Genomic DNA, 54,893 nt, shown 5'->3' with positions numbered 1-54,893 from the left:
TCCACGCACGCGCGTCATTTTGGATTGGATTACTTGTAGTGAGCATGTAAATGAAGATTTTCATCAGATTGTTGAACAGAGTGAGAATATACACCTGTCTGTAATCCGATTGTATTCAAAGCAATAGGAGGAAAAAGACACCTGTCAATGTTTTTTCCAACATGTGCCGCCCATGTTTCTTGGATTGGCCAGCACAAATTACTAGCCAATCAGACCACACGGGGGCGGGGCTTGTATCAATACAGGAGTATTTGTGCTTATAAACTGGTGGTGGTTACTAAACTAGCGCAGCTTCTCTTTACAGAGTGAGAGTAAACTTTACTAGAACTCTAAAATGTCTATATTTCCATAAACCAACCACTTTGCTAACATCAAAATGGCTTTTCCTGATCCAGGATTACAGTAAAACATGTCATTTCATCCGGGTTAACAGAGAGCTGAAATGCGACCCTTAGCTTCTCCTGAACTGCTAACAACACCGGCTGCAGTGCCGAGCATCTCAAGCCAGGAGCCAAATAAAAGCCAAACTTGTGTTCAGTACCTTCGAAACAACAATATGAGATTAAGATTAAACGTTATTTCGTCGGAAAAGTCGCAGCTGGACAGACCAAGAAGTGAGTACATTAAAACAAAGTCTCCAGCAAAGCTGCTAGGTGCAGCTAACCTAACTGTTAACTTGTATTACTGACAGATTAGCAGGGCTGTTAACGTTTGCTTATTACTGAACACGGTAATGGTAAAATTCACTTTTCTGAGGTGTTTGTTGACTAAAAGACAGACATTTTAGGTTGGTTCTCTGTAAGTGCCTTTACGGCGTTAAAGCAGGTGTTTAATTTACTCAGTAGCAGCTCAGTGTTCAGGCTGTTTAAATAGGAATTTGCATGTTTATTGATTAAACTGCGGTGATCAGAATCACGTTACTGGCCAAGTTACACGTACGAGAAATTATTCCTGTTGGAAATGAGTAAACAAACAAAAAGGGCTGCACCGATGTGCTAACTGTGGGTCATTGCTGATATGCGATATTCACATACATCTGCTGATGTTGATGCTGATGTATACACCTTCATACAATGCAGAATTATAATGAAATAAACAAGACACTGTCCAAAAACAAACAAACAAACATGTATCTATGATTTTTTTTTCATTTTTCTGCATCTTTTGAGCCCACCAGCCGCCCTTTATGTTATGAGAAAACAGACATGATCCAAGAACGCTTGAAATGAAATCTCTTTACATTAACTTACATTAAAGGGTAAGAATGTTTTCCTTCTCCTGTAGTTCTTGTTTTGGAGATGCTTTGGACAATGATGAAAGTTCTGTTCTGTTTTTCCAGACTACAATACAAATGTCAAATTGGCTTTTAATAGCATTACAATGAAATCCTCTGTCCACCAAACCAGTTTGATTGCAATATCATTGTACCTTACAAATAATACAAGTACATACAAAGATACTGCTTCATGGTGAGTCACAGCTAAATTTACACATTCAAACAAAGTGTCCTGTTCCTGAGTGCAACTGTGTACTGTATGTTTACTGCATGTGATGCTGAAATGTATACACTTTTTGCTGTTCTGTGTAAACTATGCAGTTACATAGCTATATTTGTTCTCTCTTTTAGCAGGATACCATTCAGAATTAAGAGGTAGTTCAGAAAACACTGATGGTGACCTGTGTGGGCGACATTTTCTGTTTGATCCGAGATGGAGAAATGGAGTATACCGCAAGAATAATTTGACAGGTAATTTTCCCCTACAATTAAAACGCATATTACTTTTTAGGCAATCATTTAACTCAGACATTTTATGTTTTCTGTTACGTTTGTGGCTGAAGAGAAACTTCTACTTTAACAAACGGAGATACTAACTCCTGCAGTTCAGGGGACTGACCAGGAGGTGGCGCAAAAAGTGTTCCAAAACGAGTGTTCATCTGTTTATCATTCTCTGTTTATCATTGTTGATCACATCTCTTCGAACAGACGAAGCACTGATGAAACCCATCTTGCCTCCGGTTTCTCGGGACTACGGCGTACATCAGTCCCACAATTTAAACAGATTTTCTTATCGAAAACAACTGGCCTACAGACATTCAAAGCCCTGCACTTTTGGGTTAGTATATTAATAGTGTTTTAGAGGACTGTGGCAGTAATACACTTTGCAAATATACATACAGTTGCAAATGTTTTGTTGTGGGCTGGGTATTGAAACTCACTATTTTTATGGTACTGACCCAGTTACTTTAGTACTATAGAGTATTCACAATTGTCATACATTATTCATTGTCATAAAAGTTTCAGTACCTTAGTAGTCAGTCTGGCAGTGTCTGCCAAAATAGATGCTTGTTGCAAAATCTGGACTCCTGATTGGCTGTCCAAATTACATTCAGTATGCGTCTTATTAGTCTAGCCAGTAACTAGACCAACTTATGTAGTGCACTTTACTGGTCCTACAAGGGAAATTTGTAACTATGCCCAGTCTGGAAGCAGCACTTTCAATACCTCCTGTTAATTTCTGCTTTAAACCACATTGATTTTCAGTTTGTAAGTTTAAAGAAGGTATAAAAAATTGTTCAGGAATCAGTTTTGAAATCAATGTATCTGAATCAACATTTCTAATGATACCCAGCCCTGTTTATGGTTTACAGCATTGGACTGTTCCTTTTATTTGTGTTCATGTACTTCTACCTGTTAAATACACATTAAATAAGTTAACTAGATAAAACTAAGTAAATTGGAAATTGTGAATGAGTGAGATTTGATTGCAGGTCCTTTGAGGAATATGATCTTCCAACAGCTCCATCAGTTCTGTTGACAGTTACCACCCCACCGATCAGAGGAAGGAGATCAATTACTTTTACAGAGAGTCCTAAAAACAGGTGATTTATAGAAGTGCACCCAAAACAAACCCTCACAATAGTAGTAGTAGTAATAATAATAATGATAATAATAAACATTCTCAGTTGAATGGAAACCGATTGCTTTCTTTATCTTGCCTTTCTGCAGGTCAAGGATCAATAACAGAGTTCGTAATCTCCTCACTGTTAGATTTAACAACACAAGTACGTACATTGCTTTTTTTCATGCATTAGTACACAAGAGTTCTCATTAATAACTTTCAGGGACTGTATTCCACTCCAAAATGTTGAGATGGTAAAGCTTAAAAAAAGTGAAGCTTTAAAGTGACTGAGATAAATTATTTTTATAGAATATATAATGTTATAATTCTTTTTGATATAATACTAATTATTACAATTTTATTTGTGAGATGTGAAATACAAAAAATACGTGTAATTTCATATGCTGTTGATTTTCTAAGTGTAAATAAGTGAACACATTTTAATGCACAGTTACTGTTTATTTACTGAACTAAACATATTGAAAAAAATGCATATTTTAATATAAACATTTCTCCATGTGTTACATTAAGCAAATAAACAGAGGATGTGTGAACTTATTTGCAATTTGACCAGTAGGTCACAAACATCCTATTACTCATTACTGCTACTTAGAACGTCGGCAGATGCTGCACAGAATGAGTTTTTGCACAATTTTAAGGATATTTTATTTTACCATCCCTCAAAAGCATGTCCAACACTGTCTTTACATTCGGTCTACCATCTTTGTGTAGTTCAAGAGTGAATTACAGTATGCAGTAAGGCTGTCACTGTTGATTAATGTAACGTAGTGAAGGACTGATGATTTGATCGTTCAGTTACCAATCAAGGCCAAAGCAGCTTCACAGCTTTATGAAGCATCACAAGCTATTTGACTGCTTATAGCGCCCCCTTATGGAGGACTTGTGGCTTGCAAAACAAGAGTGATTCCTAATACTTCACTTTCAGGAAATACAGAAAATTCTCATTAAAATAGTGTAAAAAATAAGGCTAAAAACCAATGAATTGTTGTGATCATCGCCTTCTCAGGCAGCACAGCACAGCACTGAAAATCAGCATGTTTCTGTGATGGATATCACCACATGGGCTTTGACAAACCATTGTCGGTGAACCCCATCCGTCACTGCATCCATAAGTGCAAGTACATTGCACAGCAAAAGCCATATGCCAAGAACACCCAGAATCACTGCTGATTTCTCTGGATTCAAGCTCACAGCAACCTAACAACACCTACCCCCATAGATTAGTTCATGTTTTAACAGGTGTGTTTAAATTTTGGTTTATTTTGCAGCTCAGTCGTATCCTGATCCAGTCTTGGGGGCTCCACCATCGTTCATCCAAAGAATTTCTGAAATCTCCTCGCTGCAGGAGGAGACAGTGCGTCAGGAGAAGCTAAAAAATCTGAAAAAGACCAAGAGACAGGAAACATAATCAAAAATCTGTTCAGTGCAAATCTGTAAAGTGCCAAAGCAATGCTAACAAAGAGGCAAAGAGCACTGTGGGGGAATGCTATGATAACATAATACACTGTCACAAAGAAAAGTACAAGGAAGAATACCCAGTGTCACCTTTTTATCTATGGATGTTTTAGAAATTAGGGCTGCATTATTAAAGCTGTATGTATTAGCAATATAACACGAGAGGGAGCGAATAACATCATGGCTGTGATTTGTTTGCAAGCATAAGCCACTGCCCTGAAATTCATACTGAATGTGCTTTAATACTGACAATACCTTCTGTCTAAAAGTAGTTATCCCAAATATCAGCACGGTCAGAACACATCTCAACCAATCACATTATAAATTCAAAACTGTTTTTTTTTCTCAGCATATAAAAGGCATACTCAGTCAGGTGACTGACTTGGCCAGTCAAGTATCCATTTTTAGAAAAACTTCTGTGCTGCTATGGCAGTGTGTTTGGAATCAATGTCTTGCTGTACAGTGAAGCGCCTTCTGTGTGTTTGGAGTCATTTTCCTGAATTTCAGCTGATAAGATGTTTCTATACACCTCAGAATTAGTTTTGCTACTGCCATCAGCAGTTGCATCATCAGTGAAGCTGAGTGAGCCAGTAACTGAGGCAGCCATGCAGGCCCAGACAATAACACCCCAACCACCATGTTTTACACATGAGGTGATATGCTTTGGATACAAAGCATTTCCTTTTCACGTCCATACTCTGCTCTTGTCACTGTGGGCCAGGTGTGGATTTGTCAGTGACTGCTGTCCACAGAAACCAGGACTAACTTGTATTATGTTTGCAAGGTAAAGTGTGGGGACAATAAAGTAACTGCTAAAGATCCAAAGCTCCTCATGTGTAAAACTTTGTGGTGGGGGTGTTATTGCCTGGGCCTGTATGACGGCCATGCTATGGTACTCGCTCACTCATCTTCACGGATTATGCAACTTCTATGGCAGTAGCAGTATGAATTCTTATCAGTTGAAGGTCTGGAAAATGGCTCTAAACTCATTGGATGGCAGCAAGACAATGATTCCAAACATACTGCCATAGCAAAACAAATACGTTTTTCAGAGCTGAATGCTGGAGGTCTCTTGACTACTGAAGTCATGCACATGTTCTGAATCCCATTAAGCAGGGCTGTGGACCATTTTATCAATTTTCAGTAACAGCCATGAAATCACTAGATAGAATTTAACTATTTATTTATTTATTTATTTTTCCTTTTTCAATGTGTGAGCGTTCTGCGCTCCATTTCCAGAATCTGAAACCATCAGATTCTGCATCAGACACAGTATTTTTGATTTTTAATGCAGGGCTGTACATAACATTTTTGAGCTTGTAGCACTGGTGCTATAAAAGTTGCAAGTGTTGTAGGACACATTCAATTTGTTTAGCACTGACTATGTTTACAACAAAAAATGTTTCTAAAAATGTAAATCTCAGTAAGTGGAACCCTGTCGTTTTAACCCTTTAAAAAGAGAAGCAGTGTTTAAAAGATTTGTATTTTAATGTTTATGCACAGAGAATTAATTTTCTCTTGAATAATGCACACGCGAGGGGGAACTGTTGGTGATTAACTAGCATTTTTCTGCATATTTAAGTAGGAGGAAACCCACAGCAGCAATGCATGTATGGTTAAGAGTCATAAATTTTGATAAGGGAAATGAAATTGTTTACTACCTAAAGTCTATTATTTAAACTATTATTTAAATGTGTTATTTTTACCTTAGCTCATTGTTAAGAAATAAACTAAAGTGCAAAGGTAGTATGAACAGCAGGGAGCACCTCAGCTCCCAGTTTGAGACGTCTTTGAGAGGCCGTTTGGTACATTGCGAGGTTTACAAACATTTGAATTTGTTTTTTGCTGTTACACCAGAGCCAGTTTAAGGGAGGTCTTCATCCTGTTTCTCCTGCTGTAACGGGGGTCGCCAACTCTGGAGCTGCATGCAGCTGTATTACTGGCCTGTTGTGGCTCCACAGCAAAATTAGACTTGTAGGTAAAAATAAAATATTCCTCCTTTGTAGTAAAATAAAGCTCTGCTGATTGTTCAACACAGTGAACACACTAAATCTTAAACACTGGTTTTAATGTGTGATTGCTTATTCACCCTTTAACCCTAAAGATTGGCACACAGACTGCTGGTCACCATCGCAATGCAGACAACACAGTCTCACCTGGCTAGTAACTAATGAAATGGCAAAGATGAAGATTTTAAATGAACATCAGTAATTTGGAGACAAATGGACTTAAGCACTCCACTCCACTTCACACCACTCCAGCTTCCTGTTCGAATTTCCCCGTTACACCTTAAATGAAACGGGTCAAGTGAAACAGTTGGGTACTTAGTTAGCTACATTCTGGCACCTCAGGCAGCATTTAAGATGGAACAGGAAAATTCAAACAAGAATCTGAAGAATGAGAAGCGGACTTCAGCCTCGTAAAAAGTTGAACATTAAGATACATTTTACAGGAAACTGTTCTACTTTTGTGGAAAAGATTGCTGAAGGCTAACTGAGTGCTGAGTGATTAGCCTTACTGCTACTGAGTGCTCATTGGCTGACATTACCGCTTCCGAGTGCAGATTTGCTGACATTGTTTCTGAGTGCTGAGGGGTTGGAATTACTATTACTAAGTGCTGACTGGTTGGCATTACTGCTGCTGAGTGCTGATTGGGTGGTAAGGTGATCAGCTTATTGGTTGTGTAAAGCAGTCATTGAGGTCATTATAAAGTTCTATGACTGGAGTTCAAGAGTGGCCCTCAGCTGGGTCAATGAGCTAATCATAGTCGTAAAGTAGTTTACTGCCTTGGCTTATAAACAGTTTGATTATCAATCCAGCAATACATAACAGTCGCTCAGTGATCAATATAAACAGTTATTACAAGCATGTAAGTAAATTCATTGCTTTATGAAAAAAAAGTATACATGAGTACTACATCAAACTATTTCATTTTAAAAAATAAAGACAAAAATGTGGTTAGTGTGTCTGATGAATGAAATGTGAGTAAAGCAGATACACTCACTGGCCACTTTATTAGGTATGTTCAAGTGCTTGTTAACGCAAATAGCTAATCAGCCAATCACATGGCCGCAACACAATGCATTTAGGCATGTAGAGGTGGTCAAGACAACTTGCTGAAGTGCAGACCGAGCATCAGAATGAGGAGAAAAGGTGATTTAAGTGACTTTGAATGTGACATGGTTGTTGGTGTCAGACGGGCTGGTCTGAGTATTTCAGAAACTGCTGATCTACTGGGATTTTCACACACAACCATCTCAGGGGTTTACAGAGAATGGATCGAAAAAGAGGAAATATCCAGTGAGCGGCAGTTGTGTGGATGAAAATGCCTTGTTGATGTGAGAGGTCAGAGGAGAATGGGCAGACTGGTTTGAGATGATAGAAAGACAACAGTAACTCAAATAACCAACCAACATCTCTGTGGAAGGTTTCCAACACCTTGTTCAAAGTATGCCATGAAGAATTAAGGCTGCTCTGAGGGCAAAGGCCTAATAAAGTGACCGGTGAGTGTATAAATGTGGGACTAAACATGAATTAATGTGTACACTTTACAGTGAATTATATAAAATAGTATAATGAAAATATTTTGTTGCAATTGTTTGTTTTTTTGGTTTTTTTTTTTTTTTTTTGCTTAGCTTTGACCCTGAAACTGTGGTCAGACAGTGGTCAGACTCAGTGAAGGAGTTTTATTCAGGAGCTACTGGCAGCTTGTTTTCTTTGCAGCCTTTCAAGTTTAGTCAGACAAAATGACCTGGAACAAACAGTAAACAAAGAGACCTTTAATAAAAGGCTGCCGTAGAGCCGCCCACAAGCGGTTTATCATTTCAGCCCCGCTCCGCTCAGCTCACCCTTAAAGACACACAAACAGCTCACATTCTCCTGCTCCTGCAGTGTGAATCCAAACATTTATGTTTTAAGCTCTGTTGTTACACATTTCTTAACATGATTTAAACATGTCACAGTGTTTAGCTGAGTTGTTCTGCTGTTTGGAACAAACTGCAAAATCAAATAAGTACCAGTGTTGTAAACCTGAAAAATCAGTTCTTTGTTAACACTGATGTTAATTTTGATGTTCCAGTGAAAAATTCAACTGTTTTTTTTTTTCTTAGACAGGGAATTAAACATTGTGAAGTGTTATGAAAATGTATTTAATTCTTAAATATTTTGGATTTACAGTGTAGGTGGTGAATATCAGTGCAAGCTTTGCTCGTGGTGATAGGAACCAGGTGTAGGAACCATGATGTCCCAGTGCAAATATAGCTATTATATTAACTATCCAAAACCATCAGTGAGCCTACGTGTGCCTTCTGAGTTTTTATATGTAAGGGTGATGTTGGTAAAACAGTGATTAATCAATATGATAGGTTACATAATGGACTATTTTCCATCACAACACCTGCATGTACCCCTCCACCATGAACACCATGAATGAATTTTAAAAGTGTCCAAAATCTTCTTAAAACTATCAGAGCATTTCACATCAAACCACTCTGAATGACTCTGCTTATATATTTACTGGTAGAATTCCCCCCCCTTTAAAAGTAGAAAGACAAAATACGCAAAATATGTCGCTGCTTTAACTGTTTATGAAGCTGAAACTGCAATCTGTGCTCCAGAAAAACAGCAGCATTGATGAACAGTCATGTTAGCAGCTTGCTAATTGGTAGCTGTAAAACTCCATTACTTATAAAGTGTCATGGCTGATTGACTACATTTGGGGTAAAGGGGATAATGGATCAATTTTATTTTTACTTAGCTAACACTTCTTTTTTGGGAACCTTTTGTATTACCTAACGAAAAGCAAGATACATCCTTATAGCACAACTGCAAATGACAAATGCCTTCCCACCAACTAAACTAACACTTCTAAACTTACAGACTCTCAGACAACCAGTCGTGACTGACCTCACCTTCTTCCCTCATTCCTGGGAATCTAGACATGGTTTACATTTAGCATTGCAGTGTGCTGTTAGTTCCATCTCAGGGGCCTGCTAGACCGTGGCTTCCTTTTCTAAAGTCTCTGTTGTGTACCCTGTGAATCATCACCTCCTCTGACACAAAAAAAATGAGGGATGCATCAATACCAGTGCTGGTATCAGGGCAATACCGTGCGCGTTTACTCTGACTCATAAAAATTCACCGAAACCAACATTCCAATACTCGCTGATACCGTGTGATGTAAGCCAAGTGTACACTGCTGCTCTAATGAACAAGAGCATTGAAGGAGGCTCTGCTCACAGAGAGTTACAAAGTGTTACTGCCTCAGTGACAGTTGGACACAAAGTTGTTGAACGTTTTAAACATTCCACCTTGGTAGATTCCTGCCAGGAATTTTTAAACACACACAAATACCTCCGCTTCTCCAATAAGGGTGCAGACCCAACTAGTTAAACAGAGGTGAAAAAAGTTTCCTACCAAAGTTCCGTGACGCAGAGCACCTGTTTACCTCTGTTTAAGTGTAAATGGTGATTTTATTAGTGAAATAGGCTGTAGAGAGGCCATACTGTCCTACTGTGCACATCACCACCTGCTTTTAGCTTCAGTGCAAAGTGTTCACAAAGCTGCTCAGTTTCTCAGTGTTTGCTCAGTATGTAACATGTTAACACCTTTGCCTTCTACGCTGTAGACTGGGGTTCAATCCCCGACCAGGGCAAGCACCCTACAGACAAAGTTATTCAGAGTGGTATGATGTCAAATGTGGTTGGGTAGTGTAGTGGACATCACCTCTAGCCTTCTACGCTGTAGACCAGGGTTTAATCCCCCACCTGGGTAAGCACCCTACACTATGCCAATAATGGTCCTTGGGCAAGACTCCTAACACCACCTTGGCCTACCTGTGTAAAAATGATCAAATTGTAAGGCGCTCTGGATAAGAGCGTCAGCCAAATGCCATAAATGTAAATGTAAAATCAGCTTTATTTGAAATGGAAATTTATTTGAACTGTACGAAGGGGCTGCGTTTCTGGTAGCACATGATTCAGACCGAGCGTTTCTGTGCAGTGTGAGCATGTAAACTATAGGCTTTGTCTGTACATGATGGTCTATTTAAATGTACAGTGTAAATCACCACAGAGCAAGATTTTTAAAATTGCACATCGTATGTCTTCCCACACCTTACTAAGTCATGGCCATGACTAAATCATCTCATTCCCACGCCTTATTAAGTCATGGCCACACATTATTTTTATTTATACAGGTTGTAACCAGCGGGGCTCCGTAGTTTTCCGCTATCACTGTGCTACAAAGACTGTTGATGAAAGAGAGAGGCGAGGAGCAAAACTATGAATCGTACTTCACTTTCAGCTATACAGAAGCGCTTTTCTGACAAATCCAACTCTTCTCCCCTGCAGCGCTACTTGATCCGTGGTAGCTAATGTAGCAGACTAAAACACATTATTTATTCAGTATGGTATTAGACTCAATATTAGCGAGTCCTAAAAATTATGTAGCTGTACTCAGTCTGAAAAAAATAGTGTCAATGCCTCCCTACAAAAACCCCATTACATCGTATTTTATACAACTATAGACTCACCAGCCACTTTATTAGGTACACTTGTTCAGTTGCTTGTTAACACAAATAGCTAATCAGCCAATCACATGGCCGCAACTCAATGCATTTAGGCATGTAGATGGTCAAGACAGGTGGTCAAGACAACTTGCTGAAGTGCAGAGTGAGCATCAAAATGATCTACTGGGATTTTCACGCACAACAATCTCTAGGGTTTACAGAGAAAGGTCCGAAAAAGATAAAATATCCAGTGAGCGGCAGTTGTGTGGACGAAAATGCCTTGTTGATGTGAGAGGTCAGAGGAGAATGGGCAGACTGGTTCGAGATGATAGAAAGGCAACAGCAACTCAAATAACCAACCAAAATCTCTGAGGAAGGTTTCCAAGACCTTGTTGAAAGTATGCCATGAAGAATTAAGGCTGTTCTGAAGGCAAAAGGGGGTCCAACCTTTTACTAGCACCTAATGTAGTGTACCTAATAAAGTGGCCAGTGAGTGTATATCATATAGCGGTATGCTGTATACTCCTTTCAATTTTGATATGATTGTTGTTATATGCTTCAGGTGATGGTTTGCTGAAAAATCAACCCCTCCACACCACAATAACTATTAAAATAGTTAATAGTTTATTAACTCTTTTAAAATCAGTCCACAAAGTGCAAAGACGTTGTAATGGTGAAAAAAAAAGGGGGGGGGGTGTGGGGACGAGAAGAGATAGCAAGGATTCCTGGCTTCTTTGGAGGCACACAGACAGGAATACACTCCATGCGGGGTAGAAGACGTATTTAATGATAGGTCACCCACTTATCTCACCATCACTGTCCAGATAACTCAGAAGATAGTTACAGCAGACCGGCGGATGTGCTACAGCAGCTCACCATCTTGCACGGAGGGGCTACAACTCCCTCGCGCATGCGCAGTAGTACAATACGTGTAGGCAATCGTTACAACATACTATACAGAAGACTTGACTTGTAAGGGTTTTGTGGCAAGTTACATATATGTCATTAACTGAAAATAACCAACTTTATAGTTACATTTGCAAGAATGTGTTATTGAAATATGGCAAATTGTTGACTTAGGTCATAAAGGACTGTGGGAATATGGGAGCTGCAGTAAAGCAGGTGATAATAGAAACTCCAAAAATACTTTTTGACTCAACTTTCAAGGTTGAACTTACTCTACAGCGGATGCCTCCATAGAAAATGTTTTGAAGGCCTCAGAATAAAAGCTTTAGAATATTCACACAGTGCACTGTGCATGTGATCAACTCTATCTGACAGCAGGAGTTTATTTAATGTATTTTTAATGCTGCTACAGACGTGACTACTTTAAAAATTACAGCCACCAAAAGAATAAAGACTATTTTTTTTATTTATGTGTGTGTTTTTGAATAAATCCACAAAAAATACTTCAAAATGGATTTTTATTCATCTAAACAAGCCAGTTAATTGAATCCCAGGGCCTTTAGAGTCAGAAGGCATAATGAGGAATGTGGGCAGCTGCCATGAATATTAAGAGGCCCATATCATCGGTCTCTTTTCATTATATAAAAGTGTTTGATGTAGCATGTAAATATTGTTAAACTTTCAAAACACACTATTTACTTTTCAGTCCGTACAGTCCATACATTGAAGCTAAGCTGAAAACACTAGAGCAGCCAATCAGAACAGAGCTTATTTACATATATGAGCCTTAAAGACAAAGTAACAAAAGCTTCCTTTTAAATCTAAAGGGATAAAGAGAGGTTGAATATGGTCATAAAAATAGTTATGAATATTTTGTTGCATAAATCAACACAAGTCATAAAAAATAATCATCTTACAGTCACAGTTATGTTCTGAACATGCCTAAAATGATTTCACAGTAAAAAATTTAGTTGCTAAATGGTGTTTAAGTTTCAGTGTCTTAACATTTTTGGTTCTAGTATGTAAACAGCCTGCAGGACGTTAAGAGGCCAGCTGAGATACGATTTGTGGGACTGGCACTGAAGTGGCTAAAGGCCGAGCAGAGGCAGTATCCTCTGAAGCAGAAGGGACTGCTACTGTAACAGTGAGACTTGAACAGCTGCACCTACATCCATGGACACTGACAGGGCTGAGGGGTCACAAGGAGAATCCACAGTGTGGCCTGACATGTTCTGTCTGCTGTCCGTACTGCAGAGTCTCTTGCTGTCTTCAAACGCAGGCTGAAGACACACCTCTCTACGCAGCACCTAAATGAGCACTGAATTAGGTATTGATTGCAATATATTGTGCTGCACTTATATGTTGTTTTTTAATGTATTGCACTGTGTATTGTAGTTTATTGTATTGTATTGTATTGCATTGTATTGTATTCCACAGAGTTCTGTGTTCAACTCTGTTCCTTTTCTCTGGGTATCAACAGTGAATTTTAGTTTCTAGCAGTATCTGAACTCAGGATTGTTTTTCTCTCTAACTTGTTGGTAACTAGCAAAGATACTTTCTCTAGATAGACAAAAGACCTCTTGTAAGTTGCTCTGAATGAAAGCATCTGCCAAATGCTGTAAATGTAAAATGTAATGTTCTCTACTGTCTGCAGAATCCAAAATCTTCTCAAAACGATCATAAAACAGTGTCTTAGACATCAGACTGTGTATTCATAACCATTTCATGTAATAACATTCCATGAGGGAGCTTTTAGTGGTGGACATCTGGATCACCACCCCTGTGAACAATTCTGACTCTGTCAGTTTCTCTAGAACTGAGCATTTCACACCAGACCGCTCTGAATGACTTTGTTTACATACATGGCCGCCAGGATGTTGCTGGTATCCCAGGCGGTTGCTGGGGTGTTGCTAACTAGTTGCTGGTAGTTCTGGTGGACTAGACTGAGTTGCTAACCGGTTACTTTGGTATATCTAGTCTTGCTAGTGGATTTCTAGGCAAATATTTAATAGTTAGGTTAGATCGAGTTAGTTATCAGTATCAGTACTCGGTAGTGGCAGACACTTAGGATCAGGTATCAATATCGGAGGGAAAAGGCGATATTGGTCCATTCCTCAGAGTAACATATGGATGTGTTTGATTAGGTGGGCCCTTAGTTATTGGCTGTATCCAAGACAGTCTGCTTAGCAGCCTGTGGCATTTAGAGCACCAACATTATCACATCAAGGGGATTAATAACGAGTTTTTGCCCATTTGCTGCAGTAACAGCCTTTACTTTTCTGGGAAGCCTTTATACTAGATAATAGAGCATTGCTAAGATTGCATTCAGCCACAAGATTGTTAGTTTGTTCAGGTACTGATGTAAGATGATTAGTTTTGGATCACAAATGCCACACCAGCTCATCCTAAAGGCATTGGATGGAGCTCCATCACTCCAGAGAATGCAGTTCCACTGTTGTGCTGTTCCACAGCCCAATGCTGGGGTTTTTATATCCATCTAGCCCATGCTTGACATTAGGTGTGGTGGCCTTAAGCTCATATGTAGCTCCTCCAGAGTGGCCCATTTTATTGGTTAGTGCTTTTCTATGGATTATTCCACAGATTATACAAGCAGTAACAGCAATGTGTAACCTCAAATTAGCAGAACTTAATTACTTGCTAAAAGGACTGTCTGGATACTTTTGGACATATAAATGTATACATGGGAGAGAAACAGGGTAAGAATGCAGAGTGAGAAAGTGAAGGAAACGTTCAACCACATTGATGAAATTCCTCATGGCAGTGGTGAAAAAATAAGCACAATGTGTTTTTGAGAAGAAAAGTTAGCACCATGCTACATTTCAGCAACATTTCATGACAAAAGTTATAGTTATATAGTTAATGTGGTGCACTTCAACATTTCAGTAACATGGTAATAAAATGATCTAGCTAACATGCTACATTTTAGCATTTCAGAATAACGTTAGCTAATTAATATGAGAACAAGTATCGAGCTAACACGCTACATTTCAACATTTTAGTTGAAAATGTATCTGGCTAACATCATGAAAGAAACTTAGCTCAAATGCTACATTTCCACAACATTTCAGAAGAAAGTTATTTAGCTAAAATGCTATTTTTTAACCATATTGCAAAAGAAAAAGTAGTTGACATGCGACATTTCAACAACATTTCAGAAGAAAATGTTAACTAATATGCTAATGATTTAAATCTCAACAGTGAACAGTTTTATGAATGCTGTTAATCTCACACCCCAGTAATCCTTTTCATATACAGTGTCTTGATTACATTCAACTGCTATCTTTGGCAACATTATCAAACCTTCATGCTACAGTAACTTTAAGCTAACTTTAATGCGTCTATGCTGTCATTCCCCTTATTTTAAAAAAAATCTGCACAATTAAATGGTTAAAAGTCATAAACAGTACAATAAAAGGCTATAATTGTGTTGTATGTTCCTGTTTGTGTTGTCATGACACCTGGTTCCTGTCACCACCACTTTAAAGAAAAGATGAATCTCTATGATGTACAATTTACATTTACAGCATTTGGCTGACACTCTTATCCAGAGCAACTTACAATTTGATCATTTTTACACAGGTAGGTGAAGGTAGTGTTAGGAGTCTTGCCCAAGGACTCTTATTGGCATAGTGTAGGGTGCTTACCCAGGCAGGGGATTAAACCCTGGTCTACAGCGTAGAAGGCTAGAGGTGATGTCCACTACACTACCCAACCACATTTGACATCATACCACTCTGAATAACTTTGTCTTTATATCAACCACAATTATGTAGAAATGAAAAGAAACTCAGTGGAATTAACAGTAAGGTTTGCAGTACAGTCTGTATTTAGTTCCACACATGGAAATGTTTGAGTAGGGTCGATTACAAATATGTGCACTCTTATGTTATTCATGGTTGCATGTCCTTCGTGCACAGTTTGAAGAGGTCCTTGTGCAGGAATAAACGGCTATTTTGAGTTCCACAAATTAGATAACGACTAACTCAGTTAACTAAGTTAATTCTTTTCTCCGTCCAAATCAGATTTTCATTACTGTAAGTAGGAAATGTCTCAGACGCTCATTTAGTCAAAACGACCCGAAAATGTACAGCTTTACAGCAGAGCTTAGATGTGCTTTCTGTTCAGGATCTAATCTGGCGCTGAGCCAAATTCCTCATTCAAATCAGTGGGAGAGTGAGAAAGAGTGAGAGAGAGAGAGAGAGAGAGAGAGAGAGAGAGAGAGAGAGAGAGAGAGACAGATAGATAGCAGGAGAAATGGAGCAAAAGAAAGAGAGTTTAAACAAGAGAGAGATCACGCTCTTTATTCAGCCCTCACTTCTCCCCTTCCCCCCCTCTCTCCCTCTCTCTCTCTCTCTCTCTCTCTCTCTCTCTCTCCCTCTCTCCCTCTCTCTCTCTCTCTCTCTCTCTCTCTCTCTCAGTGTTCTTCTGGAGAGCGGAGCGTGCAGACTGAGTGACCAAGGTACAGGGACAGGTTCTGCTCTCCTGTTGCACAGACTGACCACCAGAATGGACCTTTATTTCAGCTCGACTCTCTAAATGTGTTCCTGTATAAACAGGTGAGCTGCTGGACTGCAGGGATATCAAGCCCATACTTATTAAATTTGATGTATTTTACGTATTTGCATGATTTACTTTAGCTATTTACATTTATTTACACTTACATTCTTACTTTATTTACTAACATTTATATTACTAAATGTATATATTTACATATTTGACTCACCGTTTACTTAGTTTACTCATCTACTTTTTGCTTAATTCCATCTGTGCACTTGCTTTACTTTCTAAGTTCACTTTTTGTACTTCATTTTCTTTACTTATGTAGTTTCATTTATTTACTTACATTATTTACTTTGCATTTGTCCACCTACTTTACTTAATTTACTTTATTTACTTGCTTTACTTAAGTTAGTTCCTTACATACTTTACTCACAACCATAATACTATGTGAATTGCTACTAAAAACAGAAAACATTGAAACTCTGACCTGTATTAAATGGAAAATGCTAAATGACAAAAACACGTTATGTTTTACCTTATGAATGTCATTGTTTTTTATGATACACATTTGATGTCTGCCACATGTTCCAAAAAAGTTGGTATGGGAGCATGTTTATCACATTTCCTTTTAAAGCACTTAATAAACATTTGGGGACTAAAGACACTTAATAAACATTTGGGGACTAAAGACACAAACTGATCCAGTATTGAAAGCAGATTCTTTTTTTAACATTCTTTTGTTATCCAAGTCTTTAGCATGCAACCATACAGTGCCTTTGATGCTGTATTTTAAGCTCAATAAGACAAAATTATATAATGACACATTTAATAGAAGACAGTTCTGGACTGCAGGCGGGTCAGTCTAGCACCCTCAACCTCTAATAATGCCGTCATGCTGCTGTAACATATTGAATGTGGCGTGGTGCTGTCATGTTGAAATGTTGCCATCATGTCCCTGAAAATGACGTTATCTAGAAGGCAGGGTATGTTACTCCAAATTGAGTTCAGTATTAATGGTGCTTTCTCAGATGTGCAAGTTACCCACTAATACCCCCTCCCCATACCATCACAAATGCTGGGTTTTGAACTTTTGAATGTAACGCTATGGACGGTCATCTTCTTCTTTGGCCCAGAGGACATGATGTCCATTATTTCCATAAACAATCTGAAAGACCACAATACATGTTTCCACTTGACATCAGTCCATTTCAGATGGTCTGGAGTCCAGAGAAGTTGATAGTGTTTCTGGATTCTGTTGACTTAGAACTTCCACTGTGCATAGTGCAGTCTTAACCTCCATTTGTGGATGCAGGGACAGTGTTTATTAACATTTGTGTAAAGCAATCCTGAGCCCATTTGGTGACATCCATCACAAAAACATGATGGTCCTTAATGCAGTCAGTTGTGGTTTTTGGCCTTTTCCTTTATGCACAGAGACTTCTCTGGATTCCCTGAATTGGTAGTATTATGCACTGTAGAGGGTAAAACACCTTGCAATGTCTGACTGAGGAACGTTATTTTTTAAACTGTTGGATATTTTGCTGATGCATTTTTGGCAAAGTGGTGCACCTTGATGCATGCTCACTCATAAAGGACTCTACCTTGTTCTTGATGCTCCTTTTATAGCCAGGCATGCTTCCATCATCTGTTTAAGACATTCTTTGAACATTTCACAGTGTTTCTAGTCCATCTCAACTTTTTAGAATGTGTTAGAGGCATCCATTTCAGAATGAGTGTATAGTTACAAAAAGTTGTTAAGGTTAAACATTACATATATTGTCTTTGTTCTATTTTTATTCAAATACAAAGTGGATTTATAAATCACTCCTTTCTGTTTTTTTTGCATTTTGCCTATTGTACAAACTTTTTTGGAACTGGGTTTGTACAGTTTTTACTTTATTTATTTACTTAATTGTATTTATATTTTAATATTTACACTACTCACTTTTGTTAGTTATTTACATTTTTATTTAGTTTAGTTTACTTGTCTTACTTTACAAACTTGACACTGTCTTATTTGGCTTATTTACTTACTATTTTACGCTACTTTTCTTTAACATTTTTATTTATCCCTTAGGGCAATTTAAACAGCTGGTGCAAAGTACAGACACAGCCAATGCACTGTATCATAAAAAGTGCATAATCTGTCAATAACTAATAATATATATTGAAATTAGAGTACAGTATATTTTATTTTCACTGACTAGACACTTCATTAACTACACCTCCTTATTTTTACACTATTATATCCACTTACTGCATAGGTGCACTGTGTAGTTCTACAATTACAGACTGTAGTCCATCCATTTTTGTTTCTCTGCCACATTTTTACCGTTTTCCCATAGTTAGGACCCCCACATGGCCACCACAGAGCAGGTATTATTTGGCACTGCAGGTATTATCTGGATGGTAGATTATTCTCAGCACTGAAGTGACACTGGCGTGGTGGTGGTGTGTTAGTGTGTGTTACGCTGGTACGAATGGATCAGACACAGCAGTGCTGCTGGAGTTTTTAATACCTCACTGTCACTGCTGTGTCTGATTCACTCAGACCAGCACAACACACTCCAACACACCACCAAATCAAGGTCACTGCAGTGCTGAGAATAATCTACCATCCAGATGATACCTGCTCCGGGTTGGTCTGTGGGACCACTGAAGAACATGGTGAAAGGGAGTTAAGAAAGTATGCATGATGGACTACAGTCTGTAATTGTAGAACTACAAAGTGCACGTATATGGTAAAAGGAGTTGATGAAATAGACAATGAGTGTAGATATGAGGAGGTCTACTTACGGATGTGGTCGGTCGGTCTATATTGTGGCACATACTAACAACATATACTTTATTTTCACAGAGGAGATCACACAGAGTCCAGCAGGAAACCACTCACTCACGTGGACTCACCCAGACTCACCTGGCCAGTCCCCCGACTGGCAGAACTGGACCTGTTGGATTGTGTTTATGGGGAAAGCAGACAGAACAAAAGGAACACACACACACACACAGTTATCGTGTTAGAGGAGAGCCGCTGTACGCCCTCTGAGGCTCCTCTTCCCTTCCTTGTTTTCTGGCCGTTATGATTCGGTCAGCAGTGATTCAGTGGGCCTCTGTGCTGCTAGCTGCTGTGTTTGGAGCATTCCATTCTGCAGAAGGTGGGTGTTCAGGAAAGTGTTGTCCAGGGACAGACCTGACCTGTACTTCGCTGGACTGGAGCAGTGACCGTATTTACGGGACATGTTACTGTGATGAAAACTGTGTGAGGGCTAAAGACTGCTGCTTTGATTATCCAACAGAATGCTCAGGTAAGACAAATCTGCAGTCATTTAAACATTAATTTATAGTGCACTTAATTAAAGGGCCCATATCATACATTGTTATTGTATTTGTATTTGTCCCTGTATTCCTCCCTGAGGTGAACACATTTGTGTAGCTGGGTAATTCATGTTTACATTACAATTTTTCAACCCTTTTGTCTCTTAGAACTACATAGGCTTTTTTGTTACTGTGCCTTTAAGTTTAAGTGATACTTATTAGTCCCTCAATGGGGAAATTTCACCTCCGCATTTAACCCATCCGTGAAGTGAAACACCACATACACACTAGAGAGCTCACACACACTAGGGGGCAGTGAGCACAATTGCCCGGAGCAGTGGGCAGCCCAATCCCTGGCGCCCGGGGAGCAATTGGTGGTTAGGTGTCTTGCTCAAGGACACCTCAGTCATATATTGCTGGGGATCGAACCGGCAACCTTCCAGTCACAAGGCTGGTTCCCTAACCTCCAGCCCACAACAAAAGACTGACATATGTAAATTAGGTCTGTTCTTATTGGCTGTACCTCTTTCAAGAAGTAGTCCAGACTGAAACACTCCTTATAACTTGAACATGACAGGGCAAAGCTAAAATGCTGTTGGTTGAATATGCAGATATGTTGTTTTTTGTGACATCACAAATCTAATAAATTCAAAATGGGCATAAAAATTTGCATTTACAGGCTGTTCAGACTGAGAAGTTACTTTTTGAAACTTTAACAACAATGTTTGTTACTTACACTGAACCAAAATTCTTTAATTTAAAACAAAAGTGAGAGCAATTTGGCTTTCCATTATATAGGGCCTTTAAAGGTAAAATAGTGCTGAAACTAAGAAGTCACTGCTTATGTCCACACTTTAGGCCTGTAGTCTTGCCTATATCTACACAGCATTTATATTTCTGGCTGATCACAACGATGTCATTACATAAACTAACTTTCTACGTTGCTCAGTATTTCTCTCTATCCTTTTACGGTGAACATTACTTAAATTCCTAATTCACTGGCTGCACACAGCTTACAGCCCACACAGCTGCACTTTTACAGATGAGCAGACAGCATCAAAGCAAACACTCAGAGTCAGATATGGGATTAAAACGAGAACGAAGCAGAGCAGCTCAATTAAAGGGCGAGTAACACTGGAAATTTAATTTCCTCACTTTGTTGAAAGAAGAGTTTATGAATAGTTATTCACTTAATGAAAGTGAGAAAACCTTCCAAACCTTTTTTTAGATGATGAAATCCCTAAATTCCTTGCAATTGCACGTTGAAACGTTGTTCTTAAACTATTAGACTATTTGCTCATGCAGTTGTTCACAAAGTGGTGAACCTCGCCCCATCCTTGCTTGTGAATGACTGAGCCTTTCAGGGATGCTCCCTTTATACCTAATCATGACACTCACCTGTTTCCAATGAACCAGTCCACCTGTGGAATGTTCCAAACAGGTGTTTTTTGAGCATTCCTCAACTTTCCCAGTCTTTTGTTGCCCTGTCCCAACTTCTTTGTAAGGTGTTGCAGGCATCAAATTCAAAATGAGTGAATATTTGCAAAAAACAAATAAAGTTTATCAGTTTGAACATTAAATATCTTGTCTTTGTAGTGAATTCAGTTAAATATAGGTTGAAAAGGATGTGTAAATCATTGTATTCTGCTTTTATTTATTTATTTATGTTTTACACAACGTCCCAACTTCATTGGAATTGGGGTTATGTAATATCAGCATTTATTTTAAGTTATTGCAATATTCCATAATATCTAGGCATGCACTGAAATAATGGCTACCTAAACATTCTGGCTAGATATAATTGCTGCTGTTTACATTTTTTTTTAGAAAGATTTTGGCCAGGAAACCTCCTCTTTGCTGTTTTACATTGAAAATTGTTATTCTTGAATTGTTGCACTATTTGATGGTGCAGTCTTTCACAGAGTGGTGAACCCCTCCTCATCTTTATTTCTGAAAGGCTCAACCTCTCTGATATGCTCTTTTATACTCAATCATGTTACTGACCTGTTGCCAATCAACCACCAGGTGTTCTTTTTAGCATTACACAGCCTTTAGTTGCCCATAGCAACTTTTTTGGAATGTGTTGTTGGCATGATTCAAAATGGGCATATATATAAAAAAAAAACAATAACATTTAACAGTTTCAACATTTAATATGTTGTCCTTGTACTATTTCAATGAAATATAGCGTGTAAATGATCTCCACATCATTGGATTTTTTTTTATTTACATTTTGCACAGCATCCCAACTTTTTTTGATTACAGTCTTATTCACTGAAAACTTGAAAACATTCTAATGTCGTGGGCTTAAACTGGGCCAAAATTCCTCAGGGGCAGCAGCAGAGTTTGATCAGTAGCAGTAGGAAGCTTTTGGTTGTGTAACTGCATTCACCTCGGGACACTGAGCGTTACATAACTTTGAATCAGTGCAAGAAGTGTGATAATTGACCTCTCCAGGCTCCGCCCACAAATATGTTTTTTCATAGGTTGGACAAGCTCAAGAGAACGCTGATAAAAATCCCATTCAACCTGAAAAACAACTGTAGCACAAACTCAGTTTATAATACTTATAATATTTAGAGTGAGTTATTCATTCAATCTAGTGAGCCACTGTAGAGTCGCTATATAACACTGGGTTTCCAGTTTAAGTATCCACACTTCTGAGCTGGACTGTAATATTTTTGTTAATTAAGGGTTAGGGTTAGAAGATTGATAAAGATTGGAAATAATAACGAGCCAACATTAGCTCAATTACAACCCCAATTCCAATGAAGTTGGGACGTTCTGTAAAACATAAATAAGAACAGAATACGATGATTTGCAAATCCTTTTCAATCTATATTCAATTGAATACACTACAAAGACAAGATATTTAATGTTCAAATAGATAAACTTTATTGTTTTTTCCAAATATTCACTAATTTTGAAATTGATGCCTGCAACACATTCCAAAGAAGTTGGGACAGGGCCAACAAAAGACTGGGAAAGTTGAGGAATGCTCAAAAAACACCTGTTTGGAACATTCCACAGGTGAACAGGTTAATTGGAATCAGGTGAGTGTCATGATTGGGTATAAAGGGAGCATCCCTGAAAGGCTCAGTCATTCACAAGCAAGGATGGGGCGAGGTTCACCACTTTGTGAACAACTGCATGAGCAAATAGTCCAACAGTTTAAGAACAGCGTTTCTCAACATGCAATTGCAAGGAATTTAAGGATTTCATCATCTACAGTCCATAATATCATCAAAAGATTAAGAGAATCTGGAGAAATCTCTGCAAGTAAGCGGCAAGGCAGAAAACCAACACTGAATGCCCGTGACCTTCGATCCCTCAGGCAGCACTGCATTAAAAACCCACATCATTCTGTAACGGATATTATCACGTGGGCTAAGGAACACTTCAGAAAACCACTGTCAGTAAACACAGATCGTCGCTCCATCTACAAGTGCAAGTTAAAACTCTGCCATGCAAAGCGAAAGCCATATATCAACAACACCCAGAAACACCGCCGGCTTCTCTGGGCCCGAGATCATCTGAGATGGACTGACGCAAAGTGGACAAGTGTCCTGTGGTCTGACGAGACCACATTTCAAATTGTTTTTGGAATTCATGGACATTGTGTCCTCCGGGCCAAAGGGGAAAAGGACTTTCCAGATTGTTATCAGCGCAAAGTTCAAAAGCCAGCATCATCATCAGAGATGATAGTATGGGGGTGTGTTCGTGCCCATGGCATGGGTAACTTGCACATCTGTGAAAGCACCATTAATGCTGAAAGGTACATACAGGGTTTGGAGCAACATATGCTGCCATCCAAGCAACGTCTTTTTCAGGGACGTCCTGCTTATTTCAGCAAGACAATGCCAAGCCACATTCTGCACGTGTTACAACAGCGTGGCTTCGTAGTAAAAGAGTGCGGGTACTAGACTGGCCTGCCTGCAGCCCAGACCTGTCTCCCATTGAAAATATGTGGCGCATTATGAAGCACAAAATACAACAACGGAGACCCCGGCCTGTTGAGCTACTGAAGTTGTACATCAAGCAACAATGGGAAAGAATTCCACCTACAAAGCTTCAACAATTAGTGTCCTCAGTTCCCAAACGCTTATTGAGTGTTGTAAAAAGGAAAGGTGATGTAACACAGTGGTAAACATGCCCCTGTCCCAACTTCTTTGGAACGTGTACAAATTCAAAATGAGTGAATATTTGCAAAAAACAATAAAGTTTATCCGTTTGAACATTAAATATCTTGTCTTTGTAGAGTATTCAATTGAATATAGGTTGAAAAGGATTTGCAAATCATTGTATTCTGTTTTTATGTTTTACACAATGTCCCAACGTCCCAACTTCATTGGAATTGGGGTTGTACATAGGGAATTCTGGGCTGGTATATAATACAATTTATTTGCAACATAATTTGCTGATATTTTAGTGCAGTAGTCCAGTATCACCTAAATCATCAAATGTCAGTAAATATCTGTCCAATGCTGCTCATTTTTTAAAGGAGGTACCTGCGAATATTATTCTGATGCTATTTTATATATTTTGCCCTACTAATATTAACATGATTATACTATATTATTTAAAAAGAAAGATCAAAAACAGACACATATAATTATCATTTGAAATGAATAAACTGAGTGGTGTTCTACAGTTTCTCATTAGGTTGAATGAATAACTCACTCTAAATGTAGGTATTGTGATATAAACTGAGTCTGTTCTACAGTTTCTCATTAGGTTGAATGAATAACTCACTCTAAATGTAGGTATTGTGTTATAAACAGAGGTGTATCTATATGCTCCTGTATAGCCCAGCCGTGTGTGGTGAGTGAATGGACGCACTGGAGTGGCTGTGTGCAGCCCTGTCAGCCTTCATACCGCGTTCGGAGACGTGGCATTGAGATAAATCCCCGAAATAGTGGGCAGGCCTGTCCAGCTCTGGAGGAAAGAGCAGGCTGTATGGAGTACCAGGATCATCAGGGACAGAGCTGTGGTCATGCGCAAGGTACGCAAAAAGTCTTTATCTGTGATAATCACTCTGCTGCTGAGTACTGATTGTTTAGCATTACTGCCACTGAGTACTGATTGTTTAGCATTACTGCCACTGAGTACTGATTGCCTAGTTGTGTACTAGTTGGGTAGCATTACTCTTACTGAGCGCTGATTGGCTGGCATGCCATTCTATATATTAAAGGGGAGTAAGATCGATTTTTCAAAATTTCTGCAAAATTCAGTGGTTGAGATGTAAACAAAGCCATTCAGAATACTTTGATGTGAAATAGTTCATTGTACTCTACTGATTTCTTTACAGTGCTGGAGATAGGAACCAGGAGTCAAGATTCTACAGCACAAATATATACATACATGTTATTTACTATTTAAAACATCAGAGAGCTTTTCCTTTACCAACAAGATCTTTTTATTGAAGGGTATTACTGTCTTATGCATTTTTTGACAAGCAAATTGTCTCCTTCTCCTCTTACTGTCTCTGGTTCAACTCATTAGCTAATGGTGAGCTACTTCTGAAATGCATTTGTGCTCACAAACATGAAACGGCTCAGGGCTGCTCAATGGTACACAGGAATGGCGCCCCCTGGATGCACATTTATAAATTATTTAAGGCTCTACACACTTAAAAATGGTGGTTATTCAATGGTTCTTTAGTAAAGCAAATGATTCTTTATAGAATCATGAACCCCCAAACAACCCTTTGCATGAGTAAAGGTTTTTGCATCATGAAAGGGTTTGCATCAAAAAGGCTTCTATTGTTACAGGCTTGTTAAAATAGAAGAATCCTTTTTTTGGTGTTACATAGAACCCTTTTCAAAAAGGTTCTATATACACCCAGCTACAGCACAGCACATTCCCCATCAATCTGAAGAACCTTTCATGATATAAAGGAATTGTGTAAAGGGTTTTTTGAGTGTCCTGTTCTTACAGAACCCTTAAGAAGCATCATTTTTAAGTGTGTAGGCTCTGGAGTCATGCAACCTTCTAAACACAAGTAAAATAATCTTAAATCTTTTTCATCTATCTAATATTTTTCATTTTGAATCTGATGTAAGAATATAAAAAGATTAATTGACTTATTTCTAGATATTTTTACTTGCGTAACAATCCATCCATCCATCCATTTTCTAAGCCGCTTCTCCGTCAGGGTCACGGGGGGTGCTGGAGCCTATCCCAGCAGTCTTCAAGCGAAAGGCAGGATACACCCTGGACAGGTCGCCAGTCCATCACAGGGCAGACAGACAGACACACTCACACCTAGGGATAATTCTGCATGTCCAATTGGCCTGACTGCATGTCTTTGGACTGTGGGAGGAAACCGGTGAACCCGGAGGAAACCCACACAAACACGGGGAGAACATGCAAACTCCACACAGAGAGGACCCTGGTCACCCATTGCGTAACAATATTAAGTGAAATTACCTCACTGGATTGGCAGACGATTTGGCTTATTTTAAAAATATGCTTAAATAAAAAGTATTAGTAACGTAGTTAATTAGTTTTTTATTATTTTGAGTAATGACCCCAACTATCTATACTAACATTACCATCTATACTAACTTTAACACCATCATTATGCCGAGCTTGTGCCGAGCTGTGTTTGATTGAAAAAACAAAGTTAGCTTTGGGAGTGCAGCAGCAATTTTTTTGCTTTCCTCCCTGTTTTTGTATTTCTTTGCTGGAATGGATCACTTTATTTGATCTTCTCTCTCAATGCCAGAAAATCACACTGAAGAACCTTCTCTCCATAATGTAGATCACGCTTTTTTCATCTTGTTCAGATCAGTCTCTACACAGTTGTGTCATCATTTAACAACATGCAATAGTGCACTATAATCATGACTGGGGGTGGCGCTATAATGAAAAACTGAAAATGACTACTACCACAAATAACATCTTTAACATTAAAAAATAGTTATATATTTCATACCTAATTTGCACTCTCTTGAGGCTCTTGGCTCATGGGGGCACTAGGTGGCTGGCTACCATTGCCTAGAGCAAAGACCACCTCTGGACATGGGTCCACCAAGTTGTTGGCTGCATTCAACACAACATTCTAGATATGTACCACTGAGCTAACTGCCTGGACATTTTTAACAGCCCTGAATTCAGCCTTGTGATAAATTATCCTTTTTAACCACTAGGCTTTTTTTGTATACTGGATACTGTACAGTATACTCACTACTATGAAGGGCAGCATACAGTATATACTGATGGAGTATGCAGTATATACAGTACACAGCATGCCATTTCAAACACAGCCACTGTGTTCATTATGAGGGAACTGTAAAACTCCTTTGGATTCAGAGATTGTTTTTATGGGCCATGCATTCCTCAGGTGATTTTAAAAATCCCATAATACCTTGAAAATGAGCCAACAACTCTTTCTATGGAGCGGTTCCTCAAATATTTGCCTGAGTTGCGTACTAATGAACGAGACTCTCAGCTTCTTTAGCCAGGAAACCCAGCAGCTACCGTTTAGTCTCTGGTGTTAATGAACAAGCTGAACACCGAAATCTTTTGTTGGTTTCATTCCAGGACCAGCGCTGATAACAACAGCAGAGTACAGCAACGGCAGAATAAGGCAGAGTTTATACGGGAGCCCTCAGCATTCTGGGTTTGTATCACTGCAGATTAAACAAGCACAAAGAAACTCTGTGTCGAAGTCTGATAAACAAACATGCACTGATTCAAAAACAATAAACAGCAACAAAAAAAATCCCACCTTCTCTGTTTTAACAAATGTCTGAGTGAACTGAACTAAACCAGCTATCAGCCCCCCCTAAAATTACACAATAAACTCATTTTTAAAGCAATTCTCAAAGCTTTACTATAATTTGCTTGTAATTGTCAAAATAACATAGTTGGGTGCAAAAGTTTGGGCACACATGTTCCTGGAGGTGGCTCACAAGACAGGATTTCTCTATCCAGCCAGATAACTTAAGCCCAAAGTCAAGCCCGTCCAATCGGAAAAGAGCTGAGGGACATTCTCATTGGACAGTCCTCATCTTAAGTTACCTGGCTAACTGAGAAACCCTGAAAGACCAGAGACTGTCCTTTTTTAACTGTCTATTTAGAGCAGCTCCTCTTATGTTCTTATTTAAGAGGCTGCTGGTAGAGACAGTCCAATTTATACAGACAGCCTGTGAAATGAATCACCTCTCAACACTGTCCTGAGTTCAATACCATCCAATCAGATTTAGAAACCCACTGTAATCTCCAGTTGTGTAAAACCCATGTACGTAGAAAAGACCTACTGCATGAAGAACTGTTCATCATCCTCAGTCATGATCGTTGTATTTGGCGCTACAAACTCATGTTGATTTTCAGTAGCTGCTTTTTTTCTGAAATGTCTGCATACTTCAGTGGTTGGAATGTAAACAAAGTCATTCAGAGTGCTTTTGATGTGAAATGGTTCATTGTAGAGACTCAGATTTCTTTACAGTGGTAGAGATAGGAACGAGGAGTCGTGATGTCTACAACACAATCACAGCTATTTTATTTACTATCCCAAACCACCACTGAACCTATACCTTCACTGGAGGTAATGTTATATGTAATGCTGATGAAGTTAACAATTTGGAAAAAATGAGGACAAAATCTTATCAGAACTGTCAGACGTCACGCAGCTTATTCATAACCATTCCAGACTCCTGCATCTGCTTTTACAGGCATCTGGTGTCTCCACCACAGTGAACACCTTTGACTCAATACATTTCTTCAGAGCAGAGCATTTCATGCCAAACCACTCTGAATGGCTTTGTTTACATCTTAGCCATTTAAGCAGCAGTTGGTGGAATTTCCCTTTAAGTATAACGGGTCTGCATACAACTGCATGCTATACTAATGTATTTTGAAGCCACTGTGTAGAACAGACTAGGCATTGTATTTTTGAGTCTCTGAGACTGATACACCTGCATTAGGCAACAATCCAGTGACCTTGACGTCTTTAATCATTGTTAAATCTGTAAACACACCTGATGATCCTTTTGCCATTAGGAGTAGCCTGAGCAAACAGGCTGTGTTTGACTTGGTACTGAGAATCTAAAGGAAACCTCTGTGACATGAGAGCGGCTCTTGGCTTCTGCTCAGCTTCCTAACACAAAAGCCACATCACACAATGGGCTTGAACATTAACAGGAAGACTGGATCAGTCAGGACTTGCCATAAGGGCAGGAACAGAGCCACAAAGTTTACAATGGAGCTGGTGACTTCATTGTGGTCGAGGACCTGTTGGGGGGAAAATAAACATACATGAGAGTTCAAAAGTTCGCCGTTTTCAATAATATATATCCAACTGTGCTGCAGATAAACATGTAAAATGATGATTTTACCACACCTTTTTCAACAACATCATAAGTTTCATATATGTCCAGAAGACATGTTAAACCAGGATTCCTTGAGGAAGATATGACTGAGTGCCCTTTCAAGACATACAGTGACCTCATACCTCAAAGAAATATAAATGAATGACAAATACAGAAAACACTTATGTTGCCATCTTCAAGACAAATTTCCCCCAAAAAGGCTTGTTTCAGCATGAGCCTTGGTGGCTGTGGGAACATGCTTGATTCATGCTCAGGATGTTGGCAGCTCAAGTCTCCCATGGTTCTTGCATTGATGGGGATGATGAGAGGGGATGAAGTAGAGCAGAGAGAAGAAAACAAGAAAGATATGCATAGAAAAGCACTGAGAAGAAACCAAAACTGAGGGTGATGTGTTTTAAAATAAAAGCAAGTCAGCCCCCTTGCTTTCAGCTTCATTACCCCTGCTGTTGATCTCTCTGGAGGCCCTGGAGGTAGTCCAGGTTGTTTCAGATTCTGCCCTCCAGCCTTCCTTAGGTGTGCATCACTGTTCAACTTAGTGATGCCAGCCCCCCATAAGTGTGAAATCCCACTTGGAATATGAACCAACAACCTCCTGACAGCACTTCTACCAGAAAGCCTCAGCCAAAACTTTTTTTTGGCATTTGACTCTTTTGGGAATATGGGAATTTGACAAATTTCCTATAAAATTCCCCAAAACAAGCCTAGCGCAGCCAACCTGTGTAGGGTTTTAACCCACAAAATTTGATAGAATTTCTCTTACCAATTAGCTCACAACTAACCTCTTATATAACATTTGACTTGAGAAATCATTCTATAGATCAGGATTTTTAACTACCGACTTGATCTGCAAGGCATGGCATCTAGTACTGAACCACAGGCCCTGAAGACATTTAATAATCTTAGCCTTAAATGGTCCACACTCAAAGGTACACAGATCATGTGATAAATGTTACACTCAAGGACATCTACAGTCACTATTTTGTCAGTTACACTTTGGTTGGCTGTTCAAACGCTCGTGCACATGCTTTTGTTTATGAAGATAAATGCTTGCTAGTCACCACAAACAACAGTGAGCCAGAGTTGAAAAAAAGTTGTGAAGTACATTGAATTACCTGTTTAAAAGTTGTTTTTTTAAAGAGGTTAGAGCCAGTAAACATGGCATCCTTAAGTGTTTTATGATACATATTACTTTCACACATTTGTTTTTGACATTTCAATAACAAACAGTTTGTGGTTGAAAGTTTTGTCCACACTCTGCACTCACATATGTCAAATTTCCCCTTTCTGCCAAAGTAGGTGATCTCTGGCCAGGGTTAAACATTGAAGCCCTCCACACTATGGCTTTGTTCACACAGCAGGTAAAAGTGTCCCAAATCTGATCATCTTCTTCATATGTGACCCAGACGTGTTATCTGTGTGGCAATGTGAACAGAAAACATTTTCAATTTGATTTAAGACACTTTCATGTGTGGTAGGGTGTCAGGTGGGTTGAAATCCAATACATATGTGGCAATGCACTTCAGTCTGAACAGCCAGATGGGTATTCATATGACTTACGTCAGTCCACCTTGACATTCGTGCTGCTGAGACCTCAAACACATCTGGGGTGATGATTCTATACAAAAAAATTAGAAGAGACAAAAACAAAACACCTTCATGTTCGAAGAGATTTCCAAAGAAATGGCAAAACACCCATCACATTTAAAAGATATTGTGAACAGCCAAACAAAAAATCCAATTGATGACAAAATCAGATTTGGGCCACTACCTGCTGTGTGAATGCAGCGTGTGTGAGTTTGGGTTGCATGTATGAAGTATGAAACAGTACAATCTAAAAGTGGTCACAGTTCAAACCAGTAAGTTTCTGATTTTGGAAGAATAGCATGTGCCTTTAACAGTAATAATACAAAGAAAACAACAAGAAACCCAATATGTTCCTGATCTCAAAAGAAACCACAAGATCTCATACCTAACTTGGATTTTTGGATTCTAGCCTTCTCTTGGATTTCACTTTCCCAGCTGACTTTTTCTACCTTAAATAAGACTGTGATCTCCTCCTAAACCTAAGGAGATATTGCTGTGAGCAGCTATCACAACATGGGGTGAATGTATACACTGGCATACTGAGAATAACAATGATTTTGTACAGGAGAGCGCAATATAGTATTGTTTACATTATATTAAGGTTAAGTGACCCTTATTAGTCCCACAACGGGGAAATTTCACATGCGCACTTAACCCATCCATGAAGTGAAACACCACATACACTCTAGTGAGCACACACGCACTGGGGAGCAGTGAGCACACTTGCCCGGAGCGGTGGGCAGCCCTATCTGCAGTGCCGGGGACAAGTTGGGGGTTAGGTGTCTTGCTCAAGGACACCTCATTCACGTGCTGTTGGCTCTGGGGATCGAACCAGCAACCTTCCAGTCACGAGGCTTGGTCCCTAACCTCCAGTTCATGACTGCCCCAAGCGCTTCATGGATTTGCGTGTCATCCTTTTGCAGGGGCCATGCTAATCCTATCTAAATTGATCCAATTTTAGTATATGTGCTGCCGTAGTGTATGTTCCTCACCTTTTACACGTTGCAGCCCACAACACAACCCAGTAAATAATTTATTTCATTTAGGCTAATTTGATCTTATACTGGTTAGGTGAAGCTTTATGATTAAAATGCTTTAAGGAATTGAACTAAGAAACTCAAGACACAAACCCTGTTCATTCAACCACTGAATCACACAGCCAACCCGAAACAGGCGCAGGTAATGTCGTTCATTAAAAGGCATGTATTGATTAGTTATAATCATCTGCTGCTTATTGGATGTAGTGGGTAGTTGTGCCATCTTTGTACTGCCTTTACACAAATATTACTTTGTGAGGTACATAAATCCACACAAAGTGAGAATGTGATGAAAGTGAAAGCGTGAGTCATCCAGCTGCATTTATGTTGGAATACAATTCTAAGCGGATATCATGATATACACTTACCGCTTAGCTGCACCCTTCCACTTCTGTCTCTTCAGGTTCTGCATGGAGTTTAAAGTGGAGTCGCTGAACAGACACTGTATGGTTGAGAATAAACCCCACACACGCTGGATGCAGTATCTGAGAGAAGGGTTTGTGGTTTGTGTTTTGTGCCAGCCGCCCGCCATCAGCAACCACAGCCACACTTGCCAAGGAGATGGACACTATGCAGAAAGGTAACACTGGCTCTCACACAAGTTTTACTGTAAGCCAGGGAATCTTCATCACCATGAAATAATATTTGAGGTACAGTACAGTTGTATACAAATATTTGGACAGCCGTTTGTTGATTTTAAGTGAAAAGGAAATAAATAGGGAACACACTGAAACATGGTACTGTTCAGACTTATAATGCACAATTTATTTTTACTTAGATTTACCATATTAAATTTAAAAAATGTTCTGTAACAGATTTTATATGTAACAGTTCTTTTACGAATATTTTAAATTCAGCCAATAAACAGTAATTGTGCATTAAAATGTGCAGATGCAAGTTCTCTATAGAACAAGTTAACTCTTTTGACAAAAACTTAGTCACCTGTGACAAAAACATATTGAATAATGTGTAATACCTCCACCAGCAGGAATAACAGCTGTGATTCGATTTGGAATGGGCAGGTTTCTGGACATAGACGACACTAATGTTCAGCCACTCTTGTATCAAGTTTGGTCAGATTTTTGTGGATGCCTTCCCTGGTGTCTTGTTGTTCCACGTAGTCCCACAGATTTTCAAGAGGAGTCTAGTCACTGTGGTTACATACTAGGTGATATACTGTCACCTCAACCAAAGGACCCGTTCCACGTAATTAAACATCACATCACAGAGCTCCTCCAGCTCGACCACACCTTGCACACAGTCCTCATTGAAGGCTTCTTGAGGTCTACATTCGTCATGATGCCAAGCATCATTCCCATGCAAACAGAAACGAGACTCATCTGAGCAGATAACATCTTTCCAGTCATAAACAGTCCAATTTTCTGTAATGGGCAACTTTGTGTTGAGAAGTGGGCATCTTCCATGTCACTCTGCTCCACAGGTTCATGGTATAGTTCCCTGCAGAGTATTCTTTTTGTCAGGATTTTTCTGTTATACAACAGCACTAATGAATTTTGCTGTGAACATAATGAGCCCTGGCAAACCTTTTTTTCTATCTGCTGAAATAAACAGGAATCCATGAAGATACTGTAATAATACTGCATTGGACAGATGTTTGGATTTGACCATTTTAACCTAAGGCCAGCCAATTATGGCAAAAATATATCAAGGATGATATCAAAAATCAAGTATGTGTTCAAAGACATTTTCACATACTACGATATACATCAAATGATATTTATAAAAATATCTGTTTTATATAGGGTTAAACACAATTATGCTCTTTTTGGCCTTTTTTCCACTGCTGAGTGGCTCAGCAGTGGCTAAATGCTGAGCATGTTAAATTCTGGCTGTCCCCCCATACCAGTCTCTTGATTTTGTGTTCTTAAGAGTCTTTATCCTCCAAACAGGTGTTATTTGAGCATTAATTAGCTGGAACCGAGCCTGTACTGTAGTGGGTGGAACCTTTAGCCTGCTAACTAATGTAATACTGTAATACTTTTAGCCTAGCTCAACAGGCTACAGCTCAAAACACTACAGAACAGGTTTAATTTCTGCTTTCTGTCACTTCAACATCAGATGTGAGGACAAGAGTTATTGCCTACAATTGTAACAGCAGAGCAGACGGAATCGAACCTGTACTGAGGTGTTTGGATCTATAAGCCACCAGATTAACTAGGCTAGAGGAAAAAGAAAAACTGCTTTAGTGGCAGTTTGAAAAGGTGTGATGGTGCTTCATGTTGTGGAGGACATGCTAGCCTTCACTCTCCCAGCTTGTTAGCATCATGTAATGGCTAACTGGTGGAACTGGAAAGTCTAAAGTAGGGACAAAATAGGCAATAATCCCACAAATGGAAACTAGACTTTTTTTTAAATAAAAATATGAACATTTATTGATCACTTCCAACGCCTTAATAATATACTTGTATTTACAAGTGACAAAGCCTAAAATATTTATGATTGAATGCTGTAACCTCAGTTTTGGATACCTATTGTATCCAGTGCAGACTAATGCTTCTCTACTGTCTGCAGGGATGACATTCTGCACTGGCAGGCTGTGGGAAGTCCTCAATGCAGAGGAACGTGGAGAAAAGTTCAGAAACTGCAGCACTGCTCCTGTCCTCCAGTCCACAGCTTCATCTTCACCTGAATGCAAACTTGCACATAAAAGGTTACATTTATATTGGAAAATTTATTGCTACTGTTATGTTTTATGTATGGAACTTAATGGATCACAAACATACTGAAAATAAAATACTTAGAAAAAACTGGAAATCCATGTTGCCTACCTCCAGACTAAACTACCTGAGAGGTAATTTCACCTTTCTAACCACCAGTGGTGGAGATAGGACCCAGTCCACCTCTAAAAGCTCCCTTTAGTTATTACATTAGATGGTTATAAATATGCTGTCTGATGTCTAAGACAGTGTTTTACTTTTGAACTCAGAAGACAGATGTAGGTTTATTGGTGGTTTTGGACAGTAAATAAAATGGCAATATTTGTGTTCTAGACATGGTTCCCTTCACCACCACTGTAAAGAAAGCTGAATTAACAGTGTGATCAGGTGTGTTTGAATAGCTAAATCACCAAATTTTGCTGGACACAGGACCACCAAGACTGTTGTGCATCCCCTGCAGTAAGATTTTAAACAACACTAAAATGGTGCTAATAAAAAGCAGTTTTACCTCAGAATGCATCAAGGCACATTTTCAACATTCTTAATTCTGCATTTTTAACGCGGCTCTTCAGTTCTTGTTATTTATACTGAACTTGAACTGAGATTCAGCACTGAGGTAAGTGGCTTTAACAAAAGCTGAGCTCAGTCTTTACAGCTCAGCGAGAAGCTGTAAGAGCTCAAGAGACCATTCCAAGTTTCTTCATAGTTCGCCACCGGTCCTTAAGCATGACGCTTGTTCGATCTTTAAAGACAAACTCCTCCAAAATTTTGGTCCACTTTCCCTCTCCAAAGCGCTTCACTCCAGCTATCAAGTAACGGTCTTCCATGTATGTCCACTTCTAGAGGGCACAAAATATTAGAATGTTAGTGTCGAATACAGAAAACTAATGAAACTAAGCTAAGGGTGCACTGACCATGAATCCTTGTGGCCAGATTGAATACAAATCTAATTTAAAACAAATAACATTAGCAATTATATTTTTTCATTCATTTATTGAGCAAATAGCACATACTGTGTGATGGTCCTAACTACAAATCGCACACAAGGTTGGCTAAAATACTTTGAAGAAGTGACGGCTGAACACTGAATACATTGTCCTAAATGTATTCAGCAATGTATTTCATTATAACATTTAAAAAAGTAACATATTTAAACTGCATGATGTACAATAAAAACAAAAAAATACATGCTGTAATTTTCATTTATTTCACACTGTTGATAGTGTTTCTCTTAAAGATGTATTTTTTAAAATATTAGCAGGTAAACTTTATAAAAGTATTCTCTTAAAATAGCAACTGTATTAAAACTGGATCTGCATTCTGAAGAGTGCCTTTACAAAATGTACACCACAAACCTGAGTGCACCTATATGGTAAGCGGATAAAATGGAAAATGTAGAAACAATCAAGTGTACATAATGAAGTGGCTGTTCAGGGAGTGTGTGTGTGTGTACCCACAAGACTTTTTAGGAAATCAATGGAAAAACATCCCATACCACTTTATGTATTTGTATTTGTTACTTTATGTATTTGCTTAATGATTTCTTGTTATGACCTTTAAAATGATTTCTACTGGTCCATTTGGCATAAACGTTTGACATGTCAATAGCACCTGGCAAAGACATATAATGTAAAATAAATAAATAAAAACAACCCCAAAACAACAAACAAAACAATGTTATGTTCTGATGGTGATGTCATGTGGTGTAAATGGAAGCATAGATCTTCTCTAAGCACTGAAGCACGGAAGCACTCACCCTCTTGCTTTTGTATTTTGGGTGATCAGGCATATCCTGTGGTGTTTCCTGTTTCCTGTGGTCTTTAAAACTCAATCTGGGTACATCTGTGTTAAACGACATCAACATTTTATTGGCATTTAATATGGGCCACACAACATTACTACTAATAATGTAAAAAAGGGAAAAACCTTAAAGCATATTAATATAAGGAGATTAATTTCCAAGGCAATTTCTACTGGTCTTGATAAAAAATTTTTTTTTTGGGCAAGTTTAAATTTAACAAAATAAAGATTTCAGCATAATAGGTCATGCTTAGAATCTTCACAAACAGACAGTTCTTAAGCTGATAAATAGGAAGTGGAAAAAAATGACTAGATTAGTAACATTAGCTGAGGTAACAGACCATTAGCATTTGTCTGTTCATCTAAAGATTGACTGCCCTTCTCTGTGTACATTTCAAGCCACATGATGTACTGCGTCTTTTTGTGGTCTTAATAGACTTTAATTTAATACAGTGATGGCTAAATGCAGTGTGGAGCGCTGAGACTCTGAACAATGCTCCGAGTCACAGAGTATCAGCACCAGAGCACACCATAAGGTTTGGAATTTTTGGATACTGCGATGCTGCATGGTGACTTAAAATGTTCTAACCAGTCAGAAAACAAAGAGACTGATGCAGAGGGCGCACCACCGATTAGGGTGCAGCTGGATGATTCTGAATAAGGGTTTACAGTCACATTCATGTAGCCTTGTTGCACTTAACAGACCCGTCGGAGATGTGTCCAAGTGACGTGAGCTAATCTTAAACACCACCTACTGAAGGAATGTCTACTGTGTTATATGCTATCAGTATTGTGTGGTCACTTCCGTCACACCTATGCTTTGCTGCTCCAATACCTTTTATTGTTAATGGTCAAAACAGCTACATGCCTGAGTAAAGAATAAAGTTATCCACCAGACAAAAGGCCGGCCTCCTGATTCATGAAGAGGGCTTGACTCTTCACTACATCAGTTTTTTAACACTAGTCTGATTAGGGTCAGAAAACTTTCAGTTGAAACATCACCCATGTATGAAAACTACAACCTCATTTCCAAAAAAGTTGGGATGCTGTGTACAATGTAAATAAAAACAAAATGCAATGATGTGCAAATCATTTAAACCTTACATTTAATTGGAAATAGTATAAAGACAACATATCAAATGTTGAAACTGAGAAATTTTATTAACATATGAAAAATATATTGCCATTTTAATTTGATGCCAACAACACATTCCAAAAAAGTTGGGACAGGGGCAACAAAAGACTGGGAAAGTTGTGTAATGCTAAAAAAAAAACACCTGGAGATTAATTGGCAATAGCTTAGTAAAATGACTGGGTATAAAAAAAAGCATCTCTTTCAGTAGTAAAGGTGAGGAGGGGTTCACCACTCTGTGAATGACTGCACAGGCAAATAGTGCAACAATTTAAGAATAAAGTTTCTCAATATAAAATAGCAAAGAACTTTTGTTTTTCATTGTCTACAGTACATAATATCATTAAAAGACTCAGAGAATCTTGAGAAATCTCTGTATGTAAGGGACAAGACCAAAAAACAGTATTTGCCGGCCATGAGCTTTGGGCCCTCAGGCAGCACTGCAGTAAAAACAGACATGATTCTGTAGTGGAAATCACTGCATGGGCTCAGAAACACTTCTGAAAACCACCATCTGTGAAAGCAGTTTGTCGCTGCATACACAAATGCAAGTTAAAACTCAAACACAAAGGAAAAAAAAACAAGATCCAGAAATGCTGCCACCTTCTCTGGACCTGAGCTCATTTAAAATGGACTGAAGGGAAGTGGAAAAGTGTTCTGTGGTCCGACGAATCAACATTTGAGATTCCTTTCGGAAATCATGGACACTGTCCTTCGGGCTAAAGACCATTCAGCTTGTTATCAGCACACAGCTCAAAAGCCAGTATTCGTGATGGTTTAGGGGGGCATTAGTACACATGGCATGGGTGACATGCACATTTGTGAAGGCACCATAAATACTGAATGATATATACATGTTTTGTCAACACATGCTGCCGTCCAGATGACGTCTTTTTCAGGGAAGGCCTTGATTATTTCAGCAAAAACAATGGAAAACCACATTCTGCCTGTATTATAACAGAATTGCTCTGTATTAAAAGAGTCCAAGTGCTAAACTGACCAGACCTGTCAACACAGTGCTGTTAAAAGAAGAGGTGATTAAACATTATGGTAAAGAGGCCCCCGTCCCAACTTTTTTGCAACATGTTGTTGGCATCAAATTCAAAATGGGCATATATTTTTCAAAAACAATGGAAAACGGAAAAAACAATTTTCAGTTTCAACATTTAGAATGCTGCCTTTGTTGTATTTTCCTTTAAAACTATGGTTTACATAGTTTGCATTTTATTGCATCCTATTTTTACAACCCCAATTCCAATGAAGTTGGGACGTTGTGTAAAACATAAATAAAAACAGAATACGATGATTTGCACATTTTTTTCAACCTGTATTCAATTGAATACACTACAAAGACAAGATATTTAATGTTCAAATGGATAAACTTTATTGCTTTTTGCAAATATTCACTCATTTTGAATTTGCAACACGTTCCAAAGAAGTTGGGACAGGGACATGTTTACCAATGTGTTACATCACCTTTGCTTTTAACAACACTCAATAAGTGTTTGGGAACTGAGGACACTAATTGTTGAAGCTTTGTAGGTGGAATTCTTTCCCATTCTTGCTTGATGTACAACTTCAGTTGCTCAACAGTCCGGGGTCTCCATTGTTGTATTTTGCGCTTTATAATGCGCCACATATTTTCAATGGGCGACAGGTCTGGACTGCAGGCAGGCCAATCTAGTACCCGCACTCTTTTACTACGAAGCCACGCTGTTATAACACGTGCAGAATGTGGCTTGGCATTGTCTTGCTGAAATAAGCAGGACGTCCCTGAAAAAGACGTTGCTTGGATGGCAGCATACGTTGCTCCAAAATCTGTATGTACCTTTCAGCATTAATGGTGCCCTCACAGATGTGCAAGTTACCCATGCCATGGGCACTAACACACCCCCATACCATCAGAGATGCTGGCTTTTGAACTTTGCGCTGATAACAATCCGGACAGTCCTTTTCCCCTTTGGCCCGGAGGACACGATGTCCACGATTTCCAAAAACAATTTGAAATGTGGACTCATCAGACCACAGGACACTTGTCCACTTTGCGTTAGTCCATCTCAGATGAGCTCAGGCCCAGAGAAGCTGGCGGCGTTTCTGGGTGTTGTTGATATATGGCTTTCACTTTGCATGGCAGAGTTTTAACTTGCACTTGTAGATGGAGCGACGATCTGTGTTCACTGACAGTGGTTTTCTGAAGTGTTCCTGAGCCCATGTGGTAATATCCGTTACAGAATGATGTTGGTTTTTTAATGCAGTGTCGCCTGAGTGATCGAAGGTCACGTGCATATAGTGTTAGTTTTCTGCCTTGCCGCTTACTTGCAGAGATTTCTCCAGATTCTCTGAATCTTTTGATATTATGGACTGTAGATGATGAAATCCCTAAATTCCTTGCAATTGCACGTTGAGAAACATTGTTCTCAACAATGTTGTTCACAAAGTGGTGAACCTCGCACCATCCTTGCTTGTAAACGACTGAGCCTTTCAGGGATGCTCCCTTTATACCCAATCATGACACTCACCTGTTTCCAATTAACCTGTTCACCTGTGGAATGTTTCAAACAGGTGTTTTTTGAGCATTCCTCAACTTTCCCAGTCTTTTGCTGCCCCTGTCCCAAATTCTTTGGAACGTGTTGCAGGCATCAAATTCAAAATTAGTGAATATTTGGAAAAAACAATAAAGTTTATCCATTTGAAGATTAAATGTCTTTGTAGTGTATTCAATTGAATATAGATTGAAAAGGATTTGCAAATCATTGTATTCTGGTTTTATATATGTTTTACACAACGTCCCAACTTCATTGGAATTGGGGTTGTATTTACATTCTGCACAGCGTCCCAACATTTTTAGAATTGGGGTTGTAGGACAGTAATCCATATAATAATTTTCAAGAGCTAAGCTATCAACCGATGTCTCTTATTGCAAAAGGGATGCAAACATTCAACCAGGCAGCATGTTACTAGTTAAAACTTAAATACAGAATTTAACCAAGTGTTTACTTACTATACAATCTAGGGCTTGAAAACATGACCCACAGGAAACCTGGCATCCAACAACGATAGTGTTATTATTGTTTATGTCTGAACAGGTGCTCACTGTGAAATCACGTTGAAAAGGGCTAAGACGGTGGTAAAGGCATGGTTGGTGGTTGTGGTTATTCTAGTAAAGGGTGAGGCTCTACTTTGTTGTGACGTAGAAATCAACAGTCTATTGAATCACTTACCTTCAAAGGAAAATACACCATGATTGCGGAGATATCACATTTCATAATTTCTTTAATGAACTAGCAGAGAAAATGCAGATTTTATTTCATTGGTCCCCTTTAAGTTTGCATGGAAATAAGTTCCTATGACTACCTCTGGTCTACAGAAGTGGATTTTTTAAAGATGCAAATCACCCCAAGGACCTGGCTTGAAGTAAGTAAGTAAATCAGTGACTCGGCCATTCAGTAATTCAGTCACTCAGTTGGTAACTGAGTTTGTCAAGCCAGTCGGTAAGTGAGTCTGTCAGTCAGTCAATGAGCCATTCAGTCTGTAATTCATTCAGCAAGTCAGTAAGCCAGCAGGTCAGTCAGCCTGTCAGTAATTTTATTAGTCAGTTGTTAAGTCAATCAGTAATGTAATAAGAGTTAGTTGCTCTAAGATAGTCAGTTGATAAGTTAGTCAGACAGCGAGTTGGTAATCCAGTCACTCAGTCAGAAACTCAGCTGGTGGGTAATTCAGTCACTCAGTTGGGAAGGCAGCTGGTAGGTAATTCAGTCACTCAGTCGGAAAGTCAGCTGGTTGATAATTCAGTCACTCAGTCAGTTGGCAAGTCAGTCGACTTGCAAGTCAGTCATTATGTACATAAGTCAGTAAATCAGCTGGTTGGTAAGTCAGTGAGGCTCCTCCACAAGAAAGTGCTATTGACCCCTGGTGACTGTACATCCCCTTGTTTTGTAAGTAGCATGAGTTGTAAACCACTTGCAGTCAATTTTATATAAAACTGAGAACTTACTTAATGTTGATTTTCTGCGGAGAGTGCACAGAGACTTCTTTTCTGTCTCAGGTTTCCAAGGGTGAACAACTTTTGTTGAGTATAGTTTCTTTTTGGGTCTGTGAGAAAACACAACAAAGCCATGTTACTTTAAATAATTGGAAAATGGCTTTAAAACACCCTCTTCTTGCTCTGTCCACAAATGTGTTCTTTCATAGTTACTGTTGTGAAGTTGAACAAGCTTAAGGGAATGCTGCAAAAAACCTCCTATGAATGTTATTTCATTTAAAACGATGTATATGCTGTAAAACTAAAAAAGCACTACAGTTTCTCATTAGCTTTAATGAATAACTCACTCTAAATGTAGGTATTGTGATATAAACTGAGTCGTGTTCACCAGTTTCTCAGCTTGAATGAATAACTCACTCTAAATGTAGGTATTGTGATATAAACTGAGTCTGTTCTACAGTTTCTCATTAGGTTGAATGAATAACTCACTCTAAATGTAGGTATTGTGATATAAACTGAGTCTGTTCTACAGTTTCTCATTAGGTTGAATGAATACCTCACTCTAAATGTAGGTATTGTGATATAAACTGAGTCGTGTTCTACAGTTTCTCATTAGGTTGAATGAATAACTCACTCTAAATGTAGGTATTGTGATATAAACTGAGTCTGTTTTACAGTTTCTCATTAGGTTGACTGAATAACTCACTCTAAATGTAGGTATTGTGATATAAACTGAGTCTGTTTTACAGTTTCTCATTAGGTTGAATGAATAACTCACTCTAAATGTAGGTATTGTGATATAAACTGAGTCTGTTTTACAGTTTCTCATTAGGTTGAATGGGATTTTTACCAGCGTTTTGTAAATTTTAGTCAACCTTACAATGATTGCTGTGAAGGAACACATTAGGCCCCAGAAAATAATTACAATGGATTATTTATAGCAAAAACAGATATCCACTTTCAGGCCAAGATTTATCTTCACATATTGTCAGAGCACAGTTTCCTTTTATACGACATAAATTATCCAAAAAACGTTTTTTTGAGCAGGAGCATAATCAAAACTTATACTTTAAGTAGCAACAATTCCTGTGAAAAAGATGCAACTCTTTATAAAATCAACAATGAAAATGAATATACAGACAAAAATAAACGTATCTGTTGCTCATTTACTACATCATATAAAGATGGACTCACCTCAGCTTTAGTTCTGACGAAACCACTTTTGCCTTATTCCTTCAAACAGAAATAAAGAAAAAAAAAACACAAAACAAAAACGTGGCATTTCTTTAGCTTTACCTAACAAGTCATTTATAGTACACTTAAAATATTTCAAATGGCAAGAAATCACAGATGCCTTACAAATTGTAGAAAAAGATCGTACTTTGTGGAGCTGTTCACTGTGTGGCTTGGTGACACTGCCCTTTCTTGTCGAGCTTCCACAACTTTTGTTGCAGCTTTGTGGCTCGGCGATGCTACTTCTGAAAGTTCCTGCTCCGACTCCATCCCCTCTGCCCTCTCTTGTCGAGCTTGCACAACTTTTGTTGCAGCTGTGTGGCTCGGCGATGCTGCTTCTGAAAGTTCCTGCTCCGACTCCATCCCCTCTGCCCTCTCTTGTTGAGCTTGCACAACTTTTTTTGCAGACTTAAAAAATAAACAGAACTTATAAATAAATAAAACTTTTTAAAATAAAAATCATACTGTTAGACCAATATTGTGCTTAAAACAATAGTCTGTCAGGGAACTCAATTTTACTCGATTTTCCCCACCACCTTTCCTCGATCAGCCATGTAATGTTTGGTGTCTGAAGGTTCAGTTCTAGCACTGGAACTCTGAGGCTAATGTAACTATCACGTATGCTGACTCATTAGCATATGGTAACTGCATGTGTAAAATCATCACACACTTGCCTCCAACAGTCTAGAGTTGTTCAAATTTCTAAGAGACTGGATCATGTGGTTTCTGACACCGTATCACAGGCTACTGTCTATGCACATGAACTAATGTACCAACAGAATTAAGTTTTTAGGTGTGTGACAGACATCTGTTCATTTTTATGTAAATCTAAAATCCAAAAACATCGGAAAAATGTCAAATACTACTGAAAATATTGGCCCTTGACATTGATATTCTGCTACTCGTTTTTTAAGGTATTATTCAAACATATGACCCCCCCAAATGGTCTGTATTACTGTTAGAGTATATTTTCAGTACAATACCTTAAGCAAAAAGTCAGACGGATATTTCTCAAGAAATGTGTCCAAGAACATGTTGACGCTGTCCAGCAGACGACCGTAGGAGAAGCTTGTCAGGAGTTGATCATAGACGTCATTCTTGGTTACAAGTGTAGACAGTTTTCTTTGCAGTTTCTGGAAGGCAAATCATTTTTGACTTCTTAAATCAAAAAGCTAACCAGTGTAAGCATTTCAGTATGTGAGGCTGCTGAATCAGCTTATCAGTGCTCTGCCAACAAATGTGTTTTTCCATAGTGACATTGGACAAACTTTACAGAATGCTGGTAAAAATCTCATCCAGCCTAATAAATTTAGGCTTTGTTCTCTTTGAATTTGCTTATATTTGACAAAGGTTACTGCATTTGCTTTGCGATTAGAAACTGTCTCAAAAATACAGGATGAAAAAAGTGTTGCTATATTTATTTCTGTCTCTATATGTCCATCTGCTGACACTTCCTGGAACATGAATGGGATTTTAACCATCTTTCTGCAAAGCTTTTCCAGCCTCACAACAACTGCCACAACATAACAACTGTGGACTGAGCCTGGATACGGAGATTTCCATGCCACTCTAAGAATGCACACGTGAATACCTCTGATAAAGAAGTCTCCTTCTCGAGCCACTGTAGTGTCTCTGCTGCTAGTTGCACATTCCCCTTCTCTAAACAAACACCAACACACTGGAGTGACACAGGAAAACAGGGCACAAACTTAAAGCATGAAAAACTAAACATTTTCAATCTGTTGTAATAAGTGTTTTAAACATTGTTAAAACTTCAAAGTGTACCATCCACTCTTCATTCATACAGTCCATATAAGGAAACTGAGCTGCAATTAGCCTATTTTTTATTTAATGCTTTTTTGATGACACGAAAACTAACACATTTACATATACCTGCCTAGTCAGCCTACATTAGTTTAGCTCCAACCACTCACTCTAAAGTTATAAGGAGTGTTTCAGTCCCAGCTGCATTTTGAAGGAGGCACAATAATGGGGATCCAATCAGAGCAAAGATAATATCCATATAACTGTATTAAAGGCACAACCTGCTTAATTCCAAGGGATAAAGAGAGTGCGGAAAAATAATTATGACGTTTAGGTACATAAGAAATCAATATGAGCCCGTTCAAACCTTAGGTTTAAATCCTCAATTTAATATGTTATGTGGAAATGAACTAGGACTAGTGATTTGTACAACATTTTCAAACTTCCTCTACTCTAGTGCAATAGTTTATTCATGGAATGTAATAATGAACTGTTCAACAATCTTTGATCAATAGTAGAGAAATAAAACCAAACATTACAAGCAAATATAACTTTATTTGACAGATTGTTTCAATTAAAGAGGATCATTTCAATAGTACTGGAAAAATCTAAAAACAGACACTGAATGAAAATGTAAAATTATATTAGCACTTTTTTATTTCAACATCTTTTGTTAAAAAAAAGTCAATGAATAAATAAATCAATAAAAACTAGGCTTCTGGGTGCAGCCTATCAGATTTAAGTGGATGGAGAGGGGCGGAGCCTGTGCTATAGGCACACCTGCACTCAAATGACTGGACTTTTTTTCCCTAAGGGCACTAAAATTCGAAGTGTTTTTTGGGGTTCCTATGGTTGAATAGCGGCGCACAGCAGGTTGAACACGTACACAACCACACACAAAAACTGAACTAGAATTAAAGCTTTACCTGAATAAACAGCAGCCTCCTGATACGTTCATATAGGGCAGCATCTGCCACAGTATCCTCTAGGTTTTCCCAAACTGTAAGTGCCGACATCAGTGGAGCAATTCGGGCATTAGCGTCGTAGTGCACCTCTAAGAAAAATGTGCCATTAAAGTCTGCAGCAGATTCACCATTATAATCAAAAGCTAATGCACTAATATAATCCGCAGCATATGCACCATTACAATACAGTCTAGAGCTCATGCACCATTACAATGCACACAAATGCACTAAACAATCAGCGGCAGAACAGGATGAAATGTAAAATCATGGGCAAATACACTGTAAATAAGAAATTAAAAGTAAATAAGCAATAAACAAGTTACCTAAATTTTTTCCATCCATAATTCTGGATAGAAAACAACACACTGTTCGCTTTCTTTGCTGATCGTCCTGCAGATTAGTTTCACTGTCAACAATCGCTGGAAAAATAAATATAAGAGAAAATAAATAACAAACCAGTTGCTGAATAAATATTATATATATATATATATATATATATATATATATATATATATATAATATAATGTAAGCATTACTACAACACAGCCCTAGACAGTTGAGTAATAACAAAATAATATTGTGTTCCAATGTATCTATACTTTTAAAGTGCTTGTCGTTCCAGACCTAGAACTCATAAGATGAGAAAAAAATAAAAAACAAAACCAACTCTGACATACCACCCCAGTGGTCAGTTACTGACCCCTGCTGGCCAAACTGGTTTAGTGCAAACACTAAGTGGGCCGTGTTAACATGAAAATTAATATATTTTATGTCATTACTTTAGCAGAAAAACATCCCAAATTTACATCACAGTAAATACACGAGTATCTGGTAGAGTTAGTCACATACAAAGCAATTTAACGCAATTAAACCTGAAGCAGCTACATATTCATAACTGCTCCCTTTTGAATCACAGTGAAGTTAAATAATTAATACTTTTACACTGACAATCAACATTTGAGTGGATAATTCATATCTATCCAACCACCGATTTTTAGCAACAGGGTTATTAAAAGTTACTGCCTGTTGTTCTAGCAGTTTTACAGAAGACATTCATTTCTGTCATGGCTGACATTGTTGTACTCACTGCATAACAGATAAACATCTGTTTTCAACGAAGCTGAAGTCAGCTTCTTATTCGTATTTTCCGTTCCACCTTAAGTGGCTCACACTGTGCCGGGACTCCATTCCGTTACATACCAGTTACACAATATAACTACCGAACCATTTAAGGTGGAACGGAAAATTCGAACGCAAAACTAATTTGATGTGCGTGTTTTTTCAACTATAAAGCAATCACTATTGTCACAGTCACATATAAATGCCGTTATATTATTAATTCTTAACATATTTAACGTTACCTTCATAAAGTCTCATGTTTTGATTAAACTTCTCTCTGTTTGTGTCTCTGTAGCTGTTGCACACAGAGCGGAAACAGAAATCCATCATCCAGCACCGCGCCACGCTCTCCACCTCACACATCAGGATGATTTAATCCGGATAAATAATATAAAATAAGGTTTTATATTGTTATTAAAACTCTGCAGCCGTGCTGCTATACGGCTAAATGTTAGCGGCTAATGCTACTAAACGAATTTCGCGCTTTCGGAGAAACACAAACAGCACAGGAGCACAGCGCCACCTGCAGCAGCGGAGAGCGAATGATGCAGAAACAACAAATTACAGAAAATCTCGAAAAGCGTATTGTTAAGTAAGTACTTGAAAAAAGCTAAATGTATAGAAAACTGTTAAAGATCTTACGTTAAATCAGACATTGCGCTTATATCAATTAAAATTAACAGTGCATATTATACATTCGTATTGCATTTTATTTTTGCCCTGGTGTCCCCTCATGTTTGTTTGGGATTATTTATCAAAATATTTCACATGACCATCATCTAAACAGGCCGTTTTTAGTGCATTTAGGGCTAACATATGCAAATGAGCTATGTTCTGACTGGCTCTGCTGTATTGTGCCTTATTCAATAGGGGCGGGGCTAAACTGCTTTAGCCTCAGTAGATGAGAAGGGGAGAGCTGCAGACCGCAGCCCTAAAGGGGAGGGAACTGGGGGAGGGAATCTGTCAATCATTTTTTTGCATCAACCATTTAAATAACTACTTTTGGCCGTCAATCACATTTTGCATTGGCCAACCGCAGATTAGAGCAAGCTGTCCGTCATTTTTTGCATTAGCCAACTTGAGGGTCAGTCTGCAGACCTGCACTCTCAGCCTGACATGGACCGCCAGCCTGTTAACGACGTCAGCGCTGCTCTGACGCCACAGGGTTTTTGTTGGTTTTATGAAGGAAAAACAGTTTTGCTTCCTAACGGGAATTGGCTTGATGGTTGCTGTTAGAGACCATTAGGAAACGAACAATTGTATATGGAATCAGTCCCAGAACACCTGATTAAATGATTTGAATCCCTTACACTGTGATATCAACCCAGAACACCATTAGCAACTGAAAACCATCAGGAACCGACAGACACTTTTAATGGGTTCTACGACTTTTTTGAACCGGTAGGTACATTAAATGGAATTCGTCGTTTTATGGACGAGAAATGTATTATGTGATGATATTGCTCAGCAGAAGCAGCCAAACGTTAACATGTAATCTAGATGTTGTGAGAAGGGGAAATTCTACAGACCAGAGACCTAAAATGATCATAAGCACTAAACACTGAAGGCAGACAGTTCCCATCAGGAACCAAGTGGCTATGAAATCACTTTTTGTGAACAAGCAAAGTTACCCACAAGGTCAGGGAGAACATGTTCCATCAGTTCACTAATGCTTTTATGTGTAATGGTCAGTCAGTGTTTGCATGAACTCTGTCCTGCTGTACCTGCCAAAGAGACCTGAGCATGCACATATAAGCAAGAGAGAGATTTCACACAGTGTAGTGAAGTAAAAAATAAAATGTGTCTTTGTAATGGAGTGCAGTTAAAGTAAAAAAATTGTCCAAAATAGAAATAGTTCAGTTAAGATACATGAAAAAATGAATTAAGTACAGTAATTAATTACATGTTGTGTGTCTGTCTATCTATCTGTATGCACACACACACACACACACACACACACACACACACACACACACACACACACACATATATATATATTGGAGATTGCATGATCTCCCCATGTCTGTGTGGGTTTCCTCCGGGTGCTCCGGTTTCCTGCCGCAGTCCAAAGACATGCAGTGAGGCCAACTGGACATGCTACATTGCCCCTAGGTATGAATGTGTATGTCTGCCTGTCTGCCCTGCGATGGACTGGCGACCTGTCCAGGGTGTATCTTGCCTTCTGCCCGATGACCACTGGGATAGGCTCCAGCACCCCTTGCTACCCTGAGGTAGAAGCGGCTTAGAAAATGTTTGTTTGTGTGTGTGTGTGTGTGTGTGTGTGTGTGTGTGTGTGTGTGTGTGTGTGTATATATATATATATATATATATATATATATATATATATATATATATGTATGTACCAGGTGAGGGTCGGGACGTAGATCGACCGGTAAACAGAAAGCTTTGCCTTTTGGCTCAGCTCCCTCTTCACCACTACAATCTGGTACAGTGACCGCATTACTGCTGCCGCCTGTTCCAGCCTGCGGCCGATCTTACGATCCCTCTTCCCGTCACTCGTGAACAAGACCCCAAGATACTTATACTCCTCCACCTGGGGCAAGTCCTTTCCCCTTACCTGGAGTGGGCATGCCATCCTTTTCCGGGCCAAGACCATGGACTCAGATTTGGAGGTGCTGATCCGCATACCAACCACTTTACACTCAGATGTGATTCCGCCAAAAGAACAACATCATCTGCAAATAGCAGAGATGCCACCCTCCGGCCTCCACACATAATGCCCTCTCCTTTCCAGCACCTTTGCATAGACTTTCCCAGGGAGGCTGAGCAGTGTGATACCCCGATAGTTGACACACACCCTTTTTAAAAATAGGGACCACCACCCCGGTCTGCCAGTCTAAGGGTACTCTTCCCGAGGTCCATGCAATATTGCAGAGGCGTGTTAGCCATGACAGCACTACAATATCCAGAGTCTTAAGCATCTCTGGACGAATCTCATCCAACCCTGGTGCCTTGCCACTGAGGAGCTTACCAACTACCTCAGTGATCTCCACCAGGGAAATGGAACTTGACACCCCAGGAGCCTCTGGCCCTGACTCCCATGAGGGAGGCACGTCTCCTGGATTAAGAAGTTCCTCAAAGTGCTCCTTCCACTGACCGACAATATCCTCATTTGAAGTCAGAGTTTCTCCACCCTTGCTGAATACACATTGGGCGCAGCCAGCCCGACCGCTCCTGAGTCACCGGACAGTTGTCCAGAACCTCTTTGAGGCCGAAAGTCTTTTTCTATAGCCTCACCAAACTCCTACCATGCCTTGGATTTTGCTTCTGCCACTGTTGCAGCTGCCAACATTTTAGCCTGTCGGTACCTATCTGCTAAATTGGGAGTCCTTCGGGCCAACCAGTCCCTAAAGGCTTCTTTCTTTAGCTTGACGGCCTCCCTCACCACCGGTGTCCACCAGGAGGTTCTTGGGTTACCACCCCAACAGGCACCCACAAGGTTTTGGCCACAGCTATGCCTGGCAGCTTCCACAATGGAGGTTTTGAACAGGGTCCATACAGACTCCATGTCCCCTACCTCCTTCGGGACATGTGAAAATCTCTCCCGGAGGTGGGAGTTGAAATCATTCCGAACAGGGGCCTCTGACAGTCGTTCCCAGCACACTCCCACTATTCGCTTGGGCCTACCGGGTCTGACCATCAGTCTTCCCTGACACTACCCCCAGGCCTGGCTCCAGGGGTAAGTCCCAGTGACCCTTTCCCGGGCAGGGTACACGACTTTTTGTGCAAATCCTGCATGGAGTGGTTTGGATTGCGTTAGTCTGGGCCTTCACTCCAGACCTGTTCGCCCTGGGAGACCCTACCAGGAGCATAATGCTCCCAACGACTTAGCTCTGAAGATCCCTAGACCACACAAGCCCTTCCAGGCCCCGATCCAGGAAGGCATGTATTGATCTGAATAAAATGAGGTCATTTACACTTGTGATTGACAGTGCATCTGTTATATGATTGGCCGATGCAAGAAATGATTGACAGTGTCTCCGCCCATTCGTTATGCCCACTGGTTCTCTAAGCTGCAGACACGTATACAGGGTGAGACAAAAGTCAAACAAACTCAAATTGTGTAGGCTGAGAAAATCCACAAAAACACCACCTTCAGCACCGTATCGTGGAGGCTTGTGACAGCATTTCTCCAGAGATTCTCATGCGGGTTCATAACGATGGATCCTGCACCTTCAGCTCTGTGTTCAGCACCAGGGACAGCACACTGAACACTGAAGTCCTGTTTTTGTTATAAAGGGGGAATAGGAAGTGGCCAAGCTCCTCATAAACTGGCTCTGGCTTGGTAGCCAAATTGTTAGCCAAGTTTTTAACCACTGTTTTTAGCTGGTCTGCAAACTGGACAAAATATGCAAACTCTCACTCTGTGAGTACATCTTTTCTGCAAGTTAAAATGAACCTTGTTTCTTTTCACAGCTATACTAGGTGACGATTATTCAACATTGTAGAAAATGTGAATTTTTTGCTTGTGTCTGTCCATCTGAGTACAATTAGCATATAATATGTGCCTGTTAACAGGATACAATGCTAATTGGTGACTAACAGCATTAGTAACTTTTTCATACAATGTATTTCTGTAAAATGGCATTGGCATTTTCAACTGAATTATTACTTTGGATAAAGAATTGAAAACAGAGAGTATTACATTATTTAATATGCTGCACTATTTATAAAGCATTTTATATTCAATACTTCCTCCATGCAGGAACAAAAGATGTTATATCTTCAGTTCATCTGATTGTTTTTAAGCTCAAAACCTGTAGATGCAGCTAAAGCAGAGTAGCTTCACAATTCTGGATCCTGAAACATTAGCTTTCTATTTATTTTATGAAGAATGTAAAGTCAATTTCAATCATTTTATACATGTATTTACAACAGAATTGTTTATATTTTGCAACTTTTGAACAGTAGTGTAGGGGCCATATCTTTTTTGTTAACATGTTTCTAAGACTGATATGTGTAACTGAGCTATATTTAGATTGGCTGTGCCTCATTTACAAAGCAGTCTGAGTTAAAACACACTTTATAACTTCAGCTTGAATGGGTGGGGCTAGGCTACTGCTCTAGAGCATATGTGAATACAGTGGTTTCGTGACATCACTTCCACAGATTGTATGGATTGGGATATGTTTTGAAACCAACAATGGCTACAAAATACATTTAACTCTTACAACAAAGCGAGGTAAATGTATTTTTCATAATATGGGACTTTAACAAGACCAGGCACACACCACAGAGTTATATACATATTTATTTATTATCCTGCATATGCTAATAATAGACTTAATGAGGAACAATGCTGTCTAACTTACAGAAATGTTGACATACATGTACCATAACAAAGTATTCAGTGATCACGAACTTGTACAGATTCCAACATGCATACAAAGATGCTGATATGTGCAGAAGCAGTCTACAGAAGATACACGTTGATAAAATCCTTCAAAAACAAACAAAAAGGTCCAAAAAAGTCAAAAATAAAGAGGCAGAACACATGAAGACATTTTCAAGAGGGGGGTGGGGGGCAGGGTATTGAAGCATGAGGACGGGGGCAGGTAATGACATGTTTCACACACAGACGAACATGGTGAATAACGTTTCTTCTTCGATGAAAATAAAAAGCGACGTTTTAAGATTTCACAAACGATCATGTGACGAGGAACATGCCTGAAGTCCATTCAGCATCAGCTCACAGAGACACCGTCCTGAGAAAACAAAGATCCAACCAGATTCCTCCTGTTTATCTATTATTCCATTAAACACTTCTACTATTTCTCATTTACAAGTTTTAAAGGATTTCTCTGACATTTCTCAAACTGACCTCTGTCTGCTATATTTATAATGTACGGGATCACGGACAATAACTTCAATATGATTCCCAGCAATCCCAGAAGTATTAAGACTCTGGATTCTGTTCTGATCTATTTTACTCAAAGCATTAATTGAGAAAATAACAAGCTAAGTCATAATTTATAGGGTACTTTTTACTGGGAGCTGTCTGTCCCAAACCATCTTCTCAAAAAAAGGACACTTTTAAAAATATATTTTAAAAGGTGGTTTTAATGTCATTTACAGCGAAGTTGAAAGACTTTTTGAAAAATTTATAACGAAGTTTAAATTTTGTCCCACATTTTCATGTCACTACTGAAACAAACTGTTTTAGTCTGTAGGTGGAGCCCCTACATTTCAGAACAGAAAGTATGACTGCCGCCCGTCCCTCATGGCCACATGGTGAGCAGTAAGATCCCACTGTTAAAATAAAAGTGTCCCAAAGTTTGATCAATGTAATGAAATCAATGTCTGACATCAAGAACTGTCACTAGTGAAACATTTGTTATGTAGTTAAGCAAACCTTTTTTTGTTTTAATATAGAATATTATGATTTTATGTGTGTACAGCTGTTCAAAGTTGTGCTTCGCTAGATTTGGTAGTGTTATGATTGCTTTGGTAGTGACAAAATGGAATGTTCAATGACTCAATTTAATTAAACAACATAATACACATATTTTTGTAGAGCACTTTCATTTGCCGTGTTAGTAAATGAAATGGGCATAACAACTTAACATTTTGTCATTTTGTATTACTGTGTAGTGCATGATTGCATCTCTCAGCCTCATCAGTCTGACAGAATTTATGATTTTATATACTTTTGGTGTTTTTCTTCATCCTTCACTACAAAACCCAAACCCCAAAATATATAGCATCATATAAATACAGTAACTACAGTCATGCATAATCATCAACCAGCTCATTAACACAGCAATATTATAGTGGTTGGTGTAGTGTAGTGGTTAACACCTCTGCCTTCTACACTGTAGACTAGGGTTCAATCCCCCACCTGGGTAAGCACCCTACACTATACCAATAAGCCCTTGGGTATGATTCCTAACACTACCTTCACCTACTTGTGTAAAATGATCAAGTTGTAAGTTGCTCTGGATAAGAGTGTCAGCCAAATGCCATAAATGTTAATATATTTCAGGAACGTTTGTGCTAGGAAAAGCTTATTTTTTGTGTTCTGACTGAGCAGAAGGTGGCTGCTTTCAATAATTTAATCCATATTTGATATTTACACTGCACAACCAATTGTTTAAACCTACCAACCCACCTGATTTTTGTTTTTTTCAATTTGACTACTAGTTATACTGGCTTTGAATTCAGTCCAATAGCAAATCTGTCCAACCAAATCAGCAGTCCTCGTGCTGCTTCTGCATTAGCGCACCAGCAGGAAGAAATAATACAACAATTCAAACAGCCTGTGCTCAAGGGCTTGCAGTTTGTCAGAAGTTACTCCCACCTTTAAGATACATCATTTTCCAGAAAATCTCATTCTAGATACTACTGCAGCACAAATTTAAGGAGAGAGTAGGCATGTTTACAACAGATGTAAAAATATAATATATAATTTTCATTGTCAGTGTTCCTTTAATCTGTAAATTTGTATAATCTCTTCTTTCAGAGATGGAAAATTTTCCAGAGAGACAAATTTGTGTAAATTCACTACCACCACAGCAATGTGGGCAGAGTTTTCACAGGCTCCCCCTGATCACCGAATATACCAGAGAAACTTCAGAACTGCTTTGAGAAGTTCTTTAGAACAGCTTTGGTAAGACATTCTATCGGCCTCTGTCAACTTAACCGAAAAGTTTCTTCAATAAAAAGGCTAAATTTCGACATTATTCAGTGATTCAAGTAGTTGAATCAATAAGATATAAACCAAGTCATTCAGAGTGATTGATGTGAAATGGTTTATAGCAGAGAAGACCCATACAGTGGTGGGGTTAGGAACCAGGGGTCGTGATGTCTACAACACAAATGTAGCCCTTTTATTTTTTATCCAAAGCCATTCTATGCATGAGCAGCATAGCCAGCTAGATATGTTTGTTTACATTTTCAGTGCAAGGCAATACAAAAACTTTGTCTTTTTGATTGAATTCAATACAGAATTCAAGCACCATTCAAACAAAAACTTTTAAACAGTCAATTATAACTCAAAAGGTTCTATTTTCTTGCACTTTAGATATGAGGCTGTGTATTCATAACCATTTCATGTAATAACTGTGTGGGAGTTCTTAAAAGTGGACATCTGGTTCCCATCACTGCCGCTGTGAACAACTCTAACTCTGAATGAAACACTTCACCTTAAAACACTCTGAATGACTTTGTTTATATCTTATTGATTCAACTAGGCAGAAATAAAAAAAAAATCAGTGAAGTTCCCCATGTAACACTTAAAAATTTGATATCTTCACATTTTAAATATTTATTCAGAACATTCGACAAATAAAAAAAAATTTTTCTAAGTGTTGAAGTTATTGTCCGTGGTGATCAACCATACAAATGATTAAGAAAAAAGGGAGTATTCCTTTAAAATACCACTATCTTTTATAAACTGAAGATACTGAAGAATATACGTTTTCTTCCAGTGCTGTGATGAACTTACTTTTGTTTTTTTGATGTCAGTATCGGTACAGTGCTTAAAACAATCCCAATATTGTAGATGACTACAGTTTCTGATACCGACAGGGCTAAAGTAAAAAGTGAAAAATCAGGTTTTCTGTGAGATCTCAGAAATGAGAATCTTAATTTTTTCATCATATTCTGACCTGTAAACTTT

At 38.8% G+C, this 54,893-nt stretch overlaps 3 protein-coding genes and 1 non-coding gene across 5 annotated transcripts; 2 read left to right on the top strand and 2 right to left on the bottom strand.

Annotated features, from left to right (window-relative positions):
• The first annotated feature begins 281 nt into the window (after window positions 1–281).
• On the top strand, window positions 282–4,453 carry si:ch211-171b20.3. 2 transcript variants are annotated; one of them, XM_017696210.2, is made up of 6 exons: window positions 282–614; window positions 1,631–1,747; window positions 1,985–2,114; window positions 2,770–2,880; window positions 3,008–3,063; window positions 4,190–4,453. In XM_017696210.2, the coding sequence occupies exons 1-6, from the start codon at window positions 443–445 to the stop codon at window positions 4,327–4,329; spliced, it is 726 nt and encodes a 241-aa protein (XP_017551699.1). In that variant the 5' UTR covers window positions 282–442; the 3' UTR covers window positions 4,330–4,453. The 2 variants fall into 2 exon arrangements, with proteins under 2 accessions (XP_017551699.1, XP_017551697.1); XM_017696208.2 differs by having other exon boundaries at window positions 1,628–1,747.
• An 11,742-nt stretch (window positions 4,454–16,195) lies between these two features.
• On the top strand, window positions 16,196–34,265 carry LOC108426592 (somatomedin-B and thrombospondin type-1 domain-containing protein). Its single transcript, XM_017696207.2, has 6 exons — window positions 16,196–16,367; window positions 19,169–19,616; window positions 24,434–24,628; window positions 27,172–27,250; window positions 31,986–32,162; window positions 34,115–34,265. The coding sequence occupies exons 2-6, from the start codon at window positions 19,391–19,393 to the stop codon at window positions 34,230–34,232; spliced, it is 795 nt and encodes a 264-aa protein (XP_017551696.1). The 5' UTR covers window positions 16,196–16,367; window positions 19,169–19,390; the 3' UTR covers window positions 34,233–34,265.
• On the bottom strand, window positions 31,424–31,528 carry LOC119262407. The gene has a single exon (XR_005129612.1). It is a non-coding gene; the product is annotated as a U6 spliceosomal RNA (small nuclear RNA).
• Window positions 34,266–34,918: 653 nt separating the features above from the next.
• terf1 (telomeric repeat binding factor (NIMA-interacting) 1) lies at window positions 34,919–46,720 on the bottom strand. The gene is made up of 10 exons (XM_017696206.1): window positions 46,498–46,720; window positions 45,460–45,555; window positions 45,098–45,225; window positions 43,999–44,085; window positions 43,391–43,540; window positions 42,556–42,815; window positions 42,369–42,407; window positions 41,187–41,284; window positions 36,017–36,102; window positions 34,919–35,099 (listed from the first exon to the last, which is right to left on the bottom strand). The coding sequence occupies exons 1-10, from the start codon at window positions 46,616–46,618 to the stop codon at window positions 34,938–34,940; spliced, it is 1,227 nt and encodes a 408-aa protein (XP_017551695.1). The 5' UTR covers window positions 46,619–46,720; the 3' UTR covers window positions 34,919–34,937.
• Window positions 46,721–54,893: the final 8,173 nt, after the last annotated feature.

This window comes from Pygocentrus nattereri, chromosome 24 (genome assembly GCF_015220715.1).
Source record: "Pygocentrus nattereri isolate fPygNat1 chromosome 24, fPygNat1.pri, whole genome shotgun sequence".
In the NCBI taxonomy this organism is placed as follows: domain Eukaryota; kingdom Metazoa; phylum Chordata; class Actinopteri; order Characiformes; family Serrasalmidae; genus Pygocentrus; species Pygocentrus nattereri.
Note: the sequence above shows the minus strand (reverse complement) of the source record. Positions and strands in the feature narration are given on the sequence as shown.

Coding starts and splice junctions, on each gene's coding strand:
- si:ch211-171b20.3 (XM_017696208.2), top strand. CDS start 443: ATGCGACCCTTAGCTTCTCCTGAACTGCTAACAACACCGGCTGCAGTG. Junction 615..1,627: donor GCAGCTGGACAGACCAAGAA/GTGAGTACATTA, acceptor TCTCTCTTTTAG/CAGGATACCATTCAGAATTA. Junction 3,064..4,189: donor TGTTAGATTTAACAACACAA/GTACGTACATTG, acceptor TTTATTTTGCAG/CTCAGTCGTATCCTGATCCA.
- LOC108426592 (XM_017696207.2), top strand. CDS start 19,391: ATGATTCGGTCAGCAGTGATTCAGTGGGCCTCTGTGCTGCTAGCTGCT. Junction 24,629..27,171: donor GAGCTGTGGTCATGCGCAAG/GTACGCAAAAAG, acceptor GTTTCATTCCAG/GACCAGCGCTGATAACAACA. Junction 32,163..34,114: donor GATGGACACTATGCAGAAAG/GTAACACTGGCT, acceptor TACTGTCTGCAG/GGATGACATTCTGCACTGGC.
- terf1 (XM_017696206.1), bottom strand. CDS start 46,618: ATGTGTGAGGTGGAGAGCGTGGCGCGGTGCTGGATGATGGATTTCTGT. Junction 45,226..45,459: donor TATGGATGGAAAAAATTTAG/GTAACTTGTTTA, acceptor CATTTTTCTTAG/AGGTGCACTACGACGCTAAT. Junction 42,816..43,390: donor CGTCTGACTTTTTGCTTAAG/GTATTGTACTGA, acceptor TTATTTTTTAAG/TCTGCAAAAAAAGTTGTGCA.